Source organism: Capricornis sumatraensis, chromosome 14 (genome assembly GCF_032405125.1).
Source record: "Capricornis sumatraensis isolate serow.1 chromosome 14, serow.2, whole genome shotgun sequence".
Classification (NCBI taxonomy): domain Eukaryota; kingdom Metazoa; phylum Chordata; class Mammalia; order Artiodactyla; family Bovidae; genus Capricornis; species Capricornis sumatraensis.
In genome coordinates, this window is record NC_091082.1 from 36,630,190 (window position 1) to 36,699,722 (window position 69,533).

Genomic DNA, 69,533 nt, shown 5'->3' on the forward strand with positions numbered 1-69,533 from the left:
GTCTTGATCGGGAGTTCCCTGGTGGTCTGCTGCTGCTGCTGCTAAGTCGCTTCAGTCGTGTCCAACTCTATGTGACCCCATAGACGGAAGCCCACCAGATTCCCCCATCCCTGGGACAGTGGTTAGAATTTGGTGCTTTCACTGCTGTGGTCCATGTTCAGGGAACTGAGATCCCATAAGCCTCGTGGCGGGGCCAAAACAAAAACAAAAACCGAAGTTTTGATCAAAGGGGTTCATTGACTTTTCCAAAAGCATTCGGGCACTCCCTCCAGCGCCTGCTGGGCCACCGCCAGTTTGCACCACTTATTTCCAATTCCTGAGTGTACCTGTGACAATATCTTTGAAAGGTGGTTGGTTAACTTTTCTTCTAATTATTAAAAACACTTGGATGGGAAGCTAGAAAGGGAGAAGGTGATGAAGGAGGGGAAGTTCCGACTGGGGGAGGTATGAGCATCCTCATTCAGTTTTTCTGTCACTCTGGAAGAAGGAAATTAAAAAGCTGTGAACTTCCCATTACTGCAGCTGCCAACAGTGGGTTCCTGATGGCTTCGGGGTTAAAGGAGCATCTGATTGGTTTCTCACTTCAGCATTTCACACTGCAGGGCATATTCTCTTACTTGCACTAATCTCATTAAAAAATATTTTCCCTTTCTAAATATTTTGAAAGGAAAGTCAGTTTTGTTGCCGCTTTCCTTTTCTCTCCATGAGGCAACTTCTGGAACAGGAGAATGTGAGCCTTGATTCACAGGATGCTGCTTTCTGGCCAGCTGCCCACCTTCCCCTCTGCTCCTCGGATTTCGTTTTCCTACAGTGTTTCCGGTCTCGATGGACATTTGGGTCATGTCATTCTTCTCTGATTATGCCCACTTTGTGCACACGTTTGAGTACAGTGCTGGGTGGGACTTAAAGGGGAGAGTCTTGGTGTGAGTCCCTGCCCATCTCAGGAGGAGTGTTTGTTGACTTGGCATCCAGCAGGCACCCCACTGCCTGCCAAGTCTAGTGGGAGACTGGCCGGCCTGTGGATTTGGGACTAAAAAGTCCAAAGGCAACCGAGTGACTAGGTAAATCGCTGGGTTTGCTTCCGGCTTCAGAAAAAGCTGCGGGCCAGGTCGGCCCAATTGTGTCCACTAGATGGCGCCAAAGCCGGTAAGATGAGGCCTGGGCGTTGGAGGCCTCGTAGCAAGGGTTCCAGCTCCGGACCCCTTCATCTCACTGGTGAAGATTCTCCCAAAGCGTCAGGTGCCTCACTTAAACACCTTGGAGGGCCTCCCTGGTTAAATACACAGGGTGCCGATAAATAGCCTTGTTGTTTGTACTCCTTTCTCAATCCTGAATCAGTCGATTGTTCCATACAAGGTTCTGTTGCTTCTTGACCCCCAAATAGCAGATTCATTAACAAAATCATATTGTTTTAGGTCACTACCTTCTGGGGGGCAGTGTTGTTTCACAGCACTGGGAAATGAAACATAAAGCCTAAAGTAGGGGTGACCAACCATCCCAGTGTGGTGGGGACTAAAAGGTTTCTGGGGACTCAAGATGTTCAGTGCTGACACTGAGTCCAGGCACATGGATAAAGCGGTGGTTCTCAGACTTCCACGTGCATCTGAAACAGCTGGAGATTCACGAATTCACAGATGGCTTGGTCCTACCCCTAGAATTAGTGGGTATAGAGTGGGGTCCAATAATTTGCATTTCTATCAAGTTCCCAGGTACATTGCTATTGCTGGTTGGCACCTTCCAGAAGGACTCGCCTGAATGAAAGACTGAGTTCAGTACCTGCAAATCCCAGCTTACTGCATGTCCCGTAATTTCTCTGTGTGATCCAGCAGTGTGGCAGGAAATGGGGGAGCCCAAGTTCCTCTGAGTGTCAGCCAGGAGGAACCCACATCCGCCTGGCAGGGTGGCCAGGTGCTATGGAAACAAGGCTACGCCCAGAAGTGCTCAGCCTCCTCGGCACCTGCTTCCCAGAAGGAACCTCAGCCCCTGGGGAGGAGCGAAGTGAACAAACAAATGTAGAGATCGGCTCTTGGCTAGGGAGGGTGTGTGCAGGTCCCCACCCTTCAGGAAGCAACTGAGAGAGAGCAACCTGAAGGCAAGCAAGCCTGTGCAAAGGAAACCACCCAAATCCGAGAGTCAATAGTTTTAGAGCTAAAGGGGGTCTCTGCAATCATTGGGTCAACTTTTTCTTTTTAACGGGGTGGAGGTGGGGGACATGGGCTTAGGGGGAGCCGGGAAGACAGGCTGTGAGTTGACATGTCAAGACCACCCATCAAGAACAAGGTGCAGACAGAAGCCTCTCCCAGCTACCTTCTGGGATAGCTCTCCCTCCTCTCAGATTCTGGCTGCAGATCAGCCTGGATGCTCACAGGCCCTCCACCCTACTTGGTCCCACTCTGTAAGCCCACACCCCCCTCGTGGGCCCTCCATGCCATGAGCATCCCCATCCACGTCAGCACCTGGGGAGCCACAGGCCGGAACAATGGAAAAGTAGAAAGAGGCTGCTGCCTTGTCCCAGCCAGGCCCCAGGCTGCTGCATGAAGACCGTGGGTTCCCGGACCCTCTCCCCCGAGTCTGCAGTGGGGTCCGGGGCACCGACATTTTCAACAGGAGCTCTACACGATTTGGATGCAGGTAGCATTGGCCAGACTCTGAGAAGCCATCCCGCAGCATCTTCACAGCAGGCCACCGACAAAGAGATGATGAAGTGACAGAAACTCAAATACACTTGGGAGGAAGTGGGAGTTTATTACTGGTTCTAAACCCGACAATGGACAAAGCAGAGCAAGGATGTCATTCGGCCTCATGGACAGTGGGAGCTGAGGGAGGCCTGGGATGAGTTCTCTCAATTCTCATGGCTCATGTTTCCATCCAGCTGGAAATAATCACCCACGGATCACACCTGCCACCATGGGGACTGACTCCCAAATTAAACTCCGCGGGGAGGGTTGACTGGGTCAGGTGCTTCTCCCATGAACTGTGATCAGGTGAGTGGGGCCTACGTGGGCCCTGGTAGCCCAGCCTGGTCAGTACCACTCAGGGCGTAATGGAGGGAAATAAGGAAAGAAGGGAAAACTTGGTTCCAGCCTGTGGAGGCTTCCCTCAACCCCTGGGTCTCTGGGAGGAAACTGGTATGGCAGCTAGCCTCCAGGATGGCCCCGTGATTTTTGTATCCTAGTATTCCTGGGCCTGTGCAGTCCTTCCCATACTCAACAGGGCTGACCTGTGTGACAAACAGGACGTGGCAGAAGTGATGGAGTGTCTCCCAAGGTTATGCCTTAGCAGGCTTTGCAGCTTCTTCCTTGATCACGGGCCCTGGGAAGCCCTCTGCCATACTGTAAGGACATCAGTCGGCCCTATGGAGCAGGGCTGGGACCAGGGTGAGTGAGGCACTTGCCTCAGGCTAAACTGCCCCCCCCTTTTTTTTCTTAGCCACACTGTGTAGCACATGGGATCTTAGTTCCCTGGCCCGGAATTGAACCTGTGCCCTCTGCCATGGAAGCGCAGAGTTTTAATCACTAGAATGCCAAGAAATTCCCAGGCTCAAAATTTAAGGGTGTGGGGGCTTCCCTGGTGGTTTAGTGGTTAAGGGTGTGCTTCCACGACAGGGGCGCAGGTTCGATTCCTGGTTGGGGAACTAAGATCCCATGTGCTGGTCTGGGAAGATTCCAAATGCCACGGGGCAGCAAGGACCACGTGCTCCAACTACCGAGCCTATGAGCCACGACTCCTGAAGACCGCACACCCTGGAGTCCACAGGCCGTGACAAGAGAAGCTGCCACAATGAGAAGCTCGTGTACCACACCTAGAAAGTAGCTCCCGCTTGTCACAACTACAGAAAGTCTGTTCACAGTGATGAAGACCCAGCAGAGTCACACACATAAAAAAAAAAAAAAACTTAAGGAGATGCCAGCAAAGTCAGTAAACAAGATAAATATTTTAATGTAATAGAGAAAGTGAAAACTCATGGGGGACTTCTCTGGCGGTTCAGTGGTTAGGACTCCTTGCTTCCACCACAGGGGGCTTGGGTTCAATCCCTAGTCGGGAAACAAAGATGTGGCGGCCAAAAAAAAAAAAGAAATTTCCTCAAGCAAAAAAACCCATGATGAACAAAGTATCAAATTTCTACATAAAGTCAGGCTCAGAACTGTCTGAACCACATTGGAACTCCAAGCAAAAGGGAAAATCAGTAATACTAGCCCAAATAGCAATTCTGGAGCCTGCCAGGAGAGTGGGGAGTCTTAGTCCCGGAGCTGAGGAGCTAGGGACATCCACTCATGCCCCCCAGCAGCTGACTGGATAAGAAGGCACGTGTATAATCTTCCAGCTCCAGGAAGACGGCAGATCTGGCAGGGCCTTCTGAGTCTGGGCTAGGGCGACTGAACCAGAGGTCCGCATGGCCCAGCGGAACAGCAGCTGGCCAATTCCGGGTCTGCAGCCTGGTCATGAGAGTGAATAGTACTAGCCGCGTTTGCGGATTGCTGATCGTGCACCAGGCCCCCTGCCAAGCTCTTTTCAGGTGTTAACTTCTCTCCTAATTACCGTTTTACAAATGAGGTAATGGAAATATGGAGACTCAAGTAGCTCCCCCAAGTTTACAGAGAGTGGTTGGTGTCGGGGTTTGACCTCAGGCAGTCTACTCTAGAGGCCACAATCTTCACTACATTTGGCTGAATCTGAGTCTTGGCTCTGGCAAGAGCTGAGATTTGGTCTCTATATTGGGTAAACTACTTCACTTCTTTAGGCTCAGTGTTCACCTCTGTACAATGGAGAGAGCAGGCTTACGGCACTTGGCACCATGGTTACAGGGAAACCATGAACATCAGCGTTAACCATTATTATTCTTCCGTCAGGCGGACGTGAACTTCAGATGGTAGCCTCTATTCGTGAACAGTCTCCCCCTAGTCTTTCCCTCCACTTTTTTTTTTGGCCACACTGATCTGCTTGTGGGATCTCAGTTGCCCGACCAGGGATTGAACCTGGGCCCTTGGCAAGGTAAGCGCTGAATCCTCACCACTGGACCACCAGAGAAGTCCTCTTTCACTTCTTTTACTGGCTTGAATAACTATCCTACTCCTCTTAGCAGGGACCCCTTGCCTCTGGTGGGATTGTATGTACTCCTCACCTACCCCTCATGCAGTGAAGCTCAGAAAATCCGAAAAGAGCTATGGGAAGCTGGGGAGAGACTGGTGGGTGGGGAGAGAGGGACGAGAGGTGAGTCAGGCAGGGAGAATGGGGCCCTGGGGGCAGGAAGCACCCCTAGCTAGGGGAGCCCTCAGGGCCTCAAGCGAGCCACCTTGCCCAGGGTCCCTGGCCCCGCCCTTACCCGGAAGGAGACCTTTCTGAGCAGATACACGTGAACACAGACTAACCCGTCTTCTCCCCACCCTGCCACCACCAGGGCAGACTCCAGAGGCCTCGCAGCTGGGAGAGCTGCAGGGAGATGGCAGAGCCCACCTCTGCCCTTCCTTCCCTGTCACCCCCTCCCCAATTCATGCTCATAAAGTGGCTTGTGGACACGGGTGAGGACTAGCGACTGTGTGGGCACTGGAGTGCTGGTGGCAGTGAGCCGTGCCTGGTGGCGCCTGCTGGTGCCACTCCCCCCAGCCAGGCCACCCAGCAATCCCATCACAACTTCCCGTCTGTCGGTTCTTCCGAAAAGACTCGCTCCCCTCTCTTCTTAGCATCCTGCCTCCTCCCCTCCTGGGAAGGGATGGCGTTCATCCCGTGATGATGGAGGCCTGGCTCTGGGAGGAACCCTGAGACATCGGGATGAAGGGTGCTCGAGGGATTCTGGGCTCCGGTCTGCAGAGGAGGGGCGAGGAAGGGCCAATTTGGTACCCGTGCCTCGGCTGTGGTAGGCAGCCATGTGGGGACAGGGGCAACAGAGGGTTCTGGAGTCTCGAAGCTCAGGAGGGAGTAGACGCGTCCCCAGAGGAAAGGCCCCACAGAACAACGGAGGAGCTCTAGGGGTGTGTCCTGGAGGCGAATGGGGAGGTGGAAGCAGGGATGGTGTGAGCTTTGTAATTAGCCTGGCTTTTACCTAGAATCCTCTGGGACATGATTAGATCTGCTTTTTGGAAAGCTCTCTGGCTGCCTGCAGAGAATGGATGGGTGGGTGGGGAGGTGAATGGAGAATGGGGGCTGGCCCTGGGGAGAGCCTGCTGGCCAGAGAGTGCTTGGGAGGTGGGAATGCACAGGACTTGGGGGCTGATGAGGAGAGAACCTAAAGAGGACAGTCTGAGGATTCCCTGATGGTCCAAAGGTGAGGACTCAAAGCTCTCACTGCTGAGGGGCCAGGTTCAATCCCTGGTCAGGGAACTAAGATCCCACAGGGTACAAGGCCAAAAAAAAAAAAAAAACAACAGTTAGTTCACTGACATGAGTGATTGAGGAGGAGGGCAGCTCTAGGGAAAGTTTCCAACATCCACAGGAGAATCCAGAAGGTATCTGGAGAGCACTGTGAAACTGGGGCATCTCTTCTTAGGAGCAGGAGCAGCTGCTCCATTGTAAGGATGTCATTCAACCCTCCTCCCCCAACCCGATAAGGCAAGCCAGAGACTTACCTTACCCTCCCCCTCCTCCCATGTGACTAAGACCCGCAAACCTACTCAGTTCAAGGGGTGGATACTCTGCAGCTTCCCAGATGGCTCAGCAGAAAACAATCTGCCTGCCAATGCAGATCTGATCCCTGGGTCGGGAAGACGCCCTGGAGGAGGAAATGGCACCCACTCCAGTACTCTTGCCTGGGAAATCCCATGGACAGAGGAGCCTCGTGGGCTACAGTCCATGGGGTTGCAAAGAGTCAGACACGACTGAGCGACTGGACAACAGGGAACTAAATCCCACATGCAGCAACTGAAGATCCTTCGTGTCACGAGAAGGAAGATCTTGTGTGCCGTGGTTAAGACCCGGTACAGCCAAACCTGTCTGCACAGGCTGTCTTCCCATTCAGGCCTCAGACAAAACAACCCCCGAGAGAAACCTTCTTGATCACCCCTGTCCAAGCCAGATTAGTGGCCCCCTGCTCATTATCCCATTGCCTAGCCCCCCACCCCCACCCCCCGCCATTATCTTTACTTTCTTCATCACGCTTTCGTTATCTGACATTTTTTCTTGCTTCCTTGGTCTGTCCGTCCAGCATCCAGCAAGATGTTGGCTGTCTGACAGCAGGGTCCTTGCTACGCTTGATGCCCCAGTATCACCAGCATCTGGCGAGGGGGTGCAGGGGGTGGGGGTAGGTGCTCAAGGAGGGTCTGTGCTGTTGGGGCACTGGTCCAAACTGCCTCCAAGCCCTGGCATTTGAGCAGCCTGGGTTAGGGGCAGGTTGAGGGAGATGTTCCCACCCTGCTCTCTGGCAGTTTCCTCTGGCATGGCCCTCCCTCCCCGTGGGCCCTCCAGCACCTCTCCTCTCCTACGGACTAAGTCTACTTCGAGTCCTGCTCGGTGATGATACCCCTTTTCCGGAGCCCCCCACCCCTACTGTACTTGGGCAGCGAAGCCAGGAGCTGGCGGAAGCTAGGGGAGGGGCATGGGCCAGGCAGAGCAGAGCAGAGCAGCAGCACTAACTGCTGAGTCCTGTGAGATCGGAGAGCTGAGAGCAAAGCCCTGAGCCCACATCTCCCATGCAGGTTTCCAGGGCCCCTGTGCCCTCACAGCCTCCCCATGGGGTCTGAAGACCAATCAGGAGGCTCCCTTCCTCTGATTCTCTAAACCACTGTTTACTACAGAGGAGCTCCTGTTTCCTGGACTACAGAAGAGGCGGCCCCTAAATCGTGTAGGTGCCTCCTCGGTGCAGAAGAGGGGTGCAGCCAGAGTCCCGGGAACACTGGCCTTGAGGTGACAAACAGGAAGAAGCGGAGGTTAAGGAGAAGACAGAAGTTACCTAAAGGCTCAGAAGGAAGTCGGGAGAGGATGCTGGAGGCCAGCGCAGCAGAGGATTTTAAGGAAGCTGCAAACAGGATCAGAATGGTAAAGCAGTCCAGGGTGCGTGTGCCAACGGTTAACCACAGAGACTCGGTAATCTTTGGTGAGGGCAGAAGCCAGCCTGGCACTGCAGCGGCAAGAAGTCTGGGACTTCCTGAGTAGCCCATGTGTGTGTGATGGAAAGGAAATGGGGCAAAAGTTAACAGGACTCAGGAGACATTAGCCTTTTTGAAGATGGAAAGTGAGCGGGACTTCCGTGAGGGGGACAGTCCAGTGGCTAAGACTCCGTGCTCCCAACGCAGGGGGCCCAGGCAGATCCCTGGTCAGGGAACTAGATCCCACATGCCGCAACTAGATTCCGTGTGCCACAACTAACGATGTTGAACCGAAGATCGAAGATCCTGCACTGGAGCCAAATAAACAAACATATATATATATACACACACACACATAGGATGGAACGTGAACATGCTTACATGGAAGGGAAAGGCAGCCGGGAGGAAAGAGAACCTCAGCGATGCAGGGAGGACCTGGGGGACGGGGATGAAACGGGACGGGTGGAAGCAAGGCAGAGAGGTGAGGTGATGTAGAGCAGAGATGAAGACTTTCTCTCCAGAAGCACCTGCCAGCCCAAGTGTAGAAACAAATCAAGGGTTTTTTCTCCTCCGCTTCCAAACCCTCGTTTTATGGAGGTAGCAGTTTTGTCTGTACTTTGGTAGCAGTGCAGTTCCACGAGCGAGTGTTAACAATAAAACCAGCTGGATAGAAGAAAATTCTCCATAAAAGCCAGCAACAGCAAAACTAGCCAAAAAAAAAAAAGCTTCCCTGGTGGCCCAGCGGTACAGTCTGCCTGTCAATGCAGGAGACAAAGGAGACTCGGGTTAGACCCCTGGGTAAGGAAGGCCGCCTGTAGAGGAGAGCATGGCATTCCACTCTTGTATTCTAGCTAGAAAAATCCCCACGATGGAGGAGCCAGGCTACAGTCCACAGGGTCCCAAAGAGACATGACTGAAGTGACTGGAGCACAAGCCAGAAAGAGGCGGGGGCAGTGTCAACAGGTCTACATTTATGGTGAAATAATAGGAAGGCCTCTTGCAAAATGACTGGAGAAAACCGAGGTATCAAAACAGGTCTTGTGTGAATGAACGGTTAGCTCCAAATCTAATTTTGGCTCTACTACAAATGATTATATGCTTTTAGGTAGGTAAACTGTTTCCTTTTGTTTTTAACGCATTGTTAAAAGGCAGTGGAACTAGACAGCTGCAGACTCCTTGGGCTCAGAGGCTTCCAGCCTGAGAAATTTCCATGAGTCAGCAACCATGGGAACAGCCTCAGGGGCTCAGCCTGGGGGCTCTGCCCCCAGCCCGCATCAGATCACCAGCAGTGTGGCCACCTTCTCCCGGAGGTTGTCGTGAGTCTGGAGCTTGCCTTAGCCACTCATTTTTCCTTTAAATTTGTCTTCAGAATTTGGGGCCCTTTCTGGCCAGGATAGAGATCTTCGTATTACGGACACCAGAAGGGAACTATATCCCCTCCTAGAATGAAAGAACTGCCCAGGAGGGAAGAGGTTCTGTCATAAAACATCTCTGAGATCAGTTCATCTGGTCCAAGCTTCCCATTTCACAGGTTGATACACACAAGTCACCCCCCAAAAGCTGTGTTTTGTGAACTTCACAGATGGTGTTAGCACGTGTGCGCCCTACACACGGGACAGGGTAGGTGGGTGGACAGGGCTGTCTTGGAAAGACGGGGAAACTGAGGAAAGAGGGAGGCAGCCTGTTCAGATACTAGCAATTAGTACACGGAGCCAGAATGTATTACAGAGATCTGCGGCACACCCATTTTGGGGCCAGAAGAAACAGAATGTTTCCTTTGATTTTTTGTGATCTCCACGGGTAGCTGGTCTACAGGTGTACTGAGTGCTTTGTTGTATAATGCGAAGATTTCCCAAAGATGCTATAGAGGCACATAATCCCTCAGGCAGACACAGTATTCACAGGATACTAATACATGAAACATAAAGGCAGTGTTTGCCACAGGATTTTTAATTCTTTAAGGGATTTAATTACATTAAAGAGCTAAATGAATCTGTTCCAAGAAAGATTCCATTCCCCTTTCACAGCCAGTTTCATGGTGAAAGGTTTCTCGGGACAGGTAGCTGTCCTCAGAGACAATTAACTGAGGCTTCCGGCTATTGTTGCGGTTGCCTTATTCAGAAAGGCTGAACTCTGAGGAGTCCCTGACAATCACGGTAGGGAACAACACAGGCAGGAAACTCACAGATTGTTGAGAAAAGGACCTTAAAAAAAAAAAAAAAGGCAGACAGAAGATGCTGGGGAGGTAGGTAGTCAAATAAAGGTCTTTGAGACTACAGACAAGAAGCTTACGGAATGCACATGTATAATCACCGACTGGCTGTGACAAATTTTTGTCCTCACCAGACCTTGGACTTTGAAGCTAGTTCTCATTATAATCCGGAAGCCCAGTAGATGGATGTGGGAACATCATTGCTCTCTATTCCCTCTGTACTATTTAAAAGGTTCAGCAATTTTGCTTATGCTGCAAGAAAGCAAAAGCCTTCAGAAAATCAATCTGGGGACTTCCCTGGTGGTCTAGTGGTTAACAATCTGCCTTGCAATACAGGGGATGTGGGTTCCATCCCTGGTCGGGGAACTAAGATCCCACATGCCTCAGAGCAACCAGGCCCACATGCCACGGCCACACGCTAGCGCGCTCTGGAGCCTGTGTGTCACAACTAGAGTCCCTGGTGCTCCAATCAAAGAGCCACATGACGCCAAGGAAGGCCCTATGGTGCCAAATGAATTATTAAACAGAACGACACAAAAAAAACAGGAGGAGGCGCTGCCTTTCCAAGTGGCTCCTTCAACTGGAAAAAAAATCCATCTGTCCAATCGAAAGAACTGGAGAAAATATTTGCATATCATTTTATCTATGAAAGGACTGATACCCAGAATATATATTATAAAGAATGTCTATATCACAGGAACAAAAAAGATCAAACAACCCAATTTAAAAAGTGGGCAAGAGACATGAACAGATGTTTATCCAAAGAAGACATACGTGGGTAAACCTTGAAGACATTATGCTAACTGAAGTAAACCATAAACAATAAGAACAAATATTGCATGATTCTACTTACATGAAGTACACAGAGGAGTCAAATTCACAGAGAATGTAAAACAGTGATTACCAGGGGCTGGGGCAGAGAAGAAATGGGAGTTACTGTTTAATGGGGATGGAGTTTCAGTTTGGAATGATGAAAATTTCTAGAGATGGACATTGGTGATGGTTTCACAACCCATGAATATACGCAATGCCGCTGGAATGTACACTTAAGAATGGTTAATATGGCACATAGCTGGTGGTGCAGTTGATACGAATCAATGCAGGAGACACAGTTCAATCCCTGGTCTGGGGAGATTCCATATATTTCCTAGTTTTACCATTCCGTTTTTCTTTGGCCATGAGCAAACATGTGGGATCTTAGTTCCCTGACCATGCACTGGCAGTGCAGAGCCTTAACCCACTGGACCACCAGGGAAGTCCCAATTCACCATTCTTAAGATGTAGAAATGCATTAAACTTGAGAAAAACAGTAACTTTCCTTGAGCCCATCTCAGAGCTATTATAAAGCACCTGAATAAACTGAATTTGAAGGGGTAAGAAACCCATCCAAGCAGAGAAGGGCTGTACTGAGCATGCCATGTTATGCTGAGCATGGGAGAAAAAGGTGATGCTACTGGAGAAAAGGAAGAAAAACTAAAATTTAACAAGATATTAAAAGCCAAGTGTGGGCGAGTTTATCAATTATGACAACAGGGAGGACCAGAAAAGAACTCACACTCACGTGCAAACTCTTTTCTAGGCTGGGTCTCCAAAAGTACATGCATGCCATTAAGGATCGACAGCTCTGGGGTGAATAGATGTGGAAACCCGCCTACTTCGAAGGAAACCTTTCCTCCACAGCCCAGGGAGAAAGCTATTCCAAAGCCACTAGGGAGGACCTGAAGTATACTGCTCTAATGTTTTTACACTGTACATGCAGTGTATAATATATCTGAAAGTAGACTGTGATGTATTAAAGACACATGATATGAACCCTAGCACAAACACCAGACAAACCAAAAAGCTAAATATGAATGAGTGAGTCAACATGAGAATTCCCAAAAAGGCAGTAAAAGAGAGGGAAAATCATCCAAAGAACAGACCCAACAAAGACAAAACAGCAAGATTAGAGATGTAAATACAACTCTACCAACAACAATTAAACGTAAATTGCCTAAACACTCCCATTAAGAGCAAATGATCAGACTGGATTAAAAAAATCCATCTATATGCTATCAACAAGAAACCCACTTTAAATATAAAGACATAGACAGACTGAAAGTAAAAACATGGAGTAAGATATATCCTGTACACATTAAAAGAGAGCGTAAGTGGTAGTACCAATACCAGATGAAACAGACTTTAGGACAAGGAATGTAACTTAGGCATGAAGACATGCATAATTTAAGAAGAGGTCAATCAATCTAAATCTATCCAGACATAACAATCATAAATGTGGATATCTTAAAATAGAGCTTCAAAATACATAATCTAAAAATTGATTTAAAAAAAAAGAATTCAAAATAGACAAACTCAGAATTTAGTTAAAGGCTTCAACATTCCTTTGTTGGTAATTGATAGATCAAGTGTACATAAAATCAGTCAGGCTAGAGAAGACCTTAACACCACTATCATGGAGAAGGAAATGTCAACCCACTCCAGTATTCTTGCCTGGGAAATCCCATGGATGGAGGAGCCTGGAGGGCTACAGTCCATGGGGTCACAAAAGAGTCGGATACGACTTAGCAACTAAACTTTACCACCACTACCAAGCTACTTGACCTGCTTGACATTTACAAAACACTCTACCTGACAACAGTAGACGACACATTCTATTTAAGTGAACATGGAACATCTACCCAGAGAGATTATTCTGGGTTCTAAAACAAGTCTCAATAAAAAGGACTGAAATATACAAAATACGTTCTTAGGCTACATGGAATTAATTAGAAATCAGCAATAGAAAACATCTGGGAAATTCCCAAATATCAGGAAATTAAACAAAGCACTTTAAAATATTAATAACTTATGTATCAAAGAAGACATCACAAAGGAAATGAGAAAATATTTTAAATAAATACAAAAAATTATTTCAATATATTGAATTTATATAATAGATAAAGCAACATTTAGAGGAAAGCTCATAGCTTCAAATGATTAGATAAAGAAGGTCTCCAATTGAAAAACCTAAGCTTTTAAAAAACAAAACTAAGCTACCTTAAGAAATTGAGGGGTTGTGTGTGGAAACAAACCCAAAACAAGTCAAAGGAAAGAAATAATAGTAAGAGGTAAAATCAATTACAGTAAACAAAAAAAAAATCAAGAAACCAATAGCTGATTCTTTGAAAAGATAGATCCTGAGACATTAAGTGAACAGTAGGAAATATTATGAATAAATTTATGCCAATCAATCAATGACAGTTTGGTAAAATGGGGCAAATTCCTTGAAAGTATCAAACTACTAAAACTCGTTGCTGTTGTTTAGTTGCTATGTCGTGTCAGACTTTTGAGATCCCACAGACTATAACCCACCATGCTCCTCTGCCCATGGGATTTAATAGGCAGGAATACTGGAGTGGGCTGCCATTTTCTTCTCTAGAGGATCTTCTTGAACCAGCGATCAAACCCACATCTCCTGCTTGGAAGTAGCCACTAGGGAAGCCTGAAAGCTAAAGCTCACTCAAAAAGAAAGAGAACCTGAATAGCTCTCATAATCAAAGGAATTAAGTTCACAGTTTAAAAAAAGAAAAAAGAAAATTCAAGGCCAAGAGAGCTTCTCTGGAGAATTCCACTAACATTTAAGAAGAAATAACAACAACCCTCACACACTCTTCCAGAAAACAGATGAGCGCATACTTCCCAACTCATTTTAGGAGACCTCCATTACTCTTGATACCAAAACCAGACAACAGCATCATCAGAAAACAAAGCTACTTTTCAATATTCCTCATAAACATAGAAATAATTTTAGCAAATTGAATCCAGCAACGTATTAAAAAGATCATTACCAAGTGGAGTTTATCTTGAAAATGCAGCAGAGTTGGTTCAATATTCAAAAAGCAATCAATATAATTCACTGTATCAACAGGCCAATAAAGAAAAGTCATGTACAGCTCATCTCCATAGATGAAGAAACACATTTGGCAATATTCAACATATAAGCTCTCAGCAAACCAACAAAAGAGGACTTTCTCAATTTGATAAAGAAAAACCTATGGCTATCATAATCTTAAATGGCTAAAGACTAAGTGTCTTCTCTTTTAAGACGGAGTCAGGAAAGATGTCTCACTCTTACCGCTCCTTTTAAAAGGAGTGTTTTGCAGGATGTTGAGCTGTTTAGACAGTGTGCACCCCGAGCAGTCAGGGTGGAACTGCTGACCTCTTCCTTGGGAACTACACTCAGCATCTCAGCATCAAGCTATCATAGCTGAGCATCTCAGCTTTATCTTGATTTATTTTGTACAGCTGTTAGCAAGGTATGTCCCAATGTAACTGCTTCTTTACTTTTATGCACTTAAGCTTATGAAATGTCTCAGAGGAATGCTCTACCTTCAGTGAAGAAACCTGGATATGGTCAACTAATTTTTTTTGGGGGGGAGGGGCAACTGATTTTTGACAAAGATTCCAAAACAATTCAAAAGAGGAAACAGTAAGTGGACATTCATGTGCAAAAACAAAACAAAACCAATAACCTCCATTATGTACAAAAGCCAACTTGAAACTGATCATAAAGTTAAAATGTAAAACTATAAAACTTCCGAAGAAAATATAGCAGGAAAACCTTGAGTTAGGCCAGAAACTATAAATGAAAAAAGTTGATAACTGAACTTCATTACATTAAAAAGCCTGCTCATCAAAAGGCACTGTTAAGAAAATGAAAAGACAAGGAATTCCTGTAAAAGGGTTGCATCCTGAAATATAAGGAACTCTTACAAGTAAAACTAAGAAAAAAGCCAGAAAAGGGGCAAAAAGTGTGAACTAATACTTCATCAAATGATGGCCATGGATGGCAAATAAGCACATGAACAGATGCTCAACATATACTTAACTGCAAATGAAAACCACAATGAGATACTACCTATTAAATGCCCAAAGTGTTTTAGACTGACAAAGTGAGGATATGAAGCTACTAGAAATCTCAGTGTTGGTGGGAATGCAAAATGGTAAAGCTACTTTGAAAAGCAGTCTGGTAGTTTTGTTAAAACCGACAAATTCTAATGGCAAAGACTAGAAACCTAAATATCTTATACTAGTGAAGTAATACAACCCATTCATGGAGAGGCCAAAAATAAACTGAAACACCTATGACTTCAACAAGGATTTTCAACAAGGATTCCAAAGCTATTCAATGGAGAAAGCACAGTCTCTTCAAGAAATGGTGCTGGGACAGCCACATACTAAAGAACGAAGTTGGACACCCCCTTATCTAACTTCATATGTAAAAATTAACTCAAGGGGCTCCCCTGGTGGTCTGTCCAGTAGTTCCAATGCAGGGGACGGAGGTTCAATCCCTGGTGGGGGAACTAAGTCTACTAAGCCTGCAACTAGCCAGCACACTGCAACGAAGACACCGTGTGTCGCAACCGAGACTTGATACAGCCACGTAACTTAAAAAAACAGGTCTTAAATATAAAAGTATCAAACTATTAGAAGCAAGGGCTTCCCTGGTGGCTCAGACGGTTAAAAACCCACCTGCAATGTGGGAGACCTGGGTTCGATCCCTGGGTTGGGAAGATCCCCTGGAGGAGGGCATGGTAACCCACTCCAGTATTCTTGCCTGGAAAATCCCATGGACAGAGGAGCCTGGTGGGCTACAGTCTATGGGGTCACAAAGAGTCAGACACGACTGAGTGACTAAGCACCGCACATCAGAAGCAAACATATAGATAAATTTCATGACCTTGGATTTGGAAGTAGATCCCTGTATTTGATACCAAAAGCACAAGCAACAAAAGAATAAGATAAACCAGGCTTCATAAAAAGTGACAAAAGTTTGTGTCCAAGGGACATTAACAAGAATGTGAAAAGACAACTTCGAGAACAGGGGAAAATATTTAAAAATCGGATAAGGGTTTAATATCCAGGATTCAGAACAAACTCTTAAAACTCAGACACAAAAGACAAACAACTCAGTTTCAAAATGGGCAATGGAGGGACTTTCCTGGTGGTCCAGTGGTTAAGATTTCGCCTTCCAATGCAGGGGCTGTGGGCTCCATCCCCAGTCGGGGAGCTAAGATCGCACATGCCTCACGGCCAAAAACCAAAAACAGAAAGTAGAAGCAATACTATAACAAATTCAATAAAGACTTAAAAAAAAAAAAAAAAGAGGGCAATGGACCTGAATACACCTTTCTCCAAAGAAGATACTGAAATGGCTAACAAGAGATAACCAACATCACTGGTCATTAACAGAATACAAATTTCAAAACCATCGTGAGATACTACTTCACATCCACTACGATGGCCTTAAAGAAAAAAGAAAAGAGAGGTTGTGGAGAAACAGGAACTCTCACGTGTTGTTGGCGGGAATGTAAAATGGTACCACCGCTGCAGGAAACAAATGTGGCAGTTCCTTAAGAAGTTAAAATTCTCATGTGATGCAGCCATTCTCCTCCTATACACCCAAAAGAACCAAAAATATTCAAATAAATACTCGTTCACAAATGTTCATAACAATTATTCACAACAGCCAAAAGGTCCATCAACAAGTGAAGAGATAAACGGTGGTATATCCATACAATGGATTAGCATTCAGCCATAAAAAACACTGAAGTACTTGATATATCCCATATATAACTCGGATGAACCTTGAAAACATGCTTTGTGAAAGACACAAAGCATCACATATTGTATGATTCCTTATATATGAAATATCTACCAGGCAAATCCATAGAGACAGAATGGATTAGTGGTTGTCAAGCTAAAGGGATGGGAGGAGCAGAGAATGGGCTCATTTTTTAACAGCTATGTGTGTTCTTCTGGGCAGATGGAAAAATTTTAGAGGCACTGGCTGCACACTCTACGCATCACTGAATCACACATTTTAAAATGATTAAATGTCACTGAATTGTATACTTTACGACGACATATATATTTATAAAAAAGAGTAAAGCTACTGTGTATTTTTTTGTTGTTGACAACCAGTGCTTTTAATTACATTTTAAAACAGCATTCTGAGCTCTGCCTATGGCTCAGTGGAGACTAAGAAGCGTGAAGCAGCCAGGCTATTATGTACTGATAGATTATGAAAGTAAATTTTTAAGTTGAAAAAGCTGTCGAGTATATACAGTAGGGGAGAATTTATAAATATGTACTTATTTACTTGGTTTTATAGAACACAAATGAAACTTGTAATATTGCTTGCCGTCAGAGAGCAAGGTGAGTGGCTGGCGACAAGGTAGAAGTATTTTTTATATAAGCTTGTACCTATATATTGTTGTACCTTTTGTATTTTGAACCATGTAAATGCATTAATATTAAAAAAAAAACTAAGAAAAATAAAGTTAACATGGAAAAGCGAAGTACAAAGCTAATCAAAACAATTTTGAAAATTAAGGGGAGATGGGACCTTCACTCTCTCAGATATTTAGACTGTGTAAGACTAGACCAAAAAACAAAGGATAGAGAAAGGTCCCCAAACAGACAAATACACTCACAGTATGAATACATACATATGTTTTGTCTCTATGTATCAGACTTATATAAACAAATAAATATAAAAATTCACACAGGGTAACTAGTCTATGAAAGATAGTAGAATAATCTTAGTTATCCCTATAGAAAAATAAAGTAGTAACTCCTGCTGCTGCTGCTGCTGCTAAGTCGCTTCAGTTGTGGCTGACTCTGTGAGACCCCAGAGACGGCAGCCCACCAGACTCCCCCGTCCCTGGGATTCTCCAGGCAAGAACACTGGAGTGGGTTGCCATTTCCTTCTCCAATGCATGAGAGTGAAAGTGAAGTCACTCAGTCGTGTCCGACTCCTAGCGACCCCATGGACTGCAGCCCATCAGGCTCCTCCATCCACGGGATTTGCCAGGCAAGAGTACTGGAGTGGGGTGCCATTGCCTTCTCCGAGTAACTCCTGCCTCACACCAAAAATAAATTTCATGTGTACTTGAGACACAAAACACATTTTAAAGAGAATCTTTATAGCCTCTGGGCTGAGGAAAACTTCTTGAAGTGGATATAGAAAACACAAACCATGGAAGTTAAATAAATTTAAAGTAAAAATTTCTAAATAGTAAAAGCACAAGATAAAGGATATAAATACGCACTTCATAAATGGCCAGTAACATAAAGAGATGCTTATCCTCACTGGTTATTAAGGACATGCAGTTAAGCCACACATAAGGTTTTAGTTTTACCTCCATCCAATTGGTAAAATACCAAAATCTGACAATTGTCACTAAAGACGTGGAACAAAGGCACCTTTGTATATTGCTTTTGGGAATTTAAATTGACACAATCATTTGAAGAATAATTTCACATCATCTAGAATAGTTGCAGATTCATGCAGCTTAAGACTTAATTCTATTTCTTGATATATACACAGGGAACTGTTGCATATGAGTATAAACAGACACATACAAGAATATTTATAGTAGTGGAAACCTGAGAACAACCCTAAATATCCAAAAGCAGGAGAATGACTCCATGGTGTTATATAGTATCCACATGACGAATTACTCTCGGCATAGAGCTACATGAAACTAATCACTAAAATAAAATGCAGATCAGAATAAACAAACTATCCAATGATATCATTTTATATAAAATCAAAAGCATTCTGCAAAAGCAAACTATTTTGGCAACCAAACTTTTCTGGCAACACACAATTATTATAAAAGTCTATGGAATGATAAACACCAAAATTAGAATTATAATTATCTTTGGGAGCAAGAAAGAGGAATGGTAATCAGGGAAGGTACACAGGGCTCAACTCTTTCATTCATGTTTTATTACTTTGGCAAGATCTGAAGCAAATAAAGTAAAAGGGCACATGTGACCAAAGGGGGTTGTAGGTACATGAGTACTCATATTATGTTCTATACTTTAATGTACACTAGAATTGTATCATAATTGAAAATGAGAAAAAAAGATCAGAAGGAAGATTCCCAAATGATAACTATTATTTCCTGGTTGTAGGTTTATAGTTTTATTCTTTTCCCCTATGCATACTGTCTAAATCTTCTATAATAAATGGGTATGGCTTTTATAATGGAAAAAAAAAAGTCAATGAAAGTTACATACTTTAAAACTCACCTGGTAAATTCAAGACTGCTAACTGTCTACTAGAATCCATTTCTTTTTCCTAATAACCACAGACAAGAGTGCCCAGCAAGAGACACTGCAGCTAGAGGAGGCCATGTAACTAAGTACTTGCTAATGGAAAATGATCCAGGAAATAAGGGTTTTGCCCTTCAAATTAGGCATGAGTCCCATCCCCCTCCCCTGGCTGAATCAGGAATGTGATCCCCGCAAGCCTGAGTCAGCCATGCACACAGAAACAAGACTGTCCCTCAGGACAATGGAGCACTAACATTAAGAATCTGGGGCTCTGGGAATGCTGGAGCCCACCTGCCCGGCAACATCTGCCTTCTCTGGCCTGTTTGAGATAGCAAACTATGTTTCTTGAACTACTTTATTTTTGAGTCTCTGTTGTCCCAGATTAGTCAGTATTCTAATTAATAATGGCAGGAAAGACAACTTAAAGGTTGTACCTTCCATTTCTTCTCTTTAAGTTACCATTTAAGAACAAAAGAACTGTCTTTTAGAAAGGCCATCTAAAAACTACATTAACAAATCAGTGGCTGAATCTCTACCAATTAATCTAGAAATTAATGAAGTATTCCAATGTAAATCCCCAGTAAGACTTTTTCATGAAATACAACCACCTAAAGATTAAATTCATATGGAAGAAAGGTACAAAAATAGCCAAGAAAAAGTATCAAAAGAACAGAGGAGATTTACCATGTATCAAAATATATTTTAAAACTATAGTAAAGTGTAGTATTAGCACACAAATGGCCAAATAGATAAATGGAACAGAATTCAGAAACAAACTCATATATATATGGAAATAACCAAAACATAAAGGAAAAAACTCAATAAAACTGACAACACAGTTTATAACATCTACGACCAGACACATACACACAAAAAAACCCACCATAAACAAAATTAACAAACCAGCAATAAACTGAGAGAAAACACTTAGATATAATATAATGTATGATCAGTATATAAACTGTATTTTTAAATGCTAATAAATCAATATAAAATTACCCAGTTGAAAATGGGTAAAGGACATAAACAGGCAATTTATAGAAGAGGAAATACATATAAGTGATAAAAATAGATGCTTAATCTTACTAGTTAACTGGGAAATACACAAAATTTCATTTTTCCCCATCAGATTAACCAAAATTAAGTCTGATAAAAGAGAAAAAAGCAGTATTCTCATACATTACCAACCTTAGTGTATTAGAGGGGAAAGTAGTTAACCACTTGGAAGCACCATTGGTAGGGTGTATTAAAATTAAAAATGCACAGAATTTATCCAGCAATTCCACTACTTGGTATCTACTCTTGAAAAAGTCATGCACATTTGCAGAGACATATAAAAGAGTGTTCACTGGAACATCATTTATAATAAATAGTTGGAAGTAACTGAAAAACGTTCACTAACAAAAAACAGCCAGAGTCACTCCATAGCACACACAGCAGGCTGAGAGAACACAGGAGACCCATACTAAACAACAGGAAACACTCTCCAAACACAACCTGAAAAAATAAGCTGCAAAGTGTAGACCTTTTGGAAACATGTTTACATTTCTGTATTTTGCCATGCTCCCCTTTCAAAAAAGTCATGTTATCTGTCGTATTAATGATCTTAGAAAAGGGTAAAAATTGTTATAACTGTACAGATATGCCAGAAAGGTTTAAAAAAAATCAGCAACTGTGACCGAATTTGTACTTGCTCTTTTCAGAAACAGGTAAGTCACTAGTTCACTGCAGGGCTGACCTGAGCCACCACACAGAAGCTTTCAGCACAGATGAGTAACTGCTGTTTATACTTTACCTACGTTTGGACTGCCTGAGTCCAAATGCCAATGTCAGTTCTGGAAATGCCATCCACTTAGTTTCCTGGTACAAAATTAAGTACCCTAATCAATTCACACCTTACAAGTGGCATGTCAACTAACAAAAATAGTCAGTGCCTCCATCTTTAATTATAAAACAAATCAGGTAACATAGTAAGCATCTGAAAAGTGTAACCTACTCAAAGGTGTTGAAGTAATAATTAACTTAGTCTTAAAAGACTCTCAGTAAGAAAGCTGAAGAACCCTAGGCAAATGTATGGAGAAGCCAGTCCAATACGGGTTCATAGACGTTTTTACGGTCAAGGCTCTCTGTAGCATGGTTTCCAAGATGTGCTCACATATCAACAACTCTCTTTAACTGTTCCATGATCTGCCTTCATGGTAGCAACAAACGACACAGGGGGGAAAAAAAAGGTGGTAACCTCAGTGAGCGTCTCCGAATTTCCAAAGCGGAAAAAAAAACTTAATGTCCAAGTCTCCTGACATTTGAGTGGGGTCATTTTAAGAACAGCTTGTGGCATTTCACATCACACTGACTGTGGCATGCCTCGCACTGCTGCTTCCCCAGGTGCTGCACCTAAGGAGACACTTTAAGGTAGCATATTCTGTCTTCAAGGAATATGCTATACCAACAGTTTGACAGGGGAAATATAGTAAGTCATTTTAATTACAAGTCAGTTGTCTTCCCTTCCATCAAGAAATCTAGGGATTCCCTAGTGGTTCAGATGGTGAGGATACTGCAGGCAGTGCAGGAGACCTGGGTTCGATCCTGGGATGGGATGCCACCTGCTCCAGTGTTCTTGCCTGGAGAAAACCATGGACAGAGAAGCCTCATGGGTTACAGTCCATGGAGTCACAAAGAGTCGGATACGACTAAGTAACTAACACTTTCACAAGCTACAGGACACTTTCAAAACAAAAGTCTGAAAAACTGTTAACCTATTTTAACAAACTAGGGTAATCCACAGCAGAAACAAAATAATCAGCCAACAATAGTTTGTTATTGTTTAACTTTTTAAAACAGACCATTTAAAACATTTCTTTTCCTCCTACCCAAATGATGAAATACAGAACTAATGCTTCAAAGAATAACTATATTAATGAAACATCAACAAGTTACAGATAAACATTTTAATTGATTAAATATATTATTTTCAAGATCTTTTGGAAATCGCACTTGTAATATTCTATTTGACAGCCAAAGGCAATAAAAAAAGTTTAAAACCAAAAATGTTCTGACATGAACATGTGACAGGAATTGCTGCTATGTGAAGTAACATACACTGCTCCCAGGAACAATATTTTTAGAGAATAATTCATCTTAACATGTGCAAGGACAAATCTGTAATCAAAGGCTGGAAGAAATATATATTAGTGCCTGCTTTTTAAAAGTTTATTTTACATTTTAAATACAGTATTTTCTCATTAAAAAAAAAAAAGCCAGGAGGTGCCTAACCCCATGGTTTCTATACCATATACACAAGAGCTGATGGACAATGGGACAAACCTTCTGAGTGTAACAAAATGAACACCGAGAACCTGGGACTACTGAATTGAAATTAAAAAACACAAATTAAGCACTGCTTAGGAGAAAATAATCCAGTTTCCGAATAACCAAAAGAGAACAGAGTTAGATATGTACAAAACCAGGTATTAAAAAACAAAAAATGCAGCACACAAAAAAAACAAACAGCCCCTTATGTAGTGAACTGTGTATACCGCAGCAAGGAAACCCTCCTACAAGAAGTGATTTACGATCAAAAATTTTAAAAGTCTAAGTATTTCAGTAACAACATATAATAACAACATTATGTGTATATTGCCATCTTTGTAATTTTCTATCTATACCATCCTTCTGAAAACAAGAATCTCTAGACTAGTCAATCACTTACACAAATTTGAGGCAATTAATCCATATTTGTTTCTAGTAAGGAAAATAAAGATGTACCTCCTTCCATCAATGAAGACATAATACAGATTAAAGCTATAAAAAAATTTAAGCATGGCCATATGCATTTCCAATTCTTTCTATTAAGTAATTCCCAACTGGGATCATGTAGGATATGTGCCTAAGTAGTATCAAATCAAAAGAAAATGGACTATCTCTGGCAGTGATTTCCATATTAGTGCAATGTTATTCACCATACACTGAATTATATTTAAATGAGCTTATATATTTTAATTCAGTAGGTGTCAATTTGTTTACAAAATCCCTAACTATATGCTTGTGTAGAAAACAGTTTCAACTTGAGATGCTCAAAAAAAAGCTAAATAAAGGTAAATCAAGACAAAAATGAATTCCTTTTTTTGCTTTGCTACTGGTAGCATACATACCGGATGAGGAGAAAAGGGCCAAGGGTTTGTGGAGGCTTGCTAATTTGCTAAGATGGATGTTTTCAGTGTTCTATGTGTCTTGATATTTCAATTATCAATTAGGTTTGAACATTCTATATTAAGATTATTCAGAAAATAATTATCTGTAACATAGCTCTGAACTAAACAGCAGTACCCAAAGCGAAACAATCTGGGTCACTCAGAATAAGATCAAATTGAGGCAATATCTTTTCTATTATAATCTGTGACACCTTAAGTTTCAAAAATGGTGACCTTGGATGAAAGTGAGATGCACCTCCTGTAGACTATGACAGGATTTCAAATCAGAGGGCACTGTAAAGTAACTATGGGCTCTCAGAAAACACATAGAGCAGGCAGCAATGGACTAGCCATCAGCCAGGTGGGGTCAATGTTGAGCTGTTTTATTTTGGAGACTTTGAAAGATTTAACACGTAGCTCGTGTAACATCAGCATCCACTTGTGACTCTGCTGGTCAGCACCAAAGGGCTGGATGAGTCTGAGGAGTCCCTTTAACCCCAAAGTACTAACGCTCAAGAGTTTCAAGGAAATCCTGATTCCCAGCAAGAGTCCCAACCCATGAGACCAAAATCAACAGGGTAAACTCTGACTGCAATGCTCCACAAAAGGCAAAGAAATTTCCAAATTAAATGCCATCTTCCGCTCAACCCTAGACTCCAGACTCTGTAACAACTTTATCTAGTATAATAGACTCTGTAGTAGACTGACTTTGACCTCCACAAAGAGTAGGAGTTGTCAAACTTGAGGAGGTAGACTCCTCTCCCTGGATACTGGTGGCTGCCGGCGTACACCTCCTCATGACAGTCCCGCCGGTACACAGGCACAATCTCATCCAGCACGGGCTTGTTGGCATTCTTTTTGGCCTTCTCTTCAGGACTGATGTTCTCTGTGAAAGAAAACAGAGACACGTCAGAGTGAAGAGATTCAGCAAAAACACACGTCTGCCTCAGGCATTTTAAGCTCCATCCTTTCTTTGAGAAATTGCTCATTAGGAATTCTCTCAATCCATTCTACAACTTATGGGCATGTCAATGTGTACTGATTCCTTCTTGTATCTGACCAGCTGCTATGTACCAAGCACAGCACTTTCTGGGCCCTGGGAGCCCAGTGGCAAGCATCTGGTGGCGGCAGCAGTCAGCAGCCTCCCTCCCTCTGTACTTGAACCACTGTTCCCCTTCCACATCCACTCAGTTCCTAACTCCTCCCAACAGGTAGGGCATCATTCATCTGAGTAAGACCACGGAAAATGCTGCTGTGACCCTCTTCTTCCCAACAATATGGAAGTCCTCTGTTGTTTTGGGAATGGGGAGAAGGGAGCTTATGAGGACTATTATTTTCTACTGATCTTAAATACAAAGAGAGAGGATGTTATTTTCTTAAATAAAATGAGAAAGACAGAAAAGAGGTAGACATTCAGAGAAAATTCAATCACTTTCACTAGGCCTGTGTAACCCAAGGATGATCCCAGTGGCAAAAAAATAGGCTTTGATTCTAGGTTTGCCCCAGCTTAACAGTTTTTTGAACTGTAATGATATGAGGTTAGGAAAAAAATACCTGTAGAAACCTGTAGGAATGAGAACTTATGAACCAGCTGAAAAGTCTTAGTTTAACATAGTAATATAAACAGCCTCAAGGAAAACTGTTGTTGTTTTTAGTCTCTTTTGAGACCCCATGGACTACAGCCTGCCACACTCCTCTGTCCATAGGATTTCCCAGGCAGGACTACTGGAGTGGGTTGCCATTTTCTCCTCCAGGGGATCTTCCTGACCCAGGGTTGAGCCTCCATCTCCTGTATTGACAGGCAGATTTGTTACTACTGAGCCACCAGGGAAGCCCCTCAAGGTAAACAGATCAAGGGAACATTTAGCATGGATTTTAAAAGACTTTCAGGTTTGCAATATGGCAGAATGAATTACAGGCACATGAGTCAATTATATGATGACTGTCAATGGCCACTATTAGGAATTTAAACCAGGAAGGTCTAAGAAACTCTCAGCCGAGAGGAGCTTAAGGAGACTTGTTACTACAATGTGGCATCCTGGATGGGATCCTGGAACATTCAGAAAAACTAAGGAAATCTGAAGAAATATGGACTTTAGTTAATAATATATCAACACTGGTTCATTAGCTAAGATGAATATACCATGGGACAAGGTAAGATGTTAACAATAGGGAAAAACTGGGTTTCAGAACTCTTTGTACCATCTCTTGCAATATTTCTGTAAATTTAAAGCTATTCTAAAATAAAAAGTTTATTCAACAATAGTAGATGACAAATAGGCCCAAATCAGATTTGTTTTATCATAGCAATACTACTTAAAATTAAATGTCCTTCATTTGCAAATGAGAGATACAAGTCGTTCTAAGTACACACTATTGCCCATAAGGATATCCATGAAATAGATTACTGGGCCCATTAATTCAGGATCCAAATTTTGCTCAAAAATCTACAAAATTAAAGGTTATTAGGACAGATGAAAGATGCATCTTTCTTCAATCTAAGCAAAGACTTGGGACCTAGAAACAATCAAGTGGAGAATTACAGCAGAAGGGTGGATTACCCATCATGTTTTCCTCAGAGAAAACAAACTCCTCCATCTTTCAAGACCTAATGAAGAAAAACTAAAACAATAAACAAAAAAACTGGACTTTGCTTCCATCTTAAACCAAGCTGAAAGGACCCCACATAAAATAAAATACACAATGTGGATAAGACTTGGCAGCACAGCAGCCTCCATAAGGAGGCACATGGCAAATAGAACCATTTTGAGTTAAATCTTCACTGCTGTTACTTTTTTGGGGGGCGGGGGGGGAGGGCGGGGGGAGGTGGCTCTGGCATGTGGCTTGTGGGATTCTCAGTTCCCTGGCCTGAACCTGGACCATGGCAGTGAAAGCCCAGACTCCTAACCACTAGGCCACCGAGGAACTCCCCTCACCGTTGTTACGAGTGCAGAGGCTTCAATGGGTCAGTTTTAGTTGCAAATCACGTTACAGGTAATCATGATGGGTAATGCCACTTTCCATTTGAGGCTATCATATATTAGCGCAAAGGTCAAAGATGTCTAGCTTCTCACCTTGAGTGAGGCACTGAACCCCAGCCATTTTGATCAGTGCTCTTCCCAACAGCAATAACACAATGACAATCAGCTGAGGGGTCAGACTACGAAGTATCCTGCTTTAAAAGCTCTCAAGCTTACAAACCAGGAGAAATAGATTACTTCAACCCACTTAATAGAGAATTCTCTTACTATTCACAAAGCTCTTTAAAAATACAGTAATTTGCATATACTAAAAACTTCCCTTCCCAAGCATGTGCAAATCACCTGATTGTAAGGAGTCCCCGTGTGCATCAGAAAGACTAGTAAAGGGCTTAGTCCTGTCCTGATGCTGCTGAGGGGCACCTGAGACAACAGAAGTGGCGCCTGCCCTGCACACTCAGGTCTCTCTGGTTTCTTTTTCTCCCTACTTTGACATTTTTTTGGTCTGGTTCGGTCAGCAGTATTCACGTGCAATGCTCTCCCTTGCTGGTGGTACTCAGAATAAAGACTGCTGAAAACAAAATGCTAAAAGAGAAAGCAGCTCCTAAATGACACTGGCCCATGTGTGTGTGTTGCCAGACACGACCTGAAGGGGTTCGGGTAACCGAATCACCAAGATTCAGCTTGTCTATCAAAAGTGGACTGAACTTTTAGCCTCCCTCCATGTACCTTCAACAACTACCTCTTTAAACATATCCCAGTGTAGTCTCTGTGATTACCTACATTCTTCAACATGCAGTTCATTTATAAGTCACCTGAAAGGTTAGTTACGGTCAAGAACTGAAGGTGCTTTCCCATTCTCCCAGTCAGGGCACTCCTTCCGTATTACTCAATCAAGTCAATAAATATTTAAGTACTTATTAGGTGGATACAAAAGCTCTGTGTTCTAACTTCTCTGGATAATAACAAAATTAAGAAGACTACTTTCTCAATCAGTAAGCAATACATTTTACAACCTACTTCCTAGACCAAGATAGTTGTTTTTGGTTACAAAAGACATGTGGGATCTTAGTTCCCTGACCAAGTATTCAACCTGTGCCCCTTGCCTTGGAAGCCTGAATCACCAGGGAAGTCCCAACATCAAGACAGCTGAGACTGTCACTGGAAACATTTGATTTTGTCTAGTTAGAGAAAATACATCTTAGAATAACAACCTAAAAAGCTGATATCAGAAATATAAATTCCAGAGTTGGCAGAATTTCTTGCTTGCTCTTTTATAATTTTTCAAAATGACCTTGCACATTTGGCTTTTCAACACACAAGGCTGAAAAGTGTAACAGCATTCAGAAAGCAGTAGAATAAACTGTCAAACAGACTTCCCTGGCATTCATAACAATTCAGGCCCCAATCACTCAGGAGGCTAGCTTCTTTCATAATCTTTTCAGCCTAAGGTCCCACCACTGAAACGTCTGATCCCTGTCCAGGAAGTTAATCAGGAAGCATGAGGTTGGCTGACATCAGAACTGCTACCATTTCTGCAAATGCACAACCCAGCTACTAAACATGGACCAATGGCTCTACCTTCCTCCTCCTCGTCGTCATCGCTGGACTCACTGACATGCACGCTGACAGCAGTGTTCGGAGAGTCTGTCCATTCAAAATATACCCCAAACCCAATGTCATAATTGTCTGTAGCAAATTCCCAAAAGAGATATGATCCCTCTTCATGGGTGGGTACTCGAACAGTGACTACTTCTCCTCGACCCACTGTAATCACGGAATCCGCATCCTGCCGAATCTTCTCTTTAAAGTCTTTGATCTGGGGTCGTGTCCACATGGATGGAGCTGCGATTACTGGAAGAGATTCTAAAGGCAACAGGAATTACAAAGGATAAAGAGGATGAGCCTTCACTTGTAGGCAACAATACCTGCATAGGACCACCTGCCCAGCCACGTGCAGGCACCAAGTGCAGTCTGGTCTACCTTAGATTGAGGACTTTAAAAGCCTCCCCATGGAATTCTCCCCCCAAATTCCTATATTTAATAACACCACAGGTATTCAGAAGTCAACATCCCATTTTAAGTAACAAATGCAAACCATATTCTTAAGAAGGATTTTTTTTCCAGTACTCTAACTGCATGTGGGCATGGAAGAATGACCTTGGAAACTTCCTAGCTGGAAACAGGGAAACATTCAAACAGAGAGAGATCTGGACTTGAAATAAATTCATTTTTGGATGTGAACAAAGGCTGGGCTTTGACTTCAGGCTCTGTCAGAAAAAAAAGTCTTGACCTTGGAGTAAACCAAAGCTCTAAGGGAGGGGTTACTCTAAGGAAACTCAGAGAAAAACTTGGATAGGAATGTAACTGCTAGCAACTGAGGAAAAATGGGTAATGTCTTATTACTGAGAAATATCTACGTGCACTCAATAGGTTTTCCAGAGTTATTCAGAGCCTTTGACAAAAGATTTATTTGAAAATACTGGCAAACTCTTAATAGGAAAAAAAGGGAAGAGAGGAATTAATCAAGGTATTTCAAGGTCTTTTCTGCAACTATTCTATTACTGGTTTTAAAAAGACAAGGAAACCAACTTTCTTATGAACTACACTACCATCATCTCTGATCAGTCACTGAAATGGTCTCTTATTCCTTCTTACTTGGGAACTGGTACTCTTGATTCAGACCTCTCAGCTTAAGTGTCCCTTCCCCAGGAATACCTCTGGTAACCTTAACTAGCTTGTATCTCCATATTATGTGCTTTCACACTGTAATGGACTTTTCTCTCCACACAGTACTTACCAAGGCCACAATTTGCATTGTATGTGTGTTATTTTGCTTCACCCCTGTAGCCCAACACCCAGAAAATCTTCAACCAATTGCTGAATAAATGAATGAGCTGCCCGTGAAAAGGTAAGTAGACCTTTGAAAATCTAAATTATCTTACCGGTAACATGGTACTTCTGTCTCAAAAAATATACTGTGAATATATGGTAAAGAGCCTACAAGTTGGCACCCAGTGATCCTCACCGTAGGTATTCATGTACTTGTAAAGTCACCACTAAAAATTCACCAGGACCAACAGAATACGGCAGCAGTACTGACGTATTCCTTCCAAAACCAGGGCAGGAAGGACACTGCCACTCTTGCTCTGTTTCCCTCTGCATCATGTTCTCTAGAGGAAGCCAGCCACTGTGTTGAGAACACTCAAGCAGCCCTTTAGAGAGGCTCCATGGGGCAAGGAATTGAGGTCCTCCTGCAAATGGCCAGCATGAACTTGCCAGTCATGTGAGGGAACCACTTTGGAAGCAGTCTCTAGTCCCAGTCAAGCCTTCATATGAGGCTTGACCTCATAAGAAGTCAACACCATAACCTCATAAGAGACCAGAACCATCATCACTCAGTTAGTGTGTGTGTGTATGTGTGTGAGTCTCTCAGTCGTGTCTGACTCTTTGCGACCCCATGGACTGTAGCCTGCCAGGCTCCTCTGTCCATGGGATTCTCCAGGCAAGAATACTGGAGTGGGCTGCCAGTTCCTTCTCCAGGGAATCCTCCTGACCCAGGAATCGAACACCAAGTCTCCTGCATTGTAGACAGATTCTTTACCATTTGAGCTACCAGGGAAGCCCACCACTCAGCTAAGCAGTTCTGCAATCCCTAACCCACAGAAACTGTGAGAGATAATAAATGTTTAATTAATATTTTAAGCTGCTAAATTTGGGCACAATGTGTTACACAGCAACAAATAACCAGTATATAAAATAAGACAACCCAAAGGACATCTGATTTACTCTTCTAAACTATTCCAAGAGTGACCGGAAGCATCAGAGTCAGATTAAAAAGAATGAAAAAGCATTCAACTCTCACAAATATGCAACTGCTCTCAAAAGCTAATTAGTCTGACTTTCTGACTTTTGCTTTCATGAGTCTGAATTATAGTATCTGGATGCAAGTGCACATACACAACCATACCTTTCGGTCCATTCTCCAGGGCTTCTTCGGCGGCTTCTGATTCAATCTCTTTCTCAGTGTTGTCAGTGTGGGTTTTGGCCTGTCCATTAACTGACATCATATCACTTGGTGTAGTTGCATTCACTTTTGATGATGTAGGAGAGGAAGCCCCAGCTACTGATACTTCCTGTTGTTTCTGTAATGCTGCCTATAAGTCAAGAAAAAGTGAAGACACACTGACCAGGAAGGCTAAAAATGGGATATTTACCCTGAGACGCATTCGGATCCCATCAGAATTTTTGCCTCATCAAGTAGCTCCAAGAAATTACTAATACACTTTATCAGTTTTTATCCTATCTATAACGAATACTAGTATAATAATATTCTGAGGACCACATTCTTGTGTCCTAAAGATCACTAGAAAAACTAGGAAAAATTAAAGTAGGTAGAAATAATCACCCCAAATAAAATTATTATAGGTAAAAACTGAACATGGAAACATCTGTTCTTAAAACTGATAGATATCTTTATACATAGAAAAATTATCACAAACTAAAAACTGCTAATCAAGTAAAAAAAAATACTGACCTAAAAATTAAATAGGCTTATAAAATGGAGTTTGAGGTCAAAATAACTTCTTTAAAAAAATGCATCACTTTACATAATTATGATTAAAGTATGTATTTTCATAAATGTAAAATTTAAAAGTCCTTTGAAAAATGGAAAAGAAAAACAGCTTAAATCCAAAGGACAACTACTTTAGGACATTCCTCTCATATTAAAATGAACAAATATTAGTATTAACATTATGAGAAATGCCTAAGTATTACGTAACTTTTGGGGAAACTTTACATACAACATCCAGATCAAGACATTATCTGCATCCCAGAACCCTTCCTGGTGCCCCTTTCCAGAAAGTCCTTCAAGGGTAATGATGAAACTAACCTGTAAAATTACAGGTTTGGCTCTGCCTGTCTTTGAACTTTAACATAAATGAAATTGTATATTATATGCTCTTTTTTGTGTCTGGCTTCTTTTATTCAACATTTGTTTGAGAGGTTTATCTATAAAATCACAAGTATATAACTGTATTTTGTTTGCATTGCTATTGCTATTGTGAAAATAGGAAATTTACCCAACGTACTGTTATGCATATTAGGGCATTTAAGTAACTTTAAACTAAAATATTAAGTTATATAATAAGTGAGCATATATTTACAACAGTTTAAAGAAAATAGGGAAAAAAAGCCTGTCTAATTTCATGGGTTAGGGATAATGATACATTTTGGCCTATCTGAAAACAGATTTCATTTAATGAAATCAATACATTACTAATCATTTACAAATCAGTTGCTTAAGCAGCAACACCTCTCTGCTGCTAGTGCTGGTTAGCAAAACACTTAAGATTTTAAAATCCCTTCTTCTAAAGCCTAGATTCTCGGTAATTTCCCCATCAGTTTTCTAAGAGCACCAGCTTCCAGAAAATAGGCATACAACCAAAACAAGTCAGCACACTCACAACATTTCACTGCATGACAGGAAAGCAAAAAATAAAAAGGAATTTCTGTTGATGATCGATTGGTCGGCTCAAATGGTCCCTCTTCACTTTAGGCTTTTGTTGAAACTCTCTAGCAGAATGAACAACTCCCTACCCTGTGATCCCACTGAATATGAATGTACGTCTATTATACATAACAGATCATAATTATTTATTTATATAATCTCTCTTCTATACTCCAGGAAGTTTTTAAAAGCACAGAAAGGCACAGGAACAATAAAACACTCATGTAACCACACCCTAAATTAAACAAGTGTTCCCATTTTTTGTCATTTTGCTCAGTATTTATATAAAAACTAATACTTCATGGGGCTGAGGTTCCCTTTGTTCCTTCCCCAGTTCCTCTCATTCTCTCTTAGCAGAGACAACCAATCAATCTGATAAACTGAGTCTGATCACTGCAATCTAAATTATGGCTTTCCAATTCTATTTCAAAGATTTTTGGTTTTACCCTATTTGACTGACTTTGTTCTCACTAAATGATAGCAACCTGTAAGCAGGACAGTGTGAATGAGCTAGCCTATTAATAAATTATCTCAATACCCATCAAAGAAGTAGGAAAAAGGAGTGATGTGCTAAAGTATAAACAGTCTCTGGAGGACAGAAATTCCTCAAAAATACCATTTATTATCTTGTAACTCTGGTTTGACATCCTTTTCCTCTTCTCATGGATTATACAAAATCTGCAGTGCCTCTTACACTGCTTCACTAATGGTAAAGACTCAGGGAAAAACATATTTTAGGTAAGGATATGAATTTTCAAGAAATTTTAAAGAGTATGGCAACATAACAAAGATTACTTCACCTAACAAGAAATGTGGGGCAACTAAAACACAACTCTTTTCCTTTTTTTAAATTTTAAGACATTTTATTAAATTTACAGAGAAACATAGTTTGTGTTTTGGTTTTTACTCTGGCCTCGCTGCCAAGGCAGGCGACTTGCGGGAATCTTTGTTCCCTGACTAGAGATGGAACCCAGACCGCTAGCAGTGAAAGTGCCGAGTTCTAACCACTGGATCACCAGGGAATTACCTCACAACACTTTTCTTCACTAAGATATTTTGACAAGTGGTACCTGTTCTGTAACTGAAAATTAAATAAGAAAACTTACCTTAAAGTAAAACTTAAAGGTTAACTTTAAGGAGGCATTTTATGCCTCTGCAAGATGTAAAAAAATTAATGTTAAATCAGCTATCTTCCCTATGTATCAAATACTTCCACAGAACTATTTTCTTATTTCATTCCTCTGATAGTCCTGTGAGGTTCACAAGACTATGTAACAGGATTTCATATCCCATTCTTACTGGTTTGGAGAAAAGGCAGAAATACCAGAGCAGTAGGTAACTAGACTGAGATCAAACAAGATAATGGCAAAGCCAGGGCAGAATCCAGGTGGTATGTGACCTCCAGTGCTGTGTCCTTCCCCTCAACCACCTGCTCCTGTGTGGAGGCAAGACTGCGGGGGCAGGAAGCCAAGGAGGACTGCCAATGTGCTGCAGGCAGGCAGCGCAGCTCCTGCACCCAACAAAAGGGCAAGACGGACCCAACCAAGTTCTGCCTTAGGGACTGCGGGTCCTCCGATTAGAAGCTGGCCAGGACTATGACAGCAGTTGGCCTGAAGGCTGTCCTTGAACGAACACTGATCACCCAAGTCTCCATGGTTCTGGGACCACATGGTCCATACAAATTCCAAATACACTTATGACAGTATAATAGAGGCCACATCATCTGTTGTTTTGAAATTATATACTTTCTTTCATAACTGCCACTGCAATGTTAAAAATCTCTTTTAATAAAGGTCACCTAAAAGTTACTTGATATCTGAGAGGCTAACTAATGCAAAAGTCATCAGCAACTGTTAAAAAAAGAACTTTTGTTTCAGTGAAACTAAAAACCCTTTCTAAGGCTGAATCTGGGTGTTAGCTATCGTACCTGTTGCTGTGCAAGCTGGACTTGATACAGCTGCTGCATATACTGCTGATAGTGTTGCTCCTGCAACTGGCGGATGAGAATCTGCTGCTGTTCGTAGTTCCCTGGATACTGTTGGGCTGCATACTGCTGGAACTGCACGGCAGTCTGGGAGTTCAGAGCTGCCATTATCTGCTGCCTAAAAACATTAAAAAATAGACACTAGTCTGACTACAGGAGATTGATTGTTCATGACCAAATAAAATGTCTTTGTTATTTCGTTTTATAACGAATACCTCTTAAAAACGATTAAGGTAGTAATGTATACCAAGCAGCATGTATCCAAGGTCCAGAGAAAGATTTAAGAAAATAAACTTGGCTTTTAATTTTTCACTTAGGTTTTTCAAGGCCAACTTGAGATGGAAAAGGAGAATAATAAGCATATCACTGTCACTGCCATCATCATCATCACCATTTATTGTGCCCTTACAATGCGCCATGCAGTTTTTTCAGGGCACTTCTATGTACTAACCCACCTAGTTCTCACAACCACCCTGTGAGGTGGGGTTTCCACAAAGCAGAAAATGGAAGATTTCAGTGACTTGCCCAAGACGACACTGTGAGTAGATGCCAGAGCCAGGATTCAAGTCTAGGCAGTCTGGCTCCAGCCTACAGTTTTTGCTGTAAGAAAAATGGATTGTCATTTATTACAGAGATGAGATATTTAACTGCTGGCCATGGTTTTTCTACATAAATATATATAAAGTAGTAAAAGGCTGAATAATAGCTAAAAGATGTTACAGGTGGCTCTGGTAAGTACAAATAAGGCCAGTGGAAATCTGAGCACCTTGGCATTTAATGTAAAGCAAGTCTTAAACAGCAACACTGAAGACAATATCTGGGTACACTTGGTCTAGAGATACTGATTTCTGTTAACTATTACTATTCCTTTTTTCCCCACATACAGGAACCACGTGCTTAACTCAGTCACGTGATCAACAGTAACACCCTCTAAGCCATCTGTTAACAGGTAATAACAAAGCTAAATCTCACGAAGTCCTAAACAGAACATGACACTGGGTCCAACTAGGGTACCCCTCTCCCCAAAACAGAGTAGTATTCATAGCTTCTCTCCAAGGTAGACACAGACCCTGAGTCAGTCTGAAGCTTTTCTAAGGAAGTATTCACAAACAATGGGGAGAAAACAAAGGACTTGCATGTTGTCTGGTTTAATCTACATGTTATGCCACCTCTAGAACCATAGGCCTTCTCTTTGTTTTATGGGCATTAATCCCTTCCTCCTCATTCCCACAGCTCCCTCTTGAACTAATCCCTTCTGAGACAGTGGCTCTCACAGCCCTTACTGAATAAGAAATGGGTTCAGCCCCCAGGTCCTGTTGTAGGGGACTAGGAATAGACATCTGACATAGGCTGAACCAAGAGATTCTCTGGCCTGGGAATTTTTAACCAGGTTTCTGTACTCTAGCCAATCTCTGTCAGATGCATGAAAAGAAAGACCACGTAAATCCAGGCTGAGACAGCCTTGCATATGTCAAAGCACAGTGACAATTCGTAGAGAAGAGGAAGAACGCATCAGAGACACAGCCGAGAGAAGCAAGGACAGGAGATCATTATGGACCCAGAGACAGAGAGCAAGTAAACCACCTCAGCTCCTCTTCTAGTGTCTGGGTTCTGGGAGCAAATCCCACATCTTTCTTCTTTTTGCAACCAAATGATGCTTAAGATGAGGCTCTCACCTTGTTAACACATCATTGGCACAAAGGGCAATAGCTAATGCTGATCTACCTCTCAGTCGAACAAAATAGAGAAATATTCCAAGGCACACAAGGTGAACCGTCAGCGCAACAGCGTGGTGGCCCATCTGGCATTCTTAGACGATACCCGACAAGCATACTTTTGCTGCTCCAGCCGGAGTCTCTCTTCTTCTAGCCGCCTCCTCTCCTCTTCCTCCCGTCTGAGCCTTTCTTCTTCTTCTCTCCTACGTTTCTCTTCCTCCTTTTGCAGACGTTCTCGTTCTTCCTCTTCACGCCGCCTTCGCTCCTCCTCCTCCTTCCTAAGAAGTAAAGGACAGAGAGAATGAACCCTAAACAAAGAATCCTATTTAAAAATAATTTAAGACTCTTTCCCAGTGAAGACTAACCCAGGTTTCCTGGGAGAAACATGTGATAATTTTATCACAATTTGAAATGAACATTTCCAAGAGGAGAAATGTATCATACGGAATCAATCTCTAACTATACAGATCACAACAAGAACAACGACTGCTACACGGCAACAGAAAAAGGAGTCTATCAGTAAGGTACCACTTAAACCATCACAATATCTCGAAGGCTCCCGTCTAAGATATGCGCACAGCATCACAAGCTTTTCCCTCACACTCTGTGCTGTCGTTGCAAATAAATTTATGTGATAAATGTAGCAATGTATCTGCCTTACTCATTGAAGTACATGCTACATAAGGGCAGAGACTGCGTGTCTCACACAACTGTAGTCTCAGGGTTTATATGTTCATGTATAATATCTGAAATTTAAAAAAAAAATTAAAAAGAAAGGAACAGTTGGACATCTGGGTACAGCTAGATTTTTACCCAGCTCTCGCCCACTCCTGCAACCCCTTTCTCAAGAGACAAGATGCACTAGGAATGAAAGCCACACAGGTCTCAGAGTGAAGAGGACAACAGGGAGGCTGAAGACATGACGGAAGAGCAGATTTCCAAGGTTCTCAGAGAAGACACCGTTTCATGGTCCTGCCATGAGAAGTGTCTGGGTTGCCCCACTTACCTCCCCAAACTCCTGTAAGTGATTAACACACCTGAGTCACAACCAACCAAGACTCAAAATACAGCAGTAACATGACCTAATTTCAACATGTGACAGTACACAGGGCAAGATGTTCCAAAAGCCAAAGTGTAAGCTTCAGGATAGAGGAAGTCTTGTCTTAAATGCTTTAAAAGAATTCAACATGGACCTCATCTCATGACAAGAGTATATTTTTAAAAGGAAAAACACAGTTTTATATGTTTAGTAGTAACTTAAATACTCAATTTATCATTACAAAAGAACTTAAAAAGCAATGGATATTCCTTTCAAAGACACAGCTACACCTCAATGATCCAAAATCACTACACAATGGATTGCAGCACATAGATCAAGTCTCCAGTAAAGGAATCTCCTTCTATTCTAATAAGAAAACTTTTTCTTTGGATAACAACTATATTCCTTTGGATAAATATTTTCTGGAAATATATTAGGATATGTTCTATCCTTTTAAAGACAAACTATACCCAGTGCTCTGTCTATTGAAAACTCAGGAGTTATAACTCCAAACATAAATACAGTACATGTTATAATACAAGGATAGTTTACTTTCACATTAAATGACCCCTGACTGCCACGTTTTTATAATTCTTACAATTATTTTTCATGGTTTCTATCTTTCCCTTCACTGTCAGGCTATTTCCCCTTCTAATATGTTATTTCCAGGATTAGGGGGGAAATCAGGGAACCGACTGTTTCTAAAGTAAGTAAAACATAATTCGAGGGAAAATCAGCTTTACAGAATTTTTCTTTAAAGGTAACTTAGTTTATCTAACCATTCTGTCACTATAGATGCTAACTGGTAGCATTTTTTGTTTTTTGCTGTTGTTATCCATAGAATTACAAGGAACATCCTCGAAAATGAAGTGAAACTGTTAGGTGCTCAGTCGTGTCTGACTCTCTGCAACCCTGTGGACTGTAGTCCGCCAGGCTCCTCTGACCATGGGATTTTCCAGGCAAGACTACCGGAGGGGATCGTCATTTCCTTCTTCAGGGGACTCTTCCCAACCCAGGGATCGAACCCAAGTTTCCTGCACTGCAGGCAGAGTCTTCATCATCTGAGCCACCAGGGAAGCCCTTGAAGGTTAAGTCTCTGCAAACATATTCTGGTATTTCTGTAGAATGGGTTTAAGTGGGATTGCCGGGTAGCATTTGAACTTTTAATAAATTCTACAAATTGTCTCCTAAAAAGTTTGTAATTATTTGTAAATATTTATACTCACTACAAACAACAGTATGTGAAAATGTTCATTTCAGGATGTTCTCACAGTGACTGCTATAAAACGACACCTCAGTTTTTCCTTTTAATCACCAATTTCTGGAACAACGTATTCGCCATTTTATTCTATGACTTTCTGCCATTTTCCAGGAAACTTTATAATTTCACCTTGTCAAAATTCTTTTTGAGCAAAGAACTGTTTCAGATGCCTTTATAGCATTATTTTCATTACCTAGAAATTTCAGATTGTTCTTGGAAATATAATCTCTAGATAAATAAAATGGTAACTATAATTCTGCTGAATTCACAATGACAGAAAATCCCATAAGCATAAACAGTGCATTCAATAGCACCCCCTGCAACCTCTGGAAGTAATTAATGAGCTACCTGGAAGCCACAGCCAATATGTAATGCCTACATAAGGCATACCATGTAGCATAGCCGATAACCATGATACAGAGTATGAATATTCTAGAAAAAAAAGAGGCAGCAGCAAAGGGTGTGTGAGACCAGAGGGTAAGGAGGAGGGGTGGCTGAGCTTATTGCGTTTGCTCAGAAACTTAGTGCAGTAACACAAAAGGAATGCTGCCGTGATGAATGGGTGGTTCCTTTTAAAGGTATAGCCAGACGGAAGCAGTAAACCCTCTCCCCTCAAAACTCATAATAAAAGCATCTGCTCACATCAGAAAGTTTTGAGCAACTGCCATAGGAAGTGGGGATCCAGTGGAAGTTAAGACAGCTGCCTGAGAACAGACACTCCATAAAGCAGAAGCATCAGGATACTATGCAGTAGACAGGCTGCACAAGGATCTAGTATTCTGTGCTCTCAAACTTCACCTTTTTTTTTCTTGCTCTTCCTTCTCTATTTTGTGGGATGCAACATATGTGGAAAAGAGATGGCAACACCTATTCAGGAGCTTGACGAACTCTACCATGGCATCCTCTTTAGACATGTTTCCCAGGGCTGCCCATTCTCTCCTGTAAAGAACAATAAGAAAGTTACTTGCTACTCCTAAAAGACTAAAACTTTGATTTCATTTAAACCTAAATATAAACAAGTCTCAATTATAACTAAAATGAAGAATGACTCGACTATACAGATTCAAAACTTCAACACGCATGGACTGCTTTACTAAACTAAATAGCCTACATACAAACCAAACTTACACCATAATTTAACTGCATTGCTGATAATTTCCATACTAGTAAAAGGGTATCAGAGTTCTACTTTTCTTATAGTTTAGCCTTAATTGAATAAAATGCTTAATATATTCTTTCCTGTCACAACTCTGTACGTGTCCCAACAAGAGAATCAACTACTATACTGCCAATTGCTGTTGTACTATTATTTTGGAAGAATCAAATGAAGCTGTCTTATTTCATAATCAATGAGTAAACATCTTTCACAACATTTAGCCATAAACATCTCCAAACCAAAAACAGATAAACATCTGACGACTCCAGAAGCTGAAAGCAAAAATGTTTGCTTAGCTCTTACTCTAAAGCTAATGAGCCAGCTATTTACATCTGAACCAATTTACTCTGTACCCTTCTCTCCACTCCAATATTCTTGCCTGGAGAATTCCATGGACAGAGGAGCTTGGCGGGCTATAGGATCATAAAGAGTCGGACACAACTGAAGCAACTTAGCATGCACTCACTCATTAAATTCATTACACAATAAAACACTGTTACCTCCTGTCATTCCCCAACACATCAAAGAATCCAACCTCAGGACAAGTGTCTGGATTATATGGGCCCATAAGAACCTGCTTATGCAGAGCCACAAGTTTCAGTTTTTCTTCATAAGTTGGATGAAATGCTTTGCCATCTTTTTCTATAACAAAAATAAACACAAAAACAATTAGCACTGACAAAATACAACATTTTCAACACTGTATGTTGAAATTCTAGTATAATGTATATCACAAATTGCCTGTGAAATTTATATTGCCTATAAAAACCACTGTAGGAATATTTTTATTTCAACTACTAAATTTTAATAATTATAGCCAAGATAAAAAAAATTCACGCTGAGTTAATTTTTTAAAATAAAGCTAAATACTAATATTTATGTTAAAATTACTACAAAGAGTAAATCAATTAAAAAAAACTACTAAAGAGAAACCAATGTCAAGCAACAGTAAGGCACACACACACTAGTGTACCACTTAACATCTTTTTCAAATATTAAAAATGTTCAGCAATCGTTTTTTAAAATAAGTTCAAAAAGTTTTATATTGAGGATTTTAAATAAAAGATATATGCAGAGGAGAGTACATATAATTTGAAAGGCTATATTCAAAATGTATCCATCCCACTGAAACAGTACGATGCAGTGGAAAGGACTTTGGAATCAGACATCCTAGATTTAGATCTTATCTCAGACACTTCCTAGCTATAGGACCATTTAAACTCTTAAGTCTGTTTATCAATAAAGAGTCTTTTCTACTTCAGAGGTAACAGGACAGTATTAATGGTAATAACTGTTGGGTCTTTCCTCTGCTCTAGCAGGTTGCCAATGGGCAATTACAGTGAAGCCAGTATGACCCACAGAGACTTAACCACCACTAGCAACACTTAAAAGTATCATGAAACTGGGTGCTGACAAAATAGGGAATCCTACTTCTTTGATAAATGGAAGTGTTAGTTACTGGTTGGTTCTAATGATAAGAGACTACCAAATTTTAAAACAAAAAAGGAGGTTAAAAGTAGCGTCTATTGCCTACAAATTTTATCCATGTACAGAGCCATCACCAAAAGAAAATTACTCATGATAAGAGAAGAACATGGTTTACACAACAGTTCATATCCTGTTCAAGGAATCTTAGGAGGAAAAAAAAATACAAGCTGCCAATAAGCATCCCAAGACATTCAATTTCACTAGTCAAGGAAATGGAAACCGAAACCATTAGATACTAAGGATGCTGTCTACCATCAGATAGGTCAAAAAAGTTAGGTCATCAAGAGTTGGTAAGAACAGGACAAACAGGTACCCATTCTCAATACACTAATGTTCAAAGTATAAATTGTTAGTTATCTTAGAGGGAAATCAGGCAATATATTCCAAAATTGTAAATATAGATGCCCTGCTGCTGCTGCTAAGTCACTTCAGCCGTGTCCCACTCGGTGTGACCCCATAGACGGCAGCCCACCAGGCTCCTCTGTCTCTGGGATTCTCCAGGCAAGAATACTGGAGTGGGTTGCTATTTCCTTCTCCTATGCATGAAAGTGAAAAGTGAAAGTGAAGTCGCTCAGACGTGCCCGACTCTTAGCGACCCCATGGACTGCAGCCTACCAGGCTCCTCCGTCCATGGGATTTTCCAGGCAAGAGTACTGGAGTGGGGTGCCATTATGGTCCAGTAATTCCAATTCTCATCATCTACTCTTGATAAGCATTCCCAAACACAGGAATATTTTCACTGCAGCACTCTTTTCTTATTACTGTAAACAAGTTAAAAGTTCATTAGTAAGGAAACAGCTAAATAATGTGGCACAGTCAGTCTAAGGAATAAATGAAGTAAGTAAAGGAAATATCTAGAGTAGGAAATGGCAACCCACTCCAGTATTCTTGCCTAGAGAACCCCAGGATAGAGGAGCCTGGTGGGCTAGAGCCCGGGGGGCCGCAGAGTCAGACACAGTTGAGTGATTAAGCACAAAGGAAATACAGTTAAATGAAAAAAGCAAGCTGCAGAAAACTATATACAATCATACAGCACAAAATATAGTATCTTCAATTCTAAGTACTCCCCCAACCTACACTTTAACATCTCTAAAATCAGATTAGTTTTTACATCTATTGTATTTTATAGTTTTAACTGGCAGTTTTTCTTTCTTTACAGTACGTAATACTAAGTCTTAGAATTGATGAAATCCAGCATGTAGCACACCCACATATATATTCTATGGGTACCTTTACATGCATGTAAATGCAAAGAAAAAGATCTAGATGGAGTCACACTAAAAAGATGAGAATGAGAAAGTGGGAGAGGGCTAAGAGGAGGAGTAGTGATCAGAGGTCTTAAAACTTAAAATATTTTAATCTTTCAAAGGAAAATATTTGGAAGAACAAACCAAACTGTTAAAGAGAGTGGGGACTGAACTTCTATGTACTTCTATATAATTATATATACATATACTTCAATCTGAATTTTTTTCAATAAGAACTCAACACTTGAAAAAAAGACAAAACTGTGGCACTGACTTTATTTATATTTAATAAAAATTGTAACAACTCAGAAACCTGTGGACCTGCCATCTGTCTTTGTTACTGAGCAAACAGTATCACTAAACAATTAGTACCAAGTAGGAACTTCCTCTAAAGCTTTTAGAACAGGATTATGCATAGGTCTATATATACCAACTAAAAGGCAGTTCCCATTTTAAAATTTAACTCTTAGAAGTCTGTTTCAATTATGAACACTATAAGATCTTTTGTATATCCATTCATTCAACTTAGTAAATATTTATTGAGCCCTTGTGTGCAAATCATAGGAAACGGAAATAGATGGGAAAACGGTGGAAACAGTGTCAGACTTTATTTTGGGGGGCTCCAAAATCACTGCAGATGGTGACTGCAGCCATGAAATTAAAAGATGTTTACTCCTTGGAAGGAAAGTTATGACCAACCTACATAGCATATTCAAAAGCAGAGACATTACTTTGCCAACAAAGGTCCGTCTAGTCAAGGCTATGGTTTTTCCAGTGATCATGTATGGATGTGAGAGTTGGACTGTGAAGAAAGCTGAGTGCCGAAGAATTGATGCTTTTGAACTGCGGTGCTGGAGAAGACTCTTGAGAGTCCCTTGGACTGCAAGGAGATCCAACCAGTCCATTCTGAAGGAGATCAGCCCTGGGATTTCTTTGGAAGGAATGATGCTAAAGCTGAAACTCCAATACTCTGGCCACCTCATGCGAAGAGTTGACTCATTGGAAAAGACCCAAATGCTGGGAGGGATTGGGGCAGGAGAAGGGGACGACAGAGGATGAGATGGCAGGATGGCATCACTGACTCGATGGACATGAGTTTGAGGGAACTCTGGAGTTGGTATGGACAGGGAGGCCTGGCGTGCTGTGATTCATGGGGTCGCAAAGAGTCGGACATGACTGAGCAACTGAACTGACTGAGACACCAGGATTCATCACCCTCTTGGAGTTTACAAACCACTGAGCTCAATTAAAAATGTGTAACTTGGCAATCCAGTATATAATTGTGTCTAGGTGTGTATTTTAGGTATAAATACACCACAAACAAATTATTAAAAATTCAGAAAACGAAGATCATGGCACCTGGTCCCAGCACTTCATGGGAAATAGATGGGGAAAGAGTGGAAACAGTGTCAGACTTTATTTTGGGGGGCTCTAAAATCACTGCAGATGGTGACTGCAGCCATGAAATTAAAAGATGCTTACTCCTTGGAAGGAAAGTTATGACCAACCTACATAGCATATTCAAAAGCAGAGACATTACTTTGCCAACAAAGGTCCGTCTAGTCAAGGCTATGGTTTTTCCTGTGGTCATGCATGGATGTGAGAATTGGACTGTGAAGAAAGCTGAGCGCCGAAGAATTGATGCTTTTGAACTATGGTATTGGAGAGGACTCTTGAGAGTCCCTTGGACTGCAGAGATCCAACCAGTCCATTCTAAAGGAGATCAGCCCTGGGTGTTCTTTGGAAGGAATGATGTTGAAGCTGAAACTCCAATACTTTGGCCACCTCATGCGAAGAGCTGACTCATTGGAAAAGACTCTGATGCTGGGAGAGATTGGGGCAGGAGGAGAAGGGGACGACAGAGGATGAGATGGTTGGATGGCATCACTGACTCAATGGACTTGAGTTTGAGTGATCTCTGGAGTTGGTGATGGACAGGGAGGCCTGGCGTGCTGTGATTCATGGGGTCACAAAGAGTTGGACACGACTGAGCGACTGAACTCAACTGAACTGATACTGAGATAAAGGAACAATTATTTTAGAGTTTAGGAAAAAATATGTCAAAAAGGTAATAACATGACTTGTTCCAACTGTTTAGGTTGGACCAGTAGTTACATTTAATTTCAATGTAATATATAATAAAAATAGAGCAAAATAGATGAGTTTAGAAAACCAAAATACATCTTTACATTATCTCTCATGTAAAAGCCAACAAGCCTAATGAATTCTTTTCTAAATACTGCCTTGAAAAATTATCTTAAAAATGGTGTTACACTTGTTAACTGCTGCGTTATTTAAAATTTAATTATTCAACAATAACACAATACTTAAATTACAGTAATCTGCTGATTATACAGCTATTTTAAATGACAAATTAAGGGCTATATATCATTTCAGAGAATGCTTATAATGTATTAATGAAAACAAGCAGAATAAAAAGATATTAAAAAATAATTTTATGTTTACAACTATGTAAAAATGGGTGATTATACATATACATCTTTTTAACAAAATTAGCCTGCCAGAACTCTGTATTCTAAGATAATAGTGTTAAAAAATGTAAAATAGTGGCAACTTTTTACCAAAAAGCCTTTTTCAATTTTCAAGATGTTCATAAGCTTCTTTTAGCATCTACCTTAATTTTGTACATATTAGTCACCAAAAGTTTTCTTATGGTAATTACGTCTCAGAGAAACATAGCCCAGACAATTTTCTTCTCACATTCCCCAAAGTGATGATTTGAAAAACAGCTCCAACCTTGATCTTAGCTTATGAGATGAAAGGTAAACCAAACAGGTGCCAACTTAACTGTTCATGTTATCTTGAGCCTTATAAAAGAAAAATATGCTGCTGGTGATTCAAGATAAAGAAAAAGAAGATATAGTAAGCCTGAGAAACAGTAAGGGTAGACAGCATACCCTCAAGGGTAGACTCTCTGCTTTGTTCCATCAGGATCCCTGGGATTTTGTTTCTCCTTTAAAAAAATAAAAAACACCTAAATTCTATTAAAGTGGTTGCTTTGACCCCTTCAATAAAGATAAAGATAAAAATCAATAAAGATAACATCAAATGGGAACTTTATTCACTGGAAGACCACTTTTCTTATCAGTCATGTAATATAGCAATTTTCAAATACATACACACACGAATTCTTATTTGCTTCAGGGAGATGATTTGAAGCTAACAGGTAAGACTAGTGGGTATGAAAAAAATATTTCAGGGCTTCCCTGGTGGCTCAGTGGTAAAGAATTTGCCTGCCAATGCAGGAGACATGGGTTCAACCCCTGATCTGGAAAGATCCCAAACCCTGCAAAGCAACTAAGTGAATGTGCCTCCCTATTAAGAGCCCATGCTCTAGAGCCCAGGAGCCTCAGCTACTGAAGCCCTGTGCCCGAGGCCCCCTTGTGCCCTAGGCCCCCTGCTCTGCAACAACAGCAGCCACTGCGACAAGAAGTTCGAGCACAGCAACTGGAGAGTGGCTCTCGCTCTCTGTCAACAGAGAAAAGCAACGCAGACCCAGCACAGCCAAAAATAAAACCAAAATTAAAAGCACATATTTTTTAAAAAGATTACTACTCTAAAGTTACTTTAATGGAGGGAGGGTCGATTTCTTACCAGGTGATAAATCTGCTCCTTTACTTCAAATATTAGGCAGTGCAAACCAGAATTAGCAGACCACAGGAGGGTGAGTCAACAAGGAAACTGTACTCATTTTTCAGCAGGGTGTTAGTCTAACCATGACCCTAAAAGATGACTCAACAGAGAGAGGGGGGTTTCAGGATATTTAGATGTCATTTTAATATCTGCCCTTTATATGCCAGACAGGATTAAGAATATACTGCCAATCCATAAAGGATTTTTCAAAAGAGAATATGTTTTTAAGTGTAAGTTCTGGTCAAGCACTCAAATTTGCTCACCACCATGAACGCCAGTGCTAACCACAAGCTTTGTTAATAGGCACTCACCACACCAAAACCATGCCCAAGAAATCTCTCTAAAGAAGAAACTGACTGCAAAGGTCAATCTCTGTGAGAATAAAACAGTACATCCATTCTTATGAATTTTACTGGCATTTCCACAGAATCTTTATACATTTGCTAATTTTTCTTTCTTTCCCCCTCTTATTTGATTCTCTGTAATGACAAACAAAATTGATAAACCTTTAGCTAGACTCATCAAGAAAAAAAGGGAGAGAACTCAAATCAATAAAATTAGAAATGAAAGAGGAGATGTTACAACTGCCTCCACAGAAATACCAAGGTTCCTAAGAGACTACCATAAGCAACTATACGACCGATAAGGGATCAGTCTCCAAAATTTACAAAGTTGCTTCAGTCGTGTCCTACTATTAGAGACCCTATGGACTGTATCCTGCCAGGCTCCTCTGCCCATGGGATGCTCCTGGGCAGCGTAGGTTGCCATGCCCTTCTCCAGGGGACCTTCCTGACCAGGGCTCAAACCTGTGTATCCTGTGGCTTCTGCATTGCAGGCAGATTCTTTTTTTTTTTTTTTAATGCTAAGCCCCAGGGAAGCCCAGCCACGGGGAAAACATACCAAAAGTTAATACTTATTCCTAAAAGATCGGATTACAGATTTTTTTTTCTTCTCTCACTTTTATTTTCTGATTTCCAATATGCATATGTACTTTTATATCAAATACATATATGCTTTTTTCCTTTTATAGCAAACATTTTTAAAAAGTGAAGGGAACTTAATTTTTCAGCCTTTAGGATGAGAGTAACAGAGCATTTATTTTCTCCTGAGAACTGTACAAAACCCAGGAGGATAAACCAAGAATCCCAACCACCTTTAGTATAGGACAACCTACATCATGTTGACATTCTAAACCTCAGAGAGAACAGAAAGTGACCGCACCCCCAGCCAGATCAGTGTCATTGGGCAGACTATTACAGTGTTACAAAAAGTTACTTCTCTTTCACTCTTCAGATGGCTCAAGTTCGCACACTAGGAGGGTTTATTTAGTTTTTCTGCATTAGATGAAAATAATTTTCTCTTGAATTACCTTTTAACTATATTATTACTTTTATTTTAAATTTGTCTGTGCCCTGCCACTTGTGAGATCTTAGTTCCCTGACCAGTGAAAACGCCACATCCTAACCATTGGACCACCAGGGAATTCTCTTTCCTAAATTATTTTTGGTTCCAAAGGCATTAAACATAGCAGAAAAGAAGTTACCACGGTTAACTGCATAGACAGAAAAAGTCTTGCTGAAACTCAAAAATCTTTAGCCAGGGCCACAACCCTAAAGGAAAGCTGTTTCAGTCCTGCCATTCAGGAAGACAGCCATTACCCTTGGTCCCTGCATTTACAGAATTAATTAATCCAATCAATTTGGAAAACCGCCTTCTATAGCAATCAAAAAAACAAATATAAATTATGCTGGAAAGAAGCTGCAGAGCTATTGTTCAGATGCAAGTGTGTGAAAACACACCAATGAAAAGCAGAAAATGACTACTTCTACTACCTGGAGAAGTTGAATACAAAGCTGGTCATTTTCAATCAAATGGACTAAAAGGGATCACCTGTTAGCATCTGTCCAGTGATAATTATATTAAAAAAAGTTTATTTTCAATAAAATTGAAGACCAAAAGTCACGTTAAAAATTTATTTTACCTAAAGGATACAGCCTAAAGCAGGGATCAGCAAATCGGACCAACTCTGCCCATAGTTGTTGTTTATATTAATTTATCTTTAACTTTTTCCCATTGGTTTCGGTAACATCCACTTTAACTAGCAGTTAGTCATACTCAGCCATCGTTCTCCCCGCACCCCCACCCCCCACACAACTGTTTTTTTAAGACCTGTGAACTAAGAATTTTTTTTAATCTTTTAAAAGAAATCTTTTAAAAACAAGCAGAATCAGACAAATAAAAAACAAAAAATATGAAGACAGACCACATACAGTCCTTAAGATCTAAAATATTTATATCTGACCCTTTACTGAAAATCCGTTATGACTATACAGTGGAAGTGAGAAATAGATTTAAGGGACTAGATCTGATAGACAGAGTGCCTTATGAACTATGGATGGAGGTTCGTGACACTGTATAAGAGACAGGAATCAAGACCATCCCCAAGAAAAAGAAATGCAAAAAAGCAAAATGGCTGTCTGAGGAGGGCTTACAAATAGCTGTGAAAAGAAGGGAAGCAAAAAGCAAAGGAGAAAAGGAAAGATATACCCATTTGAATGCAGAGTTCCAAAGAATAGCAAGAAGAGATAAGAAAGCCTTCTTCAGCGATCAATGCAAAGAAATAGAGGAAAACAATAGAAAAGGAAAGACTAGAGATCGCTTCAAGAAAATTAGAGATACCAAGGGAACATTTCATGCAAAGATGGGCTAAATAAAGGACAGAAATGGTAGTGACTTAACAGAAGCAGAAGATATTAAGAAGAGGTGGTAAGAATACACGGAAGAACTGTACAAAAAAGATCTTCACGACCCAGATAATCACGATGGTGTGATCACTCACCTAGAGCCAGACATCCTGGAATGTGAAGTCGAGTGGGCCTTAGAAAGTATCACTACGAACAAAGCTAGTGGAGGTGATGGAATTCCAGTTGAGCTATTGCAAATCCTGAAAGATGACGGTGTGAAAGTCCTGCACTCAATATGCCAGCAAATTTGGAAAACTCAGCAGTGGCCACAGGACTGGAAAAGGTCCGTTTTCATTCCAATCCCAAAGAAAGGCAATGCCAAAGAATGCTCAAACTACCGCACAATTGCACTCATCTCACACGCTAGTAAAGTAATGCTTAAAATTCTCCAAGCCAGGCTTCAGCAATATGTTAACTGTGAACTTCCAGATGCTCAAGCTGGTTTTAGAAAAGGCATAGGAACCAGAGATCAAATCGCCAACATCTGATGGATCATCAAAAAAGCAAGAGAGTTCCAGAAAAACATCTATTTCTGCTTTACTGACTATGCCAAAGCCTTTGACTGTGTGGATCACAATAAACTGTGGAAAATTATTAAAGAGACAGGCATAGCAGACCACCTGACCTGCCTCTTGAGAAACCTGTATGCAGATCAAGAAGCTACAGTTAGAACTGGACATGGAACAATAGACTGGTTCCAAATAGGAAAAGGAGTCTGTCAAGGCTGTATATTGTCACCCTGCTTATTTAACTTATATGCAGAGTACATCATGAGAAACGCTGGGCTGGAGGAAGCATAAGCTGGAATCAAGATTGCCAGGAGAAATATCAATAACCTCAGATATGCAGATGATACCACCCTATGGCAGAAAGTGAAGAAGAACTAAAGAGCCTCTTGATGAAAGTGAAAGTGGAGAGCGAAAAAGTTGGCTTAAAGCTCAACATTCAGAAAACTAAGATCATGGCATCCGGTCCCATCACTTCATGGCAGATAAATGGGGAAACAGTGGAATCAGTGGCTGACTTCATTTTCCTGGGCTTCAAAATCACTGCAGATGGTGATTGCAGCCATGAAATTAAAAGATGCTTACTCCCTGGAAGGAAAGTTATGACCAAACTAGATAGCATATTAAAAACCAGAGACATCACTTTGTCAACAAAGGTCTGTCTAGTCAAGGCTATGGTTTTTCCAGTGGTCATGTATGGATGTGAGAGTTGGATTACAAAAAAAGCTGAGTGCTGAAGAACTGATGCTTTTGAACTGTGGTGTTAGAGAAGACTCTTGAGAGTCCCTTGGACTGCAAGGAGATCCAACCAGTCCATGCTAAAGGAGATCAGTCCTGGGTGTTCTTTGGAAGGACTGATGTTGAAGCTGAAACTCCAATACTTTGGCCACCTGATGCAAAGAGCTGACTCACTGGAATAGACCCTGATGCTGGGAATGATTAAGGGCAGGAGGAGAAGGGGACGACAGAGGATGAGATGGTTGGATGGCATCATCGACTCGATGGACATGGGTTTGGGTGGACCCCAGGAGTTGGTGGTGGGATAGGGAGGCCTGGGGTGCTGTGGTCCGTGGGGTCGCAAAGGGTCAGACACGACTGAGTGACTAAACTGAACTGACTTACTGAAAATGTTTGCTGACCCTGGACTAAAGGAAGAAATGCAAAAGCCAAACTAACTTCAATATTTTAAACACTGAATTTAAAAAATTCAAATAAAGGATAGAAAACATACAGTTAAACTTCCACGCCAGTATTCTTGCCTAGGAAATCCCATAGACAAAGTCTAGGCCTGGTGGGCGACAGTCCATGGGGTCTCAAAGAGTCGGACACAACTTAGCAACTGAGCACAAACTTCCGTTAAACCTGGTGAACTGAATATACACAATTACATCTGATCCTCGATGATACCTCACTGAAAGGAATAAGGAAGCTAATCTAGAGAACACTGAAAAGGCTCAGGAATTGAAGATATCAGGTTCATTAAAAGCTGGAGTCTAGATAAAAATAGCAATTTTGGCTTAAAACCTATCTAAAGATCAGGTACCCTTACCCACCCAACCCCAAGCACACAGATGGCTACCTTGCCCCTAGTTTAGCAGAGGCAGTATATATTAACAGACGGGTATATTCGAGAACACAAATCACATATACTCAGGTGGGAGGACATCAGCCTAAGACTAAGCTGCAGGACTAAAAAGAGAAATGAAATGAATGTTACCCTAGTAAATGGTAAATGACTTCCACCCATGCTCCCTTCTCCGGTTTAGTGCCAAAATATTGGCAGCTACATTCATACACTGCAGGCAGGGGAAAAATATTTCATGAAAAAAACTGGCCTAAAAGACCGGTACATACTGGTTTGAAAGGTACTGATATTCAGAGATCCTCAATGAAACTTCTGCCTCATCACCTACAATAAAAGCTGTACTCAAGGTTATAGTTGGCTCTCCAATGCCTTACCCTTAAAGAACGAATGCCCAAGGATCACCCAACATTTGAGAAAGCTCCCAACATGGTTGGGGGCGAAGGGGAGTGTAAAAGAAATTTTCCAATAGGAAAAAAAAAAAAGTCTAAAAGAAAACGAATTCCAGAAATTTCAACATCACAGAGAGGTGAAAGAAATTTTCAGGATGACAGTAAGCAGAGACTCAACAAAGGAGAAAGCTGAGACTGGATCAAAAATTTAAGAACATCTAGGAGAGATGTTTTTTAAAAAAACAGTTTACCTGGGAACAAAGAAAACAAATGATAATTACTTCTAACCACACAAAAGACAAAGAGTTTGCATAAGAACCAAAATATAATCAAAGTGCATGATCTGTCTCGGCTATAAATAACACAAATAGAAACAACTGAGTGAGTTAATCACAAATGTGGTATCATAAAATTGGGAGTTTGGGAAGGAGGAAGAGAGAGGCACATATATATAAGTTGCTTTTTAAAAATAAAGCAGCAGCAGGAAAGTGAAGACAAATACCAGGAGACAGTTAAAATACTGGAAAGTGGCTGCCTTAGGGGAGAAGGTCTTGGAGATGGGGAAAGAAACAGGGGGATGGCTATTTTTCATTATAAATTTTATATTACAACTTGGTCTAATTGCCTTGGTTTCCACTTTGATAAAAAGGTAAAATGAATAAACACATTTGCTCCATTTCAGTAATCAGTTCATAAGAGATTACAACGTGTGGTAGGCATAATAATACTCCCCTTAAAAGACATCCACACCCTAATCCCCACAATCTATAGTATATTCCTGTGAATATATTAGGTTACATGAAAAGGGGGAATTAAGGTTGTAGCTGACCTTAGCCTAGACTACCCATATGGGCATAAAGTAATCACAAGAGTCCTTATAAATGGAAGAAGAGAAAGAACAGAGGGAGGTATGAAGGTGTTACGCTGCTAGCTCTGATGGAAGAAGGGGGTCACATGTGAAAGCACAGAGCTGGTCTCCTGAAGGTGGACAAAAGCAAGGCAACAGATTCTCCCCTAGTCTCCAGAAGGAACACAGCCCAGCTGCCACTGTGATCCTAAGCCAGTGAGATCCATTCTGAACTACTAACCCTCCAGGACTATAAAACAGTATGTGTTGTTTCAAGCCACAACATTTGTGGTAACACATTTTCCCAAGTTAATAAAGACAGAAATGCCTTCCAGATTTGTTGTTGTTCAGCTGCTAAGTTGTTTCTGACTCTTTGTGACCCCATGGACTGCAGCATGCCAGGCTCCTCTGTCCTCCACTATCTACTGGAATTTGCTCATTCATTTTAATTGCGTCAGTGATGCTATCTAACCATCTCATCCTCTGCCACCCTTCTCTCCTCCTGCCCCAAATCTTTTCCAGCATCAGGGTCTTTTCCAATGAGTCGGCTCTTCACATCAGGTGGCCAAAGTATTGGAGCTTCAGTTCTTCCAGCAAGTATTCAGAGTTGATTTCCTTTAGGTCTGACGGCAATCCAAGGGACTCTCAAGAGTCTTCTACAGCATAATTTGAAAGTATCAATTCTTCGGCTCTCAGCCTTCTTTTACATTCCTACTCTCACCCACACGACTACTGGAGAAATCATAGCTTTAACTACATGGACCTTTGTAAGCAAAGTGATGTCTTTGCTTTTTAATACACTGTCTAGGTTTCTCATAGTTTTTCTTAGAAGGAGCAAACATCTTCTAATTTCATGGCTGCAGTCACCGTCCACAGTGATTTCAGAGCCCAAGAAAATAAAATAAAAATGTGCTTTCACCTTCCCCCCTTCTATTTGTCATGAAGTGATGGGATCAGATGCCATGACCTCAGTTTTTTGAATGTTGAGTTTTAAAGCAGCTTTTTCACCCTCATCAAAAGAACCCCATGACAGTATGAAAACGCTTCTAGATTACATTCCTATTAAGTTTTAAGTATTTAACTTTACAGCTCTAATAAGATAGCATAAATAATTTTGATAATAATGTTACAATCACAGCAACCAAGCCCAAAGCACTGAATGATTACCCTTCCACCCAAAATTAATTATACAAAAGGTTATTAGTCTCACACATCAATTGCTAGAGTATGTTTACTGAGAAATATTTTTATCATCTCTCTGGAGGGAAAGACAGAGAAATGTAACAAATTATTTCAATGGTCCTTCTAGCCTTTATCTTATGAAATGAAAGCTAATAAAATCTATGGGTTGGAAAGGATATTAAAGATAGATGACTGAATTGCACAAAGTTCAAATCCTCCCTACATAACCACTAGGTCTATAATAATTTGTTACTGGACACATTATACAACGTATGTGAGGAAGGGAGAAATCAAAGTATAGAGTTTCTGTATGCTATGGAAGTTATCAGCTTAGACAATATAACTATAAAATATTTTATATATGCCTCACAGTAAAAGCAAAGAAAAAAATCTGATGTAGATACATAAAAGATTATGATAAAGAAATCAAAAGCATAGCCACCTAGTAATTGTTAACGTATGCTTGAACACTTCCTGGTGATGAGAATTCATTGTCTCAAACAGTCTATTCCATGTTTGGATGGATAGCTGTAATTTTTAGCTCTTTATCCTGATTAGATTCTTCTCAATTTTAGCCACAGGGTCTATTTCTAGTCCTCGGCATTAAATAAAACACATCTAACAGATCAGACCTCAAAAACAAAAAAACAAATTCCACAAAATACCACACATCATACTTGCCCTGAGTTCTCTATTCTTTAGGCAAAATATTTTCAGCTTATTCACTCATACTTACCTTCTAAAGACTTGTGTTTAAATCTCAGTTCTGTTATTTACTGAGTACAAAATACAGATAATCTTTCTGAGTTTCAATTTTGCTATCAAAAAATGGAGAAAATAACTTCTCTTTCTTGTGAGGGGTAGAAATAATGTGTTCCAAAGTCTTGACACAGTGCCTGCATAAAGCAGACATTCACTAAGCAGCAGCTATTATGATGATGGCGGGGATTCAAATTCCCACAATATACAAGTTGCTTTCTTCTGAATTAGCTCCATTTTGTCTTTAACTCTATGAATGATCCCTCAACTGAAAGCAGGATCCAGCGATTGTCTGAACTGCGTACAAGAGAGCAGGACCATCTCTCTCTTCTCTCATTCCAGATACTGTATTTCCACCAAAGCAGCCGAAGCTCAAATCTGTTCTTTTGTGGCCCTATCACTGTTGCCTGGCAGAGAATACACATCGAATAAAATCCATCTTTTAGAAATATTAAAATTAAAACCACATTTTCCCCACGATCAATTAAGAAAAAAAGTGATATATTTTTTCTATATCTGATTTATTCTTATACTACTTATAAGAAAGTATAATAAATGCAGTATTTCTGAGTTAATGAATATGCAACCCTGTAAACTGCCTAGCCTGCTTCAAGTGCTTAATAAAAGTTGATCACATTCCATAATAAATTCTTGGTAATCTCTCCTCTTCAACATAGGCAGTCACAGGATACCAACTGCTAGGTACTCTGCTAAAAGTTTATAAATAATCTGAGTAAAGGAAGGCAGAATTTAAACAACTGAGTGACAACTAGGAAGTAGTACCCCAGGTAGTATTCACTCCAGAGCTCAACTTCCTAAATACTGAAGCAGACAAGCTCTCATTTTAGCTAACTGATAAAAGTAAACATTATCTCCTTCTGGGGGTTGGGGTTGGTTACCAAAGTGTACTCATTTGCAAAAATTCATCAAGTATTACTTATGATTTGTACTTTTCTGCAGGGGTAGTAAACAAAGGGGAGGCCTCAGGTAAATATTAAAATCAAAATAAAACATCCATAAATACAAACACATATATGTATATATATCCTTGAATACCCCATATTCAAAGGAAAATTTTAGTTCAGTTCAAATCTAATACGAAATAGCAAATAAGAAGAGATGTTTAAAAGGCATTATATTCCTGGTGGTTATAATTTTCTTTCTTTGTCTCAGGTCTATACATCCTTCTATGCTATACACTTATACCTAAAGACAATAAAGAAGAGGAAAATAAACTCAAAATTTAACAGACATTCAGTAGTAACAATTAAACCTGAAATTATCTGAGGCTAGTCCACTTAAGTCCAGGAGGCACACACTAATTATATGTGTCACCAAAGAATAAATTACAGCTTTACAGTATTTTAAAACATTAATGGAGCCATTCATAAAAGTTCTTGGAAGTGCATATGTTTAAAGAAGACAGAAGAAAATGGAACCATTCAGTATGTCCATATAATTGCCTCTCTGTTATCAGCAATATAACACCATGTAATAGATAGCAATGTTAGTGGAAATGCATTAACAATTTCATAGAAAAACTGAGTCTAAAACTTCAGTTCCCTCCAAATTCGACTACAGCTTCCTTTTACATATCATACTCTCAAAAACTTATCACTCCACACACACATTACCCACACACACCCCTAGATCTGTCTAGTGAAATAATGACAATCTAGTAGCAGTGAGTGCCCACTGCTAACATCCTGATTATGGCTCTTCAAATGCCACTTTCCACTAAAGGAATCAAGTCTCTTTGGAGAAATGGCTGATTCCAATGGAGGCAGGAAATGCATATGATGAATCTGGACTATTTCATCATACCAGAGAGCAAAGAAGCTATGGAAGACTACTAGTCATGTCAAAGGAACTTAGGAATCAATCTGAAGAGACCTACCACTTGCTAAAGATGGTACAATTTGAGCATCAATCATAAGAGCTCTCAAAACAGTACCTGATATTTAGCGAACATCTGCTCAATAACTGGTGGCAATTATTAGCCTAGAATTTTAAATGAATGCAACCACCTACCAGCTAATGGAGCGAGGTAGTAAAGTTATTAGAGAAGGAAAACCTCACTTCTAAGAACTCTAAAAACCAAAACACAACTTCCCAGGTTAACTATATCCAAGAAGTATAAGGCTCCAGTAAAGGCAACTGATTTAGTCCTTAACCCAAAGAGATAAGAAAATCAGCTTAATCTTGCTATTTACAATGCCATTCAAGTCCTTACATGGATATGACACTAACTGAGCTTCCCAGTTCTCTCCAGCAAACTACCTAATCCCTGCTTGCCATTTCCCAGACACACAGAGCTTTCCCTTCTCTGGAAGGGCACCTGCTCTCTGGATCCTCCACACTGTGCTGCAGTTGCCACTGAGGCTTTAACTCCCTGGACTGTAAGTTTCAAGCAAAAGGGAATATACTATTCATTTACAGTGCTAGCCTAATATAAAACTTTATCCATAATAAGGATTCAACAACTCAGCTTAGATGATAAAATGCTAACTTACATTTGCCAATATTTTCATCTATTATTTCACTTTTACCATCAAAAACTAAGAGGATAGGCAGTTGACACAATGGGTTCAGTCACTGGCCTATGATCACTGTGATAGAAACAGAATAAGAAATAGGGTTCCTGATTCTTAATTCACATTATGTTCAATCAAAAAAGATGCCCATGCTTTCAAGATTCATATTTATTCCACAGCAAAAGATAAAATGTAATGTTATTTCAAATTCATGTGAGATATAAAACCACAAAATAGTGATTTATTGAAGTCCTCACAAGACTGATAAAAATGTCAAGTATTATGCAGGAAAAAGGGTTTTTCACACATTAATTCAAAAGCAGCAACCCTTCACTCACCCCATTTCCATAACCCTTCTGACTGCTTTAAGATCCTTCCTCCCTTCCCCCAACCTAAATCAGGAACCTCATATACTAATAGCTTCTTCACTGCTAACTATGTAATGACCCATGCAAAAATGTACCTTTTAATTGCCAGACTGTTATTTCTCTTTTTAAGTACTTGGATACCACTTTGAGAGCTTAACTTTGGAAGTTCCTGAACCATACCTATCAATGTAGCTTCTCCCCTCTAAGGTGACTATAACTAAGTTCCCAAATTACTGGTTCCCCTAAGAGTCTTACATTTGACAAACATGTTAAAATAATGGGAGGTTTAGAGCACTAAATCGTGAATGTGAGATGTCAAATTTCATTTAATCCAGTCATATATATCTATATATATAAACAAATTGAGACTCAAAGAAAAGTTAACTGGCTAGGAGTAGTAATAGAATCGAGAGGGATTTCCCTGGCAGTCCAGTGGTTAGGACTTGGTACTTTCACTGCTGTGGCCTAGGTTCAATTCTTGGCCGGGGAATTGCGATCACGCAGGCTGCTTAACATATTAAAAAAAAAAAAAGTCCTCTGGAGAAGGGAAAAGCTACCCACTCTAGTATTCTGGCCTGAAGAATTCCATGGGATGTATAGTCCATGGGGTCACAAAGAGTCTGACATGACTGAATGACTTAAAAAAAAAAAGAGTCCAAAGCTTCTTGACTCCCAAGCAATGCTAAATTTATTGCACATTAACAGTGTTTTAATTTTTCAAAGAAGATACTACTACTATCTTCAAATAATACAGATTCGGAAGATAAAATTATCCATTTATTTGTTAGTCATATGGCAAAAGTTAGGACTAGAAGTTCATTCTTCTCTATTCTTACACATTGTTCTGCTAAGATACACTTTAATCTTATCATACGCTAGAAAAATAAGTTCCAAGAATAAAAATTTAAAGTAAAATATAGTCATATAAATTTTACAAAAACCACCAGGTTTTTACGTAAGCAGTAGTATATCATCACCTCAGGAAACTCTAAATTCAAGCCAGTGATCTAAGTGTCAAGTGTTCCAAAACTCATTGCTGCTGCTGCTAAGTCGCTTCAGTCATGTCGGACTCTGTGCGACCCCATGGACCACAGCCCACCAGGCTCCTCCATCCATGCAATTTCCCAGACAAGAGTACTGGAGTAGGGTGCCATTGCCTTCTCCGCCAAAACTCATTAGCCATTACCAGTTCCCCAAACTAGCAGAGGGCTTAACTCATAGTGGAATGACCATGAATATTTCAAGGATAAACTTTTAATAGAAAATGCAGTGAGTACAGATACCAACCAGAAGGGGAACTAGGGGGTGGGATGAATTAGGAGAATGGGACTGACATATACACACTACTATACATAAAATGCTTCCCTGGTGGCTCAGATGGTAAAGCGTCTGCCTGCAATGTGGGAGACCTGGGTTCCATTGCTGGGTTGGGAAGATCCCCTGGAGAAGGAAATGGCAATCCAGTCCAGTACTCTTGCCTGGAAAATCCCATGGGCAGAAGAGCCTGGTAGGTTAGGGTCCATGGGGTCACAAAGAGTCGGACATGACGGAGCGACTTCACTTACACATATAAAATAACCAATGAGAACCTACTGTAGAGCACAGGGAACTCTACTCAATGCTCTGTAGTGACCTAAATGGGAAGAAAATCCAAAAAACAGGGGGTATATGCATATGAACAGCTGATTCACTTTGCTGTGCAGGAGAAACTAATACAACATCGTAAAACAATCTTTTACTCCAATAAAAAAAAGGTTTTTTTAATGCAATGAATGGAGAATGACTAAATTTTCTGTAAAATTTATACAAGAAAGGCTATCATCAGTTTGCACAATTATTTTCAGAGAAAACAAGTAACTTTTGAATGTATCAGTAGTTTCAACGACTCAACTTCAGCTAGTAAAATATGTACTCCAAAAGGTACTCCCTCTGGGGAAAGGTCATAAATATGCTGTTTTGGAATGTATACAGAACCTAGTAACCACTTTTAAAGTTTCATTTGCGATGTCTCTCTGTTCGTCTGCCCCACGAGATCTAAATATCTCATCAGTCTTTCCCATTGACAAGGTCATGTGACTCACCATTTGACTAAGTGAATCACCCAATTTAAAAAAAAAACAAATCCAAGACCACAATTTTGCTCTATGACAAGATTTACTACAACTAATTCTGTGAGAAATACAGAGACTACTTTTAGGCCTTTATCTGAGAATCCACTCTTGGACACTGGAAAAATTTTAACCATCTAGAAGTCGCTAGAACACAGCACCTATCCCTTCTCTTATTTAGAGTTTGACAAGCTAGAAGGGATTAGCTTAATACTTAACTTCTTTCTCTCTGCCATATCAATACTGTCAGGTGATTAAGCCCTATTCGAGTTTATGGATCCCCAGAATGAATGGAAAGCGTAAGAATGGAACCCATGAAAAAATTTCTTTCACTATAGAAGGGCAAAAATCGGTGGTTCTTAAGTGCCAATCACAAGAAACAAGAAAAAGAATGCGACGGTTAAAAAACAAAAAATCCCAGATTGGGAACCTCTGGGAAAGAGAACTCATTCTTCCATCCAGGATCCTGGAAAACCGAGAAGCTAAATCTAGGTAAGATGCCTGGTAACCTCCGGGAGCCCGGACCCGGAAAGCTAAACCAAGGTTCCAGGCCCCTAGGAGTGTGACCTAGTGACCAAGCGGATAGTGACAAATTTCGAGTACCCCCAAGGACAGAGCCCAGCTCCAGTCGCCGCGGTCCCGCACGGGTAGGTCAGGGCTACTCGTGTCCAGTCTCCCCAAGGCCCGGCAGAGGCGTAGGGGTGGGGCCTGTCAGGCTCACCTTTGAAGAAGCGCAGCGCCAGGCCGTATAGCTCCTCCAGGCCGAAGCCCCACCGCTGCTCCAGCCGCCGCGCCTCCTCCGCCGCGCCCCCAGCCACCGCCTCCCCAGGCTCCGGCTGCTCCCCTGCGGTGCCCGGGCCCCTGACGGACCCTGGAGGCGAGGGCGGCGGCAGCGGCGGCGGCAGCAGCGGGGCGCCCTCCGCGCCGGGTCGTTCCTCTGGGTCCGGGCTTAGCGTGAGGCCGTCGACAGAGACCTCGAGTCGCTCTGCGCTTAACACCGCCGCCATCTCCGCCTGCTGCGCCTCCTCGGCGGGGACAGGCGGCGGCCACGTATCGACTTCCTGCTGACCTCTGACCTCCGCTCACCAACACCGGAACTTCCGCCGCTGAGTAGGCGCTAGAGTTCCCGGAGAGGGGCTGCGGCCTGGTGCCCCGCCCCCACCCCGGGGGTCGTCGGTGGGCTGCGCCCCTCCACCACCCGCCCCGCCCACCACCCCGGCGGCTTTCGAACACCCCACCCCCGCCCTCACCCGGTTCCCTTCCGGCCCTCGTTCCTCCCGGAGGGGGTGCTACGCCCAGCGGCCCTGGCCCTGCAGTTTTTTCCCGCAACTCTCGGTGTCCGGCAGGGGCGGGGTCGGGCGGGACCCGCATACAGTCTGTGCGGAGAGGGTGACTCCTGGCGGGCGCCCTACCCTTCTGGTCAGTCCCTCCCCAGGTGTAGAGAGTTGTGTGGTTGCAGTAACTGTTGGTAACTCTTAAGGAGATGCGGAGCAAATGCCTTTTTTTTTTTTTCTGAGAAAGAAACTGAGGCTGCAGAGAAATCCCGCGGTTTCTGAGACTCATAGAAGAGCACATCCTGGTTTTGCGGGAATTGAAGCGCATACAATTTGTGGGGTCCCTATTTAGTTAAAAAGCAAAAAGTTAGAAGCAGAGAGTTAGGGAAGTGAATATATAAAATGAGAAAGAATTTACAAATGACATTTGAAAGGTTAGCAAAACTCACAAACGTCACACAGATAAACTAAAAATTTTAGTAACTGCCTGACGCACTTCTACACGGTGTCAAAAAATCCAGAAACGTAATTTTTTTTAAGATTAATAATGCTCTTGACAACTATATACATTTATTTATCTCTGTCTCTAGACTGTTGGGGCACCATTTACGGTCATTTCCCCTCCCCGTTTTTGTGTACTTTTGATCACTTTCTTATGACAGTTATTTTTTAATGTTTTCTGTGAAGGAAATAGAAAAATCAGTATTATCTTTTTAACATGTTGATCACAATTTGTTATTATTGTTTATAAATTTTAGCTTCACAACTTACCACTTTTTTAGGATTATTGTCAAATTTGGGAAAACATGTATGAAGCTTCTCTCATATGAGCTATAATATTTCAGGACTGTTTGGCTGTTTCAATGGCAATTATTGTTTAGTTTTTCTTGGATCTCTAGTACTCTTCAGGGCAAGATTTATCTGTGTTAAGACAGGGTCTCATTAACCAAGATGAATAAAACATGTGACTTCACATACAGACTTACTGTAGCACAGCTGCAGTGGAGCAGGGCAATATGCCTGCCTATTATTGTCTGTGGAAAACTAGTCAAAGAGTAAGTTTAATCTGAGAAGTGAGAAATGCTGAAACAAAGGAAAACAGTATAAGGAGACTAAATAATAATGCAGTCATCAGGCACACTCAAGGACCTTTAGTTCTTTCTCAAGGGCTATAGATAATATTCTGAGCCATAGCCTGTGAGCTGTCTTATAGATACTAAAAAACCAGGAGGAGACGTTAACTACGCGATGACCAGACTGTACCTAGGGCTTGAGCTGCCACAATTCTGAGAATTGACCCCAAAGAAATGGGAACAAGTGCACCCCAGAACTGAAGATTAACTGTACCTAAAACCAAGATGATGCTAGTCAGACCACTGATGACCAATTTGAAGATGACTGTGCTGTTTCTTCATGCAGCCCTCCAGCCCCCGCCCCACCCTACTCTGTCTATAATGCTCTCACCCACTGCTTGTCAGCGGGGGAGTCAGTCTTTGGACGCATGTCTACCACCCTCCCCCCTCAGTCGCCAGCATCTGAAATAAAGCGAACTTTCTTTTCTATCAACCTGGCCTATTTACTGGCTTTTGAGTGGCGAGCAGCTGGACTCCCCACGCATACCTTTCGGTAAAACAACTGCAAGTTTGTTTTCTATAGATATAAGAAATCCAATATATTCCATTTTGTATGCTTCACACAAAAACAAAAATAAGTAAGGTGCACTTACAATTGAATATATGACATCACTTAGATTCCTGATGAAAGAGAACCTTCATTTTAGGTTAGGCATTGAGAAAATTGATCCCTCCACTTAAGAGTTTTTTACTTTTGAGAGTGAGAAGGATTTTTTAATGGGCTAGTTTCTCCTTTTCTTTCAAACCTTGTTTCTCTGTCGCCCATGTATTTCCTGTGCCTGGCATCACAGAACTCTTTTGCCTCTAGCCCTGTACCTCTGTGACATGGTGCTGGCTGAGTTGGCATAATGGGCAGTAGGTGAATTCCAGAAAGCCATTCCTACACCCACGGTGAATAATAATTTAACAGTAGACGGAAATGACTGCAAACCATAAATGCATGCCACTAAACCCAAATGAAATGTATCCCTAAGTCAATCATTGTTCCCTTAGTCAGGTCTCAAAAAAGCCAGTAGCTATTCCTGCACCATTTACTGCAGAAGAGAAATGATGGAAGTTTGAATACAATGTGACTATGGTCTTAAATATCTTAATTTAGAAACTTTTATGGAAACATTTGACCTGGTGAATATATTGCCAGGGTCTCTCCAAGGGCTTTGGAAGTGACCCGAGCAAGTGAGGCACCCTGAAGCTTAAGTTTCATTAATCTATGGTAAACCCATGTCTCAAAATGAATTCTGCTATTCCAAGCCCAGTGAGTTTTTCCACTTAGCTGGGATCTTCAGATTTAGCTTTAATTATTTAAAAAATATGCATGTTAGAATACAAGGCGCTGCCTCCAAGAAGTCATGTATACATTACCTTTTTGTGGTCTACCTTTAGTATTTAGTAACTTTTGAGGGTGATAATGAGATGGTTAAATATAACTTTACTACCTAGAATTACAGATTCTGTTTCCCAAGTTCACTATAATAAGCATTTCTTTTGTAATCAGAAAATAATTTTTTCCAAAGCACTGTAAATATTAAAGCCTGAAGAACACACCTAGAAAGATGGACAGGTAAAATATGATACACTAGTAATTATTGACTTTTTAAAATTCGTTTGGACTTTAACATATTGAAAATTCTTGAAAATCTGCTCATCCTCTAGAGCAAACATGTAAACCTCTTTATAATGTAACCATCAAAGAATGCTCAGTAGGGAGTTGCTCTTAGTGACTAAAACAGAGTAGGGAATATAATTTTCCATTAACAACTCATGGTGGGAAATGAGTTCCTTTCATTCATTATAAGAGGTCAAAGTTAACGTGTATGAGAATCACACACAGGTCATGTTAAACTGCAGATTCTGACTTAGGAGGGAGGCCCAAGAGTCTGCATTTCTCTTAAGCTTTCTGGGCTGATGGCTGCTGTCTACAGACTACATTTCAAGTGTTTAGGAAACTTTTTCTCATAGCTTTATTGAGGTATAATTAACACCAAATAAACTGCAAATATTCCAAGTTCACAATTTGATGAGTTTCAACATACGCAAATACCTGTCAGACCCATTACCGCAATGAAGATGACAAACATGTCCATTACCCTTTCTTTAATGCCTCCCTCCCCCAAGACATCTCAGTAAATAGTTGTTAGAATGTGCTTGTCACGGTAGAATCTGATCTCTATAAAAAGTTCAGGGAAACTACCTCTATTACCACACTCCTGTCTTTTATATGTGAGGAGACACAGAGTTAGCAAAAAGGTATATTTTCTGAAACCTTTCGAATATCTTCCCTAAGTCTGTTTCTATACAAAAGAGTGCTTTTTAACCAAACAACTTTGTTGTGTGGATTTCAGTTAAGCACCATCACATTCAGATGAAGTATTACCAAATGCTTTTGAAATATCTTCCCTAAAATCAACCTTTCCCTTTGTTCTCTCCACATATTTTCATCTTCTCTGTAGACCAATTAGATCACCAGACAGAGACTAGGTTGAATTGTATGTTTCCTGCTTCATCTGGTGAATTCATTATTGGTCCTTGGTAAAATTTTGCAGTTAGTCTTATTTAGTAATGATAATTATGGACTTCCCTGGTGGCCCTGTGGGTAAGAATCCACCTGCCAATCCAGGGCACATGGGTTCGATCCCTGGTCTGGGAAGATTTCACAGCAAATAAGCCTGTGCACCACAGCTACTGAGCCTGTGCTCTAGGGACTAAGAGCTGCAAGTACGGAAGGCCGCATGCCTCAGAGCTGCACGCTTGCAACTACTGAGCCCAATGCTGCACCTGCTGAAGCCCATGTGCCTAGAGCCTGGGCTCTGTAACAAAAGAAGCCACTGCAATGAGAATCCTGTCTCCCATAGGTCAGAGACAGTCTTGCACACTGTAATGAAGAATAGCCCCTGCTCGCCACAACTAGAGCCCACAAGCAGCAACAAAGACCCAGTGCAAAAAAATAAAAATAATAACAAATTGTTAATGATCAATACTATTCTTTTCTGCTGCTGCTGAGTCACTCAGTTGTGTCCAGCTCTTTGCAACCTCATGGACTATAGCCCACCAGACTCCGCTGTCCATGGGATTCTCCAGGCAAGAATACTGGAGCGGGTTGCTATTCCCTTTTCCAAGGGATCTTCCTGACCAAAGGATTGAACCTGAGTCTCCCACATTGCAGGCAGATTCTTTACCATCTGAGCCACCAGTGATAATTATTTTGTTCTCCTTGATTGGAACCACCTGGAGACCAAAAACTATGTCCCATAGCCCGTAACACAGGACAGGAAACATGGCAGTCACTCCAGATGTTTTACCGGGTGAATGAATGAAGGTATAATTGCATCTGATACATGCAGTTCAGCTCAGCATACATTTAAGGAGTGCCCCATATGCTATTGTAGGAAATACACAGATGAGAGGTTCTGGTGTCTGTAACAAAAGGATCACAGTCCAGTAGTTAAGAACATGAAAGAAGCGCTTATATTACGATCAGGCTGCCAGTACTGGAATGAACTCAGTAATTCAGTGGCTTTTTATAAAATCGGGATGATAATAGTATCCACCTCTCAGACTGTTGGGAAGACTGCATGCGTGAATATGTGTAAAGCACTTAGAAAAGGACCTGTCAGGCATATAGTGAGCGTGTAGTAAATTTGGCCACTATTACGTAGAATGTTTTATTAAAATGTAGAAGAGAGGAGTTCCCTGGTGGTCCACCGGTTAGGACTCTGTGTTTTCACTACCATGGGCACAGGTTCAGTCCCTGGTGGGGAACTAAGATCCTACAGGCCATGCAGACAAAAAAGGTATAAGAAATATTGCACACTGGAGGCCCATCAAATGAAGCCTGCCCACTAATGTCTTCTACCTGGCTTGCAAAAGTTGGTCCCTGCAGTGCTTTAAATCTTAATCAGTTGCCAGCATTTTAAAATTTGGAATTTTTTAGACAGAATTTTTACTTTATTTATTTATTTTTTGGCCTCAGTGCACTGCTTATGGGATCTTAGTTCCCCAACCAGGGATTGAGCCTGGGCCCACGACAGTGAAAGAGCTGAGTCCTAACTATTGGCCTGTCAGAGAGTTCACCCTAAAAATCTAGAATTTTAAATTAAAAATTCAGATATCTGAGTTACCTTAAAAAATTAAGAAATTGGCGGCACTGGCCTGGCACTGGTGCCAGACAACCATGAGCTAGAACTTTGTAGAGGCTGCCTTCTTAAGAAGGGACACAAGCTCTCAGGTTTGCAACAATCCCCCCAGCCCACTGGGACAGACACCGTTCTTGGTGTTTAGCATGGGCCTGCAGCTTGGGCTAGTGCCCATTTTATATTGACTCTGTCTATACTGCTACTTGCCTGGCTGTTGTAGGCATTTGTGTTTGGAACTTCCTAATGCAGAAGGAAGAGAATGGCATATTGCCAGGAGGGTTTAGAGATGGCTTCAGAGAGGAGATAAGTATGATCATTGTGCATGCTTACATTAAAGGAAAGTAGAAACAACTTTCTAGGCAGAGGGGATACCATTTGCTAACTTCCTGAGGGTTAAGAGAGCTGGCAGGTTTGGTTAGCCTTAGAGAAGTGAAGGAGAAAAGCCTGAACAGATAGGAGGGGTCAGATGTGCAGAGCCTAGAAGGGTAGGTCAGAGGCAGTCTTGAAGCTGGTGGGGGGTCACTGAAGGATTTTATGCAAGGGAGTTTCACAAATAACTTAGGCAGTGGTGGAAGGAGAACCTGGAGGGGAGGCAGGCTGTAGGGAGCTCAGAAAGAAGCTGCTGTTAGCCCAGGTGAAGACCAGGCAATCCTGAAGAGGAGCAGCTTAAGGAGATGACAAGGAAGAGACAGATTCCAAAGAGATGCACAACAGAGCCAGCCAGAGTCAGTAAGGGCAAGGGACTGAATCCTTTTTTAGGTGTTGTGAACTTAGGGCCATTTTCTGGACGTCCGTCTCTTTATCTATAAAAAGTAGAAGTTGTTTCCGCCCTGGCCTTTCAAAATCCATCAAGATGTGAAAAGGCCTCAATTATACTGTGAAAGTGCTTTAGAAACTGTAAAATTCCTGAACAGATAAGATATGATTAGCATGGCTGCTGTTACCATTCCTCCCAGGCCTCCACATCCAAAACACTTTAAGGCCACTTTCCATTATGAAATTATGTATATTTCTTCAGATTCAAAAGTAAAAGTGAGTCTAATAAAAGAAGTCAAAGACAGGGATGACTGGTGTACAGCACAAATCTTTCAATTGTGGAAGTGTGTATATATTTATGTGCCAGATACCTAATGTTCATGAACAGCTGCAAAGATATTCAGTGGACATCAGATGAATAAAAGAGTATTTTTTGCTTCATTATGTTTAAAAAAAAGTCCAAGACATAGATATTTGTATCAAAAAATATACCTCTTCCATAATCCCATTACTGAGATCTAACCAGTATTAGCAATGTGGGGTACATTATTTCATTGTCTTGCAAATAATAATATTCATATAATAATGATTATGATTATAAAGTAATATTCTCCACTTATAGTAAGAAGAGGTGAAACTTTGAGGAAGAGAGATGCCCTGATTGCAAGGGATCTATTCAAAAAATGCGAGACTAATGCTTAAGCTTCGGGGCCCCTCAGCCCCACCTGCTGGCGGGAGGAGGTAGCGCTGCCTGAGCAGGGCTCACTGGTGTTCTTGGGATTGCCAGACTTGGCTCCTCAGCCGCCGCCCTGTAACCATCTCCTGGGTTGGGAGAGAGATGCGGGCAGCCATCGGGAGGAGCTGGGCTTCCCTTGTACCTCAGACGGCAAAGAATCTGCCTGCAATGCAGGAGATGCGGGTTCAATCCCTGTGTCAGGAAGATCCCCTGGAAAAGGGAATGGCCTCGCACTCCAGTATTCTTGCCTAGAGAATTCCATGGACAGACCATGAGGTCACAAAGAGTCAGACACGACTGAGCAACTAACACACACAGGGGAGCAGCTGCTAGGGCCCCACCTGGGAGCTGCAGAGCCAGGATGAAGCCTGGGGCCCTCCTGGGCAGGTTTGCCTAGATGATGACACTTCAAAATGATGAATGTAAAACCTAAAATTTGATCAGCCATGCTAGAGGAAAAGACTAAATTATCTTTCTGTGCTCTCAGTAAAAAATTAAATTATGAAACTGTTATCAAATGGAGGACAAGGAGTATGCAGCCAAAAAAATGTAGGATGTGTCAGGGAATCAAATAACAGTATTAGAAGTAATAATAGTAATAGGTGTTGTTGACTGTTGTTGTAGGTGTGTCCTTTGAATTTTGTCATTGCTAGTCAGCTTTTTAAATTCATGATTCATTGTGATTTCATTTCTCAGTTTAATTAAGCATTCATTTTTGTACCTAATTGTTTATCTTTTATCTTTAAGAGTTCCCTGTCCCCCCAAAGTTGAATAAGGTTCATGCCAGGATGTGCCCTTGCTTGGTTGCACTGGAGGGCTGCTCTCCAAAGAGCATAGAACTGAAGCTGGAGACACAACTTCCGGGATGGTTTGGTCACTTGTCCTGTATCTCGGATACAGCCTGTGCTTCCGTCCAGCTTCACAACACACTCGGTGCAGCGAAAACTTACTTTACCTGCACATGCACTTCAGCTCCCTGGTGGCCAAGCCGAAGACTGACCTGAGGTTTCCTGAGGGGCACCGGCTGTGACTTGGGACTGCTGTCTTCCCTTTCCTTTCACAGTGCCTGCGAGCCTTGGCTTGCTCTCCAAAGAAGTGGGAATCCGCCAGAAAATTGGCAAGTGCAAACAAACAGGGAGAATGGAAACTGGGTCCTCACGTGCTGATGGGATAACTGGGGCAGGAGGATATGGTTGCTGAGCGCTGAGTGCGGTTTGGGAAGACTTCCTGGAGAAGGGATGATTTTGAGCCTTGATTGAAATCAGCAAGCAACAAGGGCAAGAAATACAGCTAAATAGATGTGGGAGAGAGGGGCTGAGTCTGGGAAAAAGGTATGTCAAGGAAAAAGTGATGGTTCTCCTTACATATTCCAGTGACTCTCATGTGGAGGAGGGGTACTTCTCGCACATACAGGGACCCCAGGCCTGGCCCAGTCCCTGGCAGGCAAGAAACATCCAATCCATGTTTGCTGAATGACTGAAAGAACATACCACAATAAAAAACATATAAATAAATTTTTTTAAAAAAAGAAAGGGCATACTTACAGATTTCATGGCAATGCAAGGAAGTTACAGGAGACCAATTTCAGCTCAATAAGAGGAAGGACTTGCTAAAAATTAGAACTGACAGCTGAAGAACACCAATAATAGCTACTGAACATGTTGTATGTGCTGTGGACTAAGCTAAACTTTTGATGTACATTTCCCATTGAAGCCTTACAGTAGCTGTTTGAAATAGGCATCATTGTCCTCATTTTAAAACGAGGAAACAAATTCGCAGAGGTTAAGTCACGTGCATAGGGTCACAAACCCTTGTTCAGAGCAAGTGGAGGAGCCTTGATTTGCACCAAAGCTGTCTGACACCAAAGCCACAGCCGACCCACCCTGGAGGTTTGCCAGTTCCTCCGGCCCTGTTTGCCAGTATCTCCCACATCTTGCTGGCCCATCGGCTCTTGCATTTCATATGCAGAATATGCACAGCCTTTCCCCTGAAGAGGCTCTGTCTGGTAAGATCTACCAACAAGGTACAGGAAAAGGTGCTCAACATCACTAATTATCAGGGTTTTGCAAATCAAAACCACGACAAGATACCACCTCACACCTGCAAGAATGACTATCATCAAAAAGTCAAGAAATAACAAATGTTGGGGATTCCCTGGTGGTCTAGTGGTTAGGATTCAGCACTTTACTATCCTGGCTTGGGTTCAGTCTCTGGTCAAGGAAGTGAGATCCTGCCACCCGAGCCTCATGGCCAAAATAAAAATAAATAAAAAGGAACACATGTTGGTGAGGATGTGGAGAAAAGAAAATCCTTGTGCACTGTTGGTGGACATGTACATTGGTGCAAACACCAAAGAAAACAGCGTGGAGGGTCCTTAAAAACTTAAAAATAGAACTGCCATATGAGCCAGCAATTCTACTGCTAGGTATGTGTTTAAAAAATGAAAACACTAATTCAGAAAGATGTATGCACCCCAATGCTCATAGCAGGATTAGTTACAATAGCCAAGATATGGAAGCAATTTAAGTGTCCATCACCAGATGAATGGATAAAGAAGATACAAACGTGCGTGCACACACACACACAAATACTACTCAAACATAAAGAATAAAAAATTTTGCAACAAAACAGATGGATCTAGAGGATATTAGGCTTAGTGAAATGCCATATAGAGAAGGACAAATACTGTATGTCGTCACTTACATGTGGAATCTAAAAAATAAAACAGATGAGTGAATATAACAGAACAGACTCACAGATATGGAGAATAAACTAGTGGTTTATTACCAGTAGAGAGGGGAGAGGAAAGCAAGGAAGGGCAAGATAGGGGTAGGGTGTTAAGAGATACAAACTACGGTGTATAAAATAGATAAGCTACAAGGATATACTGTACAGCATAGGGAATATAGTGATTTTAAAT

At 41.4% G+C, this 69,533-nt stretch overlaps 1 protein-coding gene across 1 annotated transcript; it reads right to left on the reverse strand.

The window, feature by feature from the left end:
- Positions 1-22,417: 22,417 nt before the first annotated feature.
- ACBD3 (acyl-CoA binding domain containing 3) lies at positions 22,418-59,588 on the reverse strand. Its single transcript, XM_068986109.1, has 8 exons — positions 59,303-59,588; positions 39,671-39,812; positions 38,813-38,953; positions 35,834-35,992; positions 33,943-34,117; positions 30,474-30,660; positions 28,085-28,369; positions 22,418-24,411 (listed from the first exon to the last, which is right to left on the reverse strand). The coding sequence occupies exons 1-8, from the start codon at positions 59,586-59,588 to the stop codon at positions 24,200-24,202; spliced, it is 1,587 nt and encodes a 528-aa protein (XP_068842210.1). The 3' UTR covers positions 22,418-24,199.
- Positions 59,589-69,533: the final 9,945 nt, after the last annotated feature.

Coding starts and splice junctions, on each gene's coding strand:
- ACBD3 (XM_068986109.1), bottom strand. CDS start 59,588: ATGGCGGCGGTGTTAAGCGCAGAGCGACTCGAGGTCTCTGTCGACGGC. Junction 39,813..59,302: donor GGCGCTGCGCTTCTTCAAAG/GTGAGCCTGACA, acceptor TTTTTGTTATAG/AAAAAGATGGCAAAGCATTT. Junction 28,370..30,473: donor CCTGGAGAATGGACCGAAAG/GTATGGTTGTGT, acceptor TGTTGCCTTTAG/AATCTCTTCCAGTAATCGCA.